Here is a 53169-nt window from a genome sequence, read left to right on the forward strand (position 1 = left end):
GTGGAGGAGGTGGGCATGAAATGCTTCTAGTCAGCCACCTTGAAGCCCCCCTCTTGTGTTGTTTTTAGTCTTCATTTCTGAAATTTCTTACATTTAATTCTATTCTGAATTCTATCATCTAACCTGATTCGGATTTTTATGGTTTTTTCATCTTCTCTTATTGTGGTAAAATATGAATAATACCTTAAAATTTACCATTGTAACCATTTCTACGTGTACAATTCAGTGGCATTAAGTAGACTTGCCATGTTGTTCAACCGTTACCACTCTCCATCTCCAGAACTTTCTCACCATCCCAAACAGAAACTCTGTACAGTAGTCATGAAGTAATAACTCCTCATCCCTCCTCCATGTTCTTTCATCTGTTTCCTTATTTTTCCTAATGTCTCCTAGCTAGTTTTGAAATAACAGGTTACTGTTTTGATCTGTTTGGTGGGCCTGTCTTTTCTGACTCACTCTTGTGTTCTGAGAGGATGCTATTCTGCTCTTCATTCTCTTTTTTCTTATAACACCTGTGCATGGGATTTGATCTCAATCATTTTGTGCTTTATTTAGCTGAAATTAGTTTTTGTTTGTTTTTTTTTTTTCAGAGTCTCGCTCTGCCGCCCAGGCTAGAGTGCCATGGCATCAGACTAGCTCACAGCAACCTCAAACTCCTGGACTCAGGCTATCCTCCTGCCTCAGTCTCTCAAATAACTGGAAGTACAGACATGTGCCACCATGTCCGGCTGATTTTTTTCAATTTTTAGTTATCCAGCTAATTTCTTTCTATTTTTAGTAGAGATGAGGTCTCACTCTTGCTCAGGGTGGTCTTGAACTCTTACCTCAAGCGATTCTCCCAACTCAGCCTCCCAGAGTTCTAGGGTTACAAGTATGAGCCATTCCACCCGGCCTAGGTGAAATTAGTTTTTCTGGACTTTGAAAAGGCGGTGTGTTTTGGGATAACATCTCTAAGTTCATAAAACATCTCTTCTACTTGTGTTTTCTTGTAATGCAGAATTCAAAAATATGGTGTCCTGCTGTCTCAGACTCCCTACCTGTTCCCCACCTTTTATTCTTTCTGTCCATTCTCCTCCCAGCAATTTCTCTTCTGTGTGTGGCCACTTCTTGGAAAGAGCCCTGGTTGCTCAGTGTCAACAGTCTAGAGGGGGTAGATTACTGCAGCCTTCAGATTCTATCACAGGCCTGGTGCACTTACTCAATTCAGGATTGAGCAAAACCTCTCAGTTTCAGCTGCTGTTCTCAAACTCGCCCCCAGAGCTTTCCAGTGAACACCTGCTGGCACTTTAAGGCCTCCTGTCTGCTACTCCCTCCTGTGCAGATGCTAATATCAGGCAGATCTGGTGCCCCTTGGTGATGGTTTGCCCCACTCTCTTGTTCTGAAATTCATAGGGAAAGTTTTCTCCTCTAGTTTTATGGAAAATGTTACTCATGCGTTATTAGTTTTATTTGATCTATTTCCACAAAACGATGGGGCTGCTTCCATATTTACGAATTTCTGCCAAACCTTTTGACATAATTATTTTAAATGTGAGGATCCTATAGTTCTCAGTTTCCTGAAGCAGAGCTCCATTTGCCCAAACTAGTTAAGCCTGAGTCAGAGGAGGCTTTCAGAGTCCCCTGTGTCTAACACAGCACCTCATGTCTGTCTTTGCTCAGTCCATATTTTAGATGAGAAGTCAAAACACAATAGCCTAAAGAGCACATTGGTGGAGAGACATTTGGCTACTATTACAGGTGGAATAAGCTGGGCAGGTGGAGAGTCTGGAGGCAGGACCTGGTCAGAAATGTGTATGTTCTCTGTCTTTTCCTTCCTCTTTCTGTCTGTCTCTCTTTTTTCATAGAGACAGGGTCTCACTCTGTTGTCCAGGCAGTGTGCAGTGGTGTGATCATAGCTCACTGCAGCTTTGAACTGCTGGGCTCAAGTGATCTTACAGTCTCAGTCTCCCAAGTAACTGCAACTACAGACATGCATCACAACACTGGCTAATTGTTTTCATTTTTTGTAGAGACAGCATCAGGCCATGTTGCCCAAGCTAGTCTGAAACTCCTGGCCTCAAGCAGTCCTCCTTTCTCAGCCTCCCAAAGTGTGGGATTACAGACAGAACCACTGTACTTGGCCTTTGTCTTCTCTCGGTATTTACTTTTTCTAAATGCGCACAAACTGTATCTTCAATCTCTGCTCCTCTCCCTGCAAAGACCTGGTTCATGCACAGTTTTCTTCATCTTAGTCAATGATAAGGTCATTTTTTCCAGTTGCTCAGGCCACAAATCTCTGAAGGCATTTCACTCCTTTTCTCCCCCTCCCAACTGCAAACCTAAAATTTCAGCAAGGTTCATCTGCCCTATCCTCATATTGCAGCTAGAACTTGTCTACTTCTAACCACATTCCTCCATTTTCACTCTGCTCCAAGCTTCCATTATTTCCTGCCTAGATCATTGCAATATCCTTCAAACCCAGAGGTTCCCAAACTTTCTAGATTCACCAAGCACTTGTTGTCTGACTTCTAGGCCAAGATACTTAAAATACTTAAACTACAAAATATTTAACAGTCTTTATTAAGAAGTTAAGTGCCAACTATTGAATAAGAATTTATGGTATAGTAGGCAGGATAATGGCCACACACAGAGATGAAGTCCTCATCCCTGGAACCTATAAATGTTATCTTATTTGGAAAAAGGGTCTTTGGATGTGATTAAACTAAAGATCTTGACATGGGGTGATTATCCTGGATTATCGGGGTGAGTCCTAAATACAATCACATATGTCCTTATAAAACATAGGCAGGTGGAGATTTAATGGAGTCAGAAGAGGAGAAGAGAATGACCACAGAGGCAAAGATTGGAGTAATGCAGGAACACTAGTGAAGGAACGCTAGTTGCCACCAGAAGCTGGAAAAGGTAGCAGCAAAATCTCCCCAAGAGCCTCCAAAGGGAGTGTGGCTCTGTCAACACCTTATTTTTCTCCCAGTGATACTAATTTCAGACTTCTGGCCTTTAGACCTATGAAAATAAATTTCTGTTTTTTTTAAGCAGCCGCTTTTGTAGTGATTTGTTATAGCAGCCACAGAAAACCAATACAGTATTCCCTAAGTAATCCTTTGAAAAACAATACATACAAATTTAAAAAAATTCTATTTCACTCTTAACTACAATTACTTGCTAATGGGAGAGGTGTACCTGTTGGACACTGTACAACATCTCAAACCTTGGAATCAAATTGGACACTGCCAGCCTCATTTCCTGTTCCACATTGATTTTCAGAGGATACTTGCTTTTTAAATGAGTGACTGCCAAAAACCCAGCTTCACGAAGACATGGCATCCTTGAAAGAAATCTTGCATGACCTGATGCAGAAATTGTGAACTACCTACTTGCTAGAAGCTCCCACAGTGTCTAACAGATGTCAAGTGTTCCCATGAATCCTTCACAAAGTTAAAATACCCTGCTATACATACCCAGGTTAATCTGCTTTCATTTCCTGGGGACACTCTTGTGTACCTTTTGAAACACAGTTCAAACTGGCTGTCCTGCCCCGTAAAATTTATCAACATGGCACCCACAATGATCCTTTTAAAACATAAGTCAGATCTTGTCACTCTTCTGCTCAAACCTTCCCATCTCTTCTCATTTCTCTCAGGGTCAAAGCCAAAGTCCTCACAATGGCTTATACAGCCCTAAGTACATCAGGAGTCAACAAACATTTTATGTAAAGAGCTACACAGTAAATATATTAGTCTTTGTGGGCAACATCCTCTCTGTCTCACCTATTCCACTCTGCAGTTGTAGCATGAAAGCAGCCACATGGCTATGTTTCAATAAAAGTTTATTGACACAAATAGGCTGCACTGCACTGATTTGCTGACTCTTGCCCTATGTGATCTATTGCTATGCTGCTCCCTTTTACTCATTCCACTCCCATCTTCCTGAGCCCCCTTCCTGTGCCTTGAATACACCAGCAAGCTCCTGACTCAGGTCTTTTACACTTGCTATTTTTCCCTGCCTGGAATGTTCTTCTCACCTCCTTCAAGTCATTTCTCAAATGGTACCTTCTCATTGAGCATTTTCCTCACCAAATCATGTGAAATTGCAATTGCCTCCTTGCAATTCTCAATTTCCTCAATCTGATTCTCTTTACAGGGCCCGTTTCTCCCATAGTACTTTGAACCTTCTAATATACTGGGTAAGTTACCTCTTTATCATAATAATTGTTTATAGTCCTCCACTCCCTTGCCCATCACTAAACTGTAAAATCCATTAGGGCAGGGAAATTTTTCTCTGCTTTGTTCAGTAAGCGGCCAATGCCTTAAATAGTGTCTGGCACATAGTAGTGTAACTGAGGGAATGGCCTTAGAAAGGGCTGAGGGGGATGTTTTCTGTCTCTTTAAAACCTTCTCACTCTTTTCAAAAGTAAAACCTGCATCCCTGCCTCAGGCCAGTGGTCCAGAGGGACAGAAGAATGTCCTTTTTCCTTTCTGCTAGGAGATGGCTCAGTGGAACTGCTGGGGGAGGTCACAGGGATTGTCTTCAGCACAGATGGGACAATCAGAATCTGAACTGTAGTTAACAATTGTCTAAGCTGAAAACCTCCCTTTAAAAGCTCTGTATTTCTGTTTATGATTAGGACAATGGCATTTGAGACAGGCATCTCCATCCTCCTCATTTGCCAGTAAATTTGTCCTCCTTCTACTGAGTCCTGAGCTTTTGCAAACTAAGTGAATGTTTTTCAGAGTGTAAATGTAGTGTGGCATGCAATTTTTTATCCCTTGTTTAAAGTTACAATGCCTGGTCATAAGCCAGTATTTTTAAAAAGAAATATGTAAACCAGATACAAAATGATAAAATCCCTCACTCAAAATGTTCAATTCAAATAGCCTTAAAGTTTCTCATGTCATTTAACTCTTTAAATTTCCAACCTTCAGAATGGCACTCTTACCTAAAACAAACGCTTTGAATTATTAGGAAATAAATGATATAACTCAACACTAACTAGCAGGTAACAAATGATGACATAAAACAGATTCCTCATGTGCACATGTAAGCATAAATTTTTGTAATAGACACACATTGAAAATCTTTCCAAGCATGCATCAGAACTCATTTTCCAAACCAGTCGTTTTTCTTGAGAACGAGCAATATTAGTCTTCAAACTGTAGGTGGAGCTCCAAACCACAGATTCATCTTAATGCTGCTGGTTTTAGGATAGCCTTTTTCTCAAGGGACAACTTCATCAGGTTATTCCAAATTGAACTGAAAGGGACATAATTTGCAAGCATTGATAATGCATAAACCTAATGATCCCAGTGCAGTTGCTACATTTCCCTTTCTTTGAGCCAGCTGATCCCACATCTTTTTCTTCCCAAGGATTTACTTTTCAAATTCTATTTGTCATTTTATATTCCCAGTGGGTTCACAGCAAAAAATGTTAACAATGTGAATAATTTGTCTTTAGTATACCTTGCATTTCTGCCTTCAGAGCACACCATTCTCTAGCAGTGTTCAAGATAGGCTGTTGTAGTGTCTCCATACATGGAACTCACCTCCCTCCCACCCCCCCACCCCCACCTTGGGAATCTTGCTTATCTTTTAAAGATTTTTTTCCTTTTGATGAGTCTAAGCCTTCTCCCATGAAAGCCTTAAAAAACAAGAACTGAGGTTTATTTTTCATTGTGGTAGAACCATGCCTGACATAGATCCATGAGCATGATAGATTCTCAATAAACATTTTATTCCGTTAATGAAGGCATCCAGCTTTAGGCTTTATGCTTCCAGCTCTACCTGCCTTGTAGAGAAGACTTGATCCCAAGAGCATAACAATATTTATTGAGTATCATTGGGGGCTGTAAGCCATTCCAGGTACTCAGGATGGAACTGTGAGCAAGTCAGAAAAAGATCTTGTCTTCCTGGAAATTCTATTCTAGTGGGAAATGAAAGACAATAAACAACTTAAACCATATCAGACAGTGGGAAGGACTACGAAGAGAATTAAAATAGGACCACGTGATAGAGGGTGACTGGGTAGCTACTTAGAATGGGTGGTCAGAAGTTCTCTTTGACGAGGTGACATGTAAACTGAGGCATGGATGACATGATGGAGCCAGCCAAGTGAAGAGCAGAGTAAAAGGACCCCAGGAAGAAGAAAGATCTGCACAAAGGTCTTGAGTAGAGCAGCAGAAGTTCACATGATGTGGCAGAGAGTAGCTAGCAAAGAGGTGAGTGGGAGATGAGGTCAGAGAGGCAACAGGGGCCCAATCACTCTGGAATCCAGGGTAAGGAATTTAGACTTTTATTCCAAATGTCATGGGAATTCATGGGAGGGGTTTAAGCCCAGGAGTGATGAAATACGACTTTTCTTTAAAAAAGATCATTAGCTGCTGTTGTAAGAACGCATTGAGGTAGGTAATAATGGATGTCCTTCCTGCACTAGTGAGATTACCCCTCTAGGTATGGTATTTATCACGGGAGTAACAAGTAGACAAGTGAAATCTCTGTATAATATTCCTTGTTGTTAAACAACATCCCTGCCCCCACCGCCAGAAAGCTCCTCTGCCCATCTTTTCTTTCCTCCTTCCTTCCCTTCCTACCTCCCTCTTCCCTTTCAGCTAGGCAGGAGTGAAGTGGCTACTTATCGGCACTATCATAGCCTTGAACTCATAGGATCAACCAATCCTCCTGAGACAGTCTCATTAGTAGCTGGGAGTACAGGTGTTCTCCACCTGCCTTACTTCAGTCTCTGTTTGCTATTCCCCAGTACTACATATCAGGTTAAGAATTTCACCTTATAGGAGTTTTTTGCTGCTTCCCATGAATGAGGAAGTAGGAATGAGCACGCAAGAGTGCAGGAGACGGGACACTGGAGCCTGCACAGGGCCAGGAGGCTGCTATGTACAGGAAAAGTGGTCATGGCCAGGTGTGGGCACCAGGACGAAAGGGAACCTCAATTCCTATTAGGTGAGGTGCTCAAACCTATTTGCTGACCTCCAACCTTTGGGGCAGAGGTAGGTAGGATATTCTCCTCAGTTATGCCAAGAGACTTTTGTAGCCTTACAAAACTTGCACATACAAAAGCGTTCAGTTTTCAACTTTTCTGGTTAAGCAACAAATGAAGAATGTCAAAATTTCTTTTCCTTCTTTTTTTGTGTTTCTATTTTTTAGTAGACACAGGTTCTCGCCCTTGCTCAGGCTGGTCTAAAACTCCTGACGTCAGTGATCCTCCAGTCTTGGCCTCCCAGAGTGCTAGAATTTCAAGCATGAGCCACCGTACCCAGCCAGAAATGTAACATTTTCAACTTGGCCAGGGTTTTCTTGTTGTTTCTGGTTCCTAGAAAGCTAAGAGTGCTTACCCTTGCCCTAGATGCCAAAAACTCTGGCCAATATTTACAAATTCTCTCCCTAAAAGACTAGATCCTTCTTCCTATATCTTCTTAGCTGTCAAGTACTGTTAGCAACTGGGCATGTCTACTTTCTAATATCAGAAAGAATCTCAGTGTGGAGATTGCTGTGTTTATTATTAAGCACACCCCTCTTACATGTGTCTAGGTTACAGCTTCTTAAAGTCTTCTCATCATAATCTTAATATGTAGTATGTTTGTAAATTCTGTTAACATACTTACTTGTAAGTTAAACATGACAAAAAAGAGCTACTTTAGAGATGGTGATCAGTGGTTGCAGATACTCTTGCTCCTTACCCCACCAGCCCTCTTTCCACCTGCACTTCCACCATAACAGTACCCACCTGCTGGATTTGTTTCCTGCTGTACCCCTAACAGCTAGAACAGGACCTAGCACACAGTAGATGCTCAATATTTACTGAGGTAGAGGTTGAATGGATTGTATTTTGCCCTGTGTTGTCTCCTGCCAGAACCCCACCTATACTTTATGCCTGCCCTATGACCTGAATCTCCAGGGCATCAATTTCTTTAGGCCCAACCCACCATCTTTACATTCTGAAGGGAAAGAATCAGTAGAGATTAGAGTTTTGAAGATAAAGTGCCCTGTACAACTGTCTTCTCATGTTTAAGTGCAGTGGATCCATGAGAGTCAATAGTAGACCCTAGTACTGGCATACACATTAGTGCTTGTTGGAGGAAGGAGAAAGGAAATGATCCAGTAAGTGCCTTCAACCATAAGTCTGAAAAACTGATGACCACACAGAATCCCTCCAAGAGAAACATACACAAAAGGGGTTGGGATAAATGAGAGATCTGGAGGCTGGCTTAGTGGAGGAAGTTAACATCTGTGTTTGGGCTGTAAGCTTGACCTTGAAGTATAGATCCTGTCATCACAGTAACAAACTCACAGGGAGGGCTCCCTAATAAATTTTGGGAAATTGTCCACAGAAAGTTAAACTTTTAAACCAAAGCATAAAGTTTCAGAGTGATGATATACAAACTGTCCTGAGAGAGAATGACTAGCAGGCTTGCAGAACCTTTTGGAAAGAGAGTGTCTGAATATTTATATATACATATATCTACAAACAGAACTGTTTGTATTTGATGTGTATAACTGTCTTGTCCTGGACTCAGGAGCAGGAAATGAGTGACATACACTCATTTTTGATACGTTTTATACGTGTTTTGACATTAAAAAATTAGTCTTATGTTTTATAAGCAATAAAATCTGTTCCCTAAAATCTCAGACTACCAATTTTGTGCAGAAAGTAACACAAGCTGAAAAATAAATTCAAAAGTTTTCCTGTCCCCCAGCTATAAATCCCGAAAGGTTTAGCGAAGTCTGCAGTTGTACTGGGATCCCTCCTTAAACGCGGGGTGTATGTGAGTGTGATAGAGGGGCTATCTGGCAGGAAACCCCTACGCAAATCAAAATAAGTTCAAAAACAAATGTTATCTTGGTCATTACTTCCGCTTTCGTGCCTATTGAGTTCTCTTTACCAAGATGGCCGCCGCAGATCGCTCTTCTCATTGGTCAGATTTTCCTCAAGTGACGATTCCAGCCCCACCCACTAACTCACCACGCCAACTCCGTGTTTTAGAAAGTATAATTGGCAGGCGAGCAGAAGTGGGCGGGGCGGACGACGGATGTGACGTTTCCGGAAGTTCCGAGTGTCATCTGCGGGGAATGGTGGGGAAGGGTTCCGGGAAGGGTCCCGAGAAGGTGCTGCGTAGGGGCTTTGAGCGTAGTCGGACTGTGAAGGGGAGCGGCCTCTGTGAGTGTGGGGCCTGCAGCCTGCTCCTCCCCCCGCGTCCCCAGCCCCGCCCGCCGCGCGCGAGGTCCCTGACGGCTCCGCTCCCTACGGGCTGGCGCTTCACCAGCAAGGCCTGGAGCTTCCCTGCCTGCTGCATTCGAAAGACCCGTAAACCTTAGACGCATTTCCCTGGGGTTCGCAACTTGGGCTTGAGCGCCTGCAAGAAGATTGCCTCAGCAGTTGTCTGTAGGTCCCTCTCCACTGTCACGCCCCCTCCGCTCATTCGTACCACTTCCTTCGCCTCCTCCTTGTGTTCCCCTCAGTCCTTTACTCCGCCCTTCCCCCTTATTTGCGGATGCAACATCTCTTTGGAGTTTCCCAACGCGGTAGAATCGGGCGCCGCTTACTGGCCTCGGCAAGGGGTTGGTTCCTCGCTTGACCCACAAGTACCTCCCAAGAGGTACTGAAATGCAGCGAACATCCTGCGTCTAGTTAGTTTTCCTGAGGTGTGGAAAGGTTTACTAATTAGGCGGCTTGGGGAGGTTTTAGATTTGTTTATGGCTTTCCGAATCCCGAAAGAGGCTTCGTGGGAGATGAAATGTTTCTGCATCCCTAGTAGTAGTCCACACAGCTTTTGTGCCGTTTTGTTTTAGAGGGGACGCTTTGTGGAGGGAGTGTGACCCGAAGATTGAAGAGACCGAAAGAGAGAATTGGCCCAGAAAAGACTATCTCTGAGGGAAGAGTTGTAGAAAACAAAAGCAGTGGATAGACAAATGAAACTGAAATGTGAGGATTCCTGGGCAGATTGGAATCCTGACTGAAGCAAAAGATCTCTGTTGGGAGGGGTAAATGTATGAGATGGAAAAGATAAGGTGGGGCCAATTGATAACAGGGCCTTGCATTCCAAGATGAATTCTACTTTAGCTTGTATGGTGTACTGGTTAGATTATGTTGTAATTCAATATGTATCAAATACCCAGATTCCTTTTGGAGATGATGGAGAATGGTGGTATGTGATTGGAATTTGGAACCTGATTTTTTTTTTTTTTTTTTTTTGAGACAGGGTCTCCCTCTGTCACCCTGGCTAGAGTGCAGTGGCATCATCGTAGCTCACTGCAACCTCCAAATCCTGGGCTCCAGCAATCCTGCTCCAGCCTCCCTAATAGCCCGAACAACAAGTACACGCCACCATGTGCAGCTAATTTTTCTATTTTTTGTAGAGATGGGGTCTGGCTATTGCTCAGGCTGGTCTGGAATTCCTGGCCTCAAGCAGTCCTCCTGCCTTGGACTTCCAAAGTGCTAGGATTACAGGTGTGAGCCACCACGCCCAGCCTGGAATCTGATTCTAACAGCAGCTGTTATCTGCAAAGACTGTAGAATTTCTGGAGTTGGGACCCACGGGAGGGAAAACTCCCAGGTTAGTTGGTTTATTTTTGCATTTCAGATTACCTTGGGCCCTTTTGTTATTCAAGGAGTGCTTAGTCTTTGAAGATGAGTAAGTTGTTGTTTTCAAGATCTAAATACCTTGCCACAATAATAATGAACAATGTTATAGACTAACTGGAATAGTGGTTTAGTAAGTTGAGTTATGATTATAACCATTCATTCCCAGACTAGTTTCCCTAACTAACCTTATGCTCAAATATGAAAAATTATACCACAGAAAATGTCAGTTATTCTCAGATTAAATAAAAATGATCAAACTTGAAGTCTGTTAACAATCTCTATGAAAGTTCACTGAGTGTGCTGTGCCAGGTACTGGAGTGGATTTAAGTGTGTAGCAGATATAATGGAAAGTAACATAGACTGGAACTATTTTTATGGTGCTGGGGCAAGGCCACCTGATGACAGGGAATGATTCACTTGAAGGGTAGAACTGAATCCCTGTGGCCCATTATCGTTATATTCCTTATACCGCCTAATTAGGGCACAGAGATTGTGGGGGTTTTGAGTCTGCCAATCTTCTCATCATTCTGATTTGGGCTTCCTTCTTGTAGGAAAAAGACCTTTTTTGATGTAAGGCACAGCACATGGTATTTTCTCTTATTTTCTTCTTAAGGTAGAGATGTGTGAGATAAACACACTGTGCTAGACTGTGCTGGGATGATGGGGGCAATGGTGTTGATACCATCTGTTTTCTCTTTTCTGTCTCAGAACGTTTTAGTCCTGATGCCTGACCATGGAGATGTGAGCCTCCCACCCGAAGACCGGGTGAGGGCTCTCTCCCAGCTGGGTAGTGCAGTGGAGGTGAATGAAGACATTCCACCCCGTCGGTACTTCCGCTCTGGAGTTGAGATTATCCGAATGGCATCCATTTACTCTGAGGAAGGCAACATTGAACATGCTTTCATCCTTTATAACAAGTATATCACGTAAGACACCCACAGTTTCCTTTTTCTCTTCCGGTGACTGATGTCTCACTTATTCTGCTCAGAATTGCTAAAACTAGAGAACTTTACAGTATCATCAGCATTAATCATTTTTGCTAACAACTCCTACATATTAGCAGTCCTTGCTATTCAAAGACATGAGTACCCAAGGTGTTATTTTCATGACTCAGTACTTTCATGAGTAAGAGATTTAGCTCTTTGGCCTATGCCTACATGACCCAGCTGTTAGACAAAAGAGTTGGTGGCTAAACTAGATATGTATTGATGAATGCTTTTACTGTCCGCTTTCTATTAAGGCAGCCAATCATAGGATTATTGCTGGAGTCCAGCAGAGCCAAAATTCCTCACTCCACTTATTTTATAGCAAATTGAGTGATACAGGAAAAAGTTTTTCTTCTTCTAACCTTTATTTTAATCATGCAAATCATCAAATAATTGCCCACAGTTTGTGTGACTCATCACAATAAGATTGTACCCTTGAGCTGCTTATCTTCCTAGGGTAGGCAGCAAAAATAGATTTCAGTACTGTTAACAGGGAGCAACTCCTAATGCCCATGACAATGAAATGATGTGTAATTTAGAAAGGCAATAATGTTAAAGGTCTTCTTTATCATTTCTATTCTTGTTCTTTCATAATACCAAGACCTTTAAAAAAAATTGGCTCTTCAGAATTCATACACTATTTCGCCTGCATAACATCATGTAGTCTTCACAGTTCTGTGAGTACTGTGTAGGGCGTGTCATCCTCCCATTCTACATATGAGGAAACAAGCTCAGGATTTAGTAATATGCTCAATGTTCCACAGTTTAGAGTAACAAAACCCAGTTTTCCAACTCCTTAATCAGGAGTCATTCTATAGCAGGTCCTGTTTCTTTTGTTTTCCATTTAGTAGTGTTCTATGAGTTGAAGGTAGGCTTTCAAGATAATAGTGATGAGCCTCAAGGACTATTTTGTGTTTTTTATTATTATCAGACAGGGTCTTGCTCTTGTCACCCAGGCTGGAGTTCAGTGGTGTGATCATAGCTCACTGAGCTCAAGGCATCCTCCCACCTCAGCTTCCCCTGTAGCTGGGCCTACAGGTGTGTGCCACTATGCCTGGCTAATTTTTAAATTTTTTTATAGAGATAGATTCTCGCTATGTTGCTCATGCTGATCTCAAACTCCTGGCCTCAAAGCATCCTCCTGCCTCAGCCTCCCAAAGTCCTGGGAGTACAGGAGTGAGCCACCGTACTTGGCCCTATTATTGTTTTTTTAATAGGTCACATATATATATGGTACACAATTCAGAAGCAAAAAAGAGTATATATCATTAAAAAGTAGGTCTCCCTACTGACTCCTCTTTTCCCCCAAATTCTCAGTTCCCCTCCCCAGAGACAATCACTCTATAATCAGTTTCTTAAATGTCATCCGAGAGATGATATATGCATATCAGTTATATCACATTAAGTTTTGATCACAAACTCCTCCAAAGCAGGTTTGTCAGCTTTGGCACTCTTGGCCTTTTGGACTCAATGCTTCTTTGTTGTGGGGCTGTCCTATGCATTCTAGGATGTTTAGCCAGCGACCCTGGTTTGTCCTCATTAGATGCAGTTGTAACAACAAAATGTCCCCAGGTATTATCTAATGTTCTCTGAATGGCAAAATCACGCCTGGATGAGAACCAATGCTCTAAGGAAAAGAATGAGGAAAAGTAGACTGCCTAGGATTTATATTGTAATTTTAGAATGGAAGAAACAGACTGCTGTTGTCTTTTTTTGTTTTTTTTTTCTTAATTTAGAAGTATTGCTTGTGTTAAAAGGGAAAAAACCTTAGACAAGTTAATTTAGCAGAGGTTAATTGAGCAGAAAATGGTTCATGATCTGGGTAACACTCAGGACCAAAGTGGTTCAGGATGCTCTGCCCCACAGCAGAGGCTGTGCAGGCTTATTTATAGCCAGAGGAAAGGAAATGAGATAGAAAAATAGCCTGATTGGTTACAATACCATGTTTGCCTTATTTAGTCATATTTTGGCAGTCTTGAGCCTCTGATTGGATGGAGGGTCAGCTGCTCTGATTGGGTGAGACTCAGCTACTTGTAACCTCTTTATGTTAAGTTACAGTTTGTTTCCACATTAAGGTAGCTTACAGTTCACACTATATATGGAGGCAGCTTTAGGCTAAACTTAATTTACCACGTGTTTTCTCAAAAATCTTATACTGCATTAATGCCATCATGCCCTGTCATGTGGCCTCAACATTGGTAAAGTTTTACAGAATTATTATTACAGTTCTGCTTCTCTTTGTTGTTACGAGTTTTTTATTCCTAGGCACAAAATTTATTTTCCTGAAAAGTTACTTTGGCTACTGTCCTCCTTATATACTCTACTGCTGATAGAAATAATATTCTTGTATATTTCCAGTCATTTTGTAGATCTCTCAGAATGAAACCCAGGGGCACAATTCCTTTGCAGAATCACTAATCAAGAAAGTTAAGTAGAATCATGGAAGCACTCTACCAGGTATTTTCTGAAGGGCCTTGCCCCACATGGAAAGTGCTTTCAGGGCAAGGGCCATATTCATTCAGCAAATATATATTGAGTATATCTGCTATCTACTTGGCACTGCACTAGGTACTAGATATACAGGGTGTATAAAAGGTGAATAAAATGGTCCCTGCCCTTGTATTCCTTTCTAGGTATGGGAGAAGACCATAAAAAGATAAGCAAATAAACATGTACAGTTGACCCTTGAACACCACAGAGGGTAGGGGCGCCAACTCCCTGTGTAGTTGGGTATCTGTGTATAGAATTTGACTCTTAGGTTGAAAAGACCTTAGCATGTTCTGGAGATTGAAAGATCATTGTGTTTGGAGTGTAGCCAGCAAAAGGGAGAATGGCTCTAGATAAGATTGGCGAGGCAGGCGGGGCTGGATCACACAGGACTTTATAGGCTATGGTAAGGAGTATGCATTTTACCCTGAGAGCAATAGAAAGCCATTGAAAAGTTTTGAGCGAGGTTTTGGCCTAAACTTACTTATTATTTTTAAAATATAAATTTTGGCAGTTGTGTGATGAATGGTGGAGGGAGTGTTAAAAGAAGGCAGGGAGACTAGGAACCTCTTGCATGCCGGTGGCTTGAGGTAGTGTGGCAGCATGGAAAGAGGCAGATAGATAGATTTGGTATTTTGAAGATAGAGTCCATGGGACTTCCTGATATAATAACTTGGAAAAGATGGTATTGAGGTTGACTTCAAGTTTCTTCCTTGAGCAATTTAGGGTATGGTAAACCATTTGAGATAGGAAAAGTGTCAAAAAGGGGTTGGGGCCAGTCATGGTGGCTCATGCCTATAATCCTAGCACTCTGGGAGGCCAAGGCAGGAAGATCACTTAAGGTCGAGTTAGAGAACAACCTGAGCAAGAGCGAGACCCTGTCTCTACAAGAAATAGAAAAATTATTCAGGCCTGGTGGCCAGCACCTGTAATTCCAGCTACTTGGGAGGCTGAGGCAGGAGATCACTTGAGCCCAGGAGTTGGGGGTTGCAGTAAGCTGTGATGACACCACTGCACTGTAGCCCAGACAGTAGAGCAAGACTGTCTCAAAAAGTTTGGGGTGGGGGGGGTTGCATAGAGGGGAGACTCAAGAGTTCAAGCAGGAGGTTGAATGTACCAGTTGGAACTCAGAGAACTCTAGGCTGGAAATACAAATGAGGAAGTCCTCAGCATAAGATAGTTCTGTAGCCATGGAAAAAGAACCTTTTCTAGTGAAGAGGTGCTTAATCTGGGTTTCAGAGACCTCATAAGGATTCACTGATTGAAGTCAAAGGGTCCATGAACTTGGATGGGAAAAACTTTTCTTTTTTTTACTAAGCACTGACTGAAATTTAGCATTTCCTTCAATTTTGAATGTAGGCCTCAAACCACAGTAGTTTTAATAATATTTGTAATTTTGTGACCAATAGAAATCAAGATATTTTTATATCACATTACAGTCATTGCCAACATCTCAAAATAGCATGTATACTTACAATTACTTCAGAATTACAGTACAGAATTATTAGATCCACAACTAGATCTTGTTATTTAATAAAGAACATTATAAAGAAGCACATCACAGTTTTTAAAAATATTTTGAAAACTGTATTTCTGTAAAATAGATTTATTTTGAATCCTTTGTACTTTATATTATACCTTAAAAAGTTATTACGAGAAGGGATCCATCGACTTCACCAGGTGCCAGAAGGTTCCATGCACAGAAAAGGGTCAACAATCCTTGATAATGAGACTATAGAATGAGAAGAGAAGGAGCCTAGGACAGAGCCCTGAGGTTGGTTAGTGGAGGGAGAGCCAACAGAAGATACTTCCAGGAAAGTTTAAAAGGCGGGAGGAAATTCAGGAAAGAGCAGTGTCATGTGAGCCAAAAGAGGTCGGTGTTTGAAGGAGAGTGGCCAACTGTGTCAGATGGATGAGGATAGAGGGCTGGCCTTTGGGTTTGGTAACAGGATGTCACTGCTGATCTTGGTAAGCAGTTTCTCTAGAAATGTAGAAGAGAGACTAGATTAGAAAGGATGGAAAGGACAGCAAGAAAGTGGAAGCAACGAGTATAGACCTGACGTTGGCAAATTTTTTTTCCGTACAGGGCCAGATAGTAAATACTTTTGGCTTTGTGAGTTGTTTGATCTCTGTCAAAACCTCTGCTTTGTAATGTGAGAGGGTCATAAACAACACACTAATGAATGGATGTGGCTGCTTCCCATGAAACTTTATTGATGAAATCAGATGGCTAGCCTGATTTGGCTCACCAGCTGTAGTTTCCCAAGCCCTGGTGTAGACAACTCTTTAGAGAACTTTGGATAGGATGGAAAGTAGGAAAAGGGGAACAAGGAGTGTGTGAATGTGTGTATGTATCTTAAGATAGGAGATTCTAGAACATGCTTTTGCTGATGGAAAGGATCCTGTGGAGAAGGAGAGGCTGATGGTCCAGAAGAGAGTTTAACTATAGCAATAAGCTCCTAAGAAGGCAAGAGGGACTAGGATTAAGAGTACACGGATGCTTAAGAAATTGATTTTTTTTATGTGATTTGGTGTTACTTTGAGAAACATGATTATCAGTGTTAACAGCAAGACTGATACGGGGAGTCTGTCCCTGTATAAGGTGTTCCACTTACGGGACCATTTAATATGATGAACTAGGCCTGGAGGAGAGAGGAGTGGGGAGTAGATTTAGCAGCTCATTTACTTGATTTATGGCTGGATTTATGGTTTAATTTGGGATTTTGTTGGGTTGGCTTGACCTGAAGCAATAAAGGTAGCACTACCTTCATTTTTCTTGAGATACCTTGAAGATCCTGATGCTGATTCTGTGAGCTGACAAGTGCAGCAGTTAAGATGTTCTAGCTCAGTGATTCTTTACCTATTTTTCTACCATATTTTACTTGGTATCAATAACAGTAGCTCACTTTTCAGGTAACTACAACCGAGGAGAGAGGAGAGGAAATAGACATCTACCTCACCACTCCTCTGCATCCTGCACTATTGAGAATCATTGTTCTGGACCTTTTGTGCATGCTTTAGTTCAGGATTTTAAAAGGCATGTTTGTTCTTTTTCCTGGAGCAGTTCAGGCATCTTAATGATCTCAGGCATATTTCCCCTCAGTGGTTTCCCTAATGTAGGAATGCTTTGCCTTTTGCAGACCCCAGTATAGAAGACAGACCTTTAGCATATTATATCAGTACATATTTTTATGATGAGCACAGACAGTAAGCCAGGCAGTGAATTCTTTCATAGCTTTTTATGGTCATCGACTAGGCTGCACAGAAGGGAGTCACAGAGTATTCAGGCAATTCCTATCTGCTATGTGAGCCTCTGGTAACACAAACCCTCTTTCTGAAAATGAACTGTCACCTATGTTGAAAATGTTTACTGGGTTTGGGCTTTATAGACTGAAGAAGGTTTTATCTGTGATTATGTTTACCTTGCTGACTAACTTTTAAGATTGGGAGAAATGAGATAATGGTCCTTAATACATCCATGTTATATTAGTAGAATTTCTGCTTGATTTTTTAAATTATTTGTTTTTTATAGAAATTTAACACTTGTTTATGATTTAAACAATTTTTTTCGGACACCTCAAGGGAGATACTAAAGTGAAAAGAAAAGTCCCATCTATTAGAGTGACCACTGGTATGTTTCTTGCGTGTAAGACATTATTTATGCACGTGGAAGCACATGGGTTCATACGTGTATCCTTTTTCCTTACAGCATCATGAATGGGATCATATGATGTATTCTGTCCTGTGACTTGCTTTCTTAACAGTAGTGCCTTTCCATATCAGGATGTACTGAGCCATCTCGTTCTGCCTCATGGCTGTTCCATTTGCCTGGAACAGTCTTATCCTAGATCTTTTCATGGCTCGCTGTGTTCCAGTCCTTACCCAAATGGCATTCTTTGTGATACCTTCCTTAACTCCTCCATCTAAAATATCTACCCTTCCCCTATCACATTCTATCCCCCTTTCCTAGCATTGATTATCTAACATACTTTTTGTTTTGTTTATTGTCTCTTCCCCCACTGTAATGTAAACTTTATGATGGGGAGGAAGTTTTGACTGTGCCATTCACTGCCGTATCCCCAGCCTTTAGAATGATGCCTGACTCCATAGATGCTCAGTAAATATTTGTTGAATGAATGAGTGACTGATTACATTGTTTTCTTATTTAAGTACCCCATAATTTATTAATTTATTAAATAATTCCCTTGGTGGACATTTAGGTTTTTTTTTTTTTTAGTTTTCCTTAATTTTATAAACAATGCTATATCGAATACTCTTATATGTATATTTTTGTACTATCGTATAGTCTCTAAAATAGGTTCCTAGAAATAGAATTGTGTGTTTAAAGGATATTCATATTTTGAATTTTGAATAATTATTTCCCAGCTTTTCCCTCCCCTAAGAAAAAAAAGTTTACATCACTTTACAATTCTGCTAACAGTGTATGAGGACACCCATTTCCCTACACCCTTGCCTATGCCAGGTATCATCAACCTTTAAGTCTTTGCCAATCTGATGGATGAAAATGACATCTCATCTTAATTTGAATTTCTTTCATTGTGAGTGAAGTTGAGCACCATTTCATGTATTTATTCACCATTTGTATTTACTTTTCTGCTTATCTCTTCTTTTTCCATTGTTGTATTAGGTTGTTTTGCTCATGTTTTTGCTAACACATCTTTTTTTTTTTGCTTTGGTATATTTCTTCTCTAGTTTGTAACCAGGTATAACCCCAGGGAACAGTATACATCTGGGCCACTGCTATTCTATGCCTAGAAAGTTTCTGCCCTGGTGTTAGCATCTTCATCTCTTATTCTTGCTCATATTTCTTTTGTGTGTGTGTGAGACAGGGTCTCTCACTCTGTTGCCTGGGCTAGAGTGCAGTGGTGTCATCATAGCTCACTGCAGCCTCAAATTCCTGGGCTCAGGTGATCCTCCTGCCTGAGCCCCCAGAGTAGTTGGGACTACAGGTGCACTCCACCACACCTGGCTAATTTTTTTATTTTTTATAGAGAGGTGGTCTTGCTATGTTGCTCAGACTGGTCTTGAATTCTTGGCCTCAAGGACTTCTGCAGCCTCAGCCTCCCAAAGTGCTGGGATTACAGTCATGAGCCACTGTGCCTGGCCTGATTACATTTTTTTTTTTTGGTTTGTTTATTAGTAAAGATAATCATATAAGTATATATCAGATGCTGGCTATGTTCTAGATACTATGCTTAGCTCTTTATTTTTATTATCTCTCTAAGTGTCACAGCAACCCTATCAGGGTGTACTAGTTAACTTCTGTCTATGTAATTTATGTACTATTAATATATGTAGAGAAACTGAAGGATGGTGAGATTAAGTGATTTGCCCAAGGTCACAAGGCTAGTAAATGGCAAAGCCAGGATTTGAGCCCAGGCACAGTGGCTCTACGGCCTGCCCGCCTCACCACCGAGCTCTTTTACCTCCAGTATGGGTAATGGGTTATGTTGCCCATTGTCTGTTTTCAAGAGATCTTTCTGCCCATATCCCCATTCAGAAAATTGACTACTGTTGCTGAAACAAGGGCAAGGTATTCATGTACGGGTCTAGGAGTTTTTTCTTTACTTATAAACTAGATTCTATTACATGGTTCAAAGTTAAATAATATAGAAAGGCATTCGGTGAGAAGTTCCACTCCCACTCTTATCTCATTCTATTTCCCCTGCCTTCTACATTTATTAGTTTCTGTGTATACTTCCTGTTTCTTAGTATACTTACAAGCAAAATAAAGAAATATAATAGGTCCTTTTGTTCAGTGCCATTTTGTTGTAACATTGAAGAGAAAAAAAATCGATTCCCAGCCAGGGCCACTGTGTGGGGTCTGCGTCTTCTCTGTATGTCTGTGTGGGTTTTCTCTGGGTTCTCTGGCTTCCTCCCGCATCCCAAAGATGTACATGTTGGGTGAATTGGCGTGATAAAATGCTCTCAGTCTGAGGGAGTGTGAATGTGTGTGTGAGTGCATCCTGGGATGGGTCCTGTCCAGAGCTGGTTCCCACCTTGTGCCCTGAGCTGCCAGGATGGGCTCTGGCCACCTGTGACCCTGAACTGGAATAAGTGGGTAAATAGTAATCTTTCTTGTTTTTATTAATCTTCTTAAATGTATGTATAGCTCACATTTACTTCAATGTTTAATATTAGAAGTGTTTTGGTCTACCTTTAGAAGTTTAGTGATGTGTTTGTGACCAGAAGTATGCCATAGGATCTTAACTCGTGTGTGTGTCAATTAGCCTGTGGTAAAACTGGTTTCCTTATATGTCATTTCACTTAAAGTTGCAGTTTCCAAGAACCTGTTGACATTGTTGAAGACTTAATTGTACATACATATGTATATATAATGTTCCCCCTTTCTTACACATAAAGTACCATACTGTATATACTTTTTTACGGTTTTCTTTACTCAACTCATCCAAAGGCTAAGACCTTTGGATCTTTGGATTCATGCATCAAATATTTATTGAGTGCCTCCTTATACAAGGCACTGTGCTGGCTTTAGAGTATAAAAGAAGCATTAAACATAGAAATCTTTGGCCCCAGGAAATTTACAGTCCAGTTCTGTAACGTGAGCCTAACTGAACATAAAGTGTGATATTTATATGACATGCTGCTTTCTTGGCTGATTCAGGCCTCAATGGAAAGCACACTCTGCCTGCTGAAGGTAGAAAATATGCATCTTTTTCTTTGGGGCCAAGGCAACATCTACTGAATTATGTCTCTAGAATATAAGAACTATATCTTATTCATCTTAATATCTTCTCCAGGACTTTATGGTTTGAACAAATGACTCTGTACTTGTTTTAAATATAAACTTGAAGGAAATTGTTTTATGTCTTTTTCATGAACCCAAAGGGAAGATTTTTAGAACCATTTTGATTGTAGAATTCATCCCTGCCTGAGGAACCTTGTCAAATAGGATTGAAATGAAATTTTCATGCACCTAATATAGAACTGAAGGAGGAGAGCTTATCTATAGAGGGTTTGTTTTGGAGAGAGTCATCTCCTTTTTCCCTTATTGAGGCTTCCTCCTCCATTTACTCCTACTCCATGGGCACAAAGTGGAGAAGAATTAGTTTATCCCAACTAGAGTATAGTATTTTAGAGCTGTGGGAGAGCTACTTTCAATTTATTTGTTTTGGATCTCAGTTTCTATGTATTACAACTTAATTTTATTAAAAGAGATCTTTGTTCAGAACCTCTCCAACAGTTCCACACATGCCAGGAGCCATGTAGAAGCAGTATGGTGTAGTGGTTAAAAGAGGCTCTGGAGCTGGCCTGCTAGTGTTGACATTCTGAGTCTGCCACTTTCTTCCTGTGACAAGTTACTGGATTTCTATTTTTTTTCACTGTCTCTAAGTAGAGATCATAAATGTTAGAGGTCTATGAATTGATTCAGTTTATTCTCGCCACTGAGCTTTATAGCCAAGGACAAGAACCAAAAGAGAAAATCTAGCATTTTATATTTATCTAAACACTTTTCATAAAAGATCATAATGTATACTATACATGTGTAATATGTACATGTTACATGCATATAATACATGTGCTAAGTATTTCCATGCTAAGTATGATGCAAAGGAATATTCTTTCTTGAAGGAAGATGAATTCCAAAGGGAAAAAAGTCAAAGTTAAAGGTCACATAAAGGCTAGAAGTTGTAATGATGGAACATGGTTTTCTCTTGGGCTCCTTCCCATGGCTGCCAAACTATTTTTTGAAGAACATTTTGTGACAGAGGCCCTTTCCTTAGAAAGCCTGTCACATTACAAGAAAAGGATCTCTTTGGAGGTACATTTTTGGGTACAGGAAAGGCTCTTATTTGTTTCTTGCCATCCTTTTTGTTGTAGAAGTCTGGTGCTTGCTGCCACACACCTGGTTTGGGAGAAGAGGAAGACTCTGGGCCTCTTTACAGGCCTAGAGATGGAAAGGGACCATGGCCTGGCTGGATGTGCCTGGCTGCTGCTCCCTCCCCTGCACCTCTGGAAACCCTTTATGCCAGAGCTACAGGATAAGGGCAGAGTTGCATTGCTTTAGGGTGCTGCAGAGATTTGGACATTTCCTTTGCATCATAATCATTTTGATCTGTTCCCTCAGGCTTTTTATTGAGAAACTACCAAAGCATCGAGATTATAAATCTGCTGTCATTCCTGAAAAGAAAGACACAGTAAAGGTGGGTCTTCACTTTCACTGTTTGCCCATCTAAAAGCTTCAAAGCAGCACAGTCTTACTTCAGGATAAAAGTAGTAGTCTCTGCATCTGAGCATCAAATCCTGCAATAGGAAATAAGGCCATTTCACCAGAACACTTATGAGGTTGTACAAATGGTACTGTAGGGGGTATTTTAAATGATTTTGGGAAACATTTGTTGCCATTGCCAACTTGACTTAAGTCTTCTCTTTGCTTCTCTTCTTACTTAGCTGACATTGTTTCTAATTCTGTTTTCTGATTTTTATCTCAGAAATTAAAGGAAATTGCATTTCCCAAGGCAGAAGAACTGAAGGCAGAGCTATTAAAACGATACACCAAAGAATATACAGAATATAATGAAGAAAAGGTCAGTAAATAACAGCAAAAAAAAAAGAAAAAAAATTATTTTGGTTTCTTTGGCTGTGCTCTGGGATTGTAACATGATATTTCAACAGTCCTGAGATTTTAGGCAAAGGCCAGAAACTCAAAAAAATAGAACACCAGTGCTTAGGCTCAGGATTCTAACACAGATTTAGCCTACTTGTTCAAGAGGGTCAGTTGGGGGACAGAAAATCTATTGCCTGTCTGCTATATCTAGAGTAAGAACCTGAAGAACAATGAAAATTCTCACCAAAACATATGTTTTTCCATCGGAGAATTTGAGAGTTTGATTCACATTTGATGATACCTGAAGCTATTTAAAATAATTGATTTTTCAAGCCATTTTCAAATGGTTCTTGTTAGGAAGAGTCAGTTAAAGCATGCGGAGAAAGCCCCAGGGCACTGCCAGTGGCCAGATGTGAATACATACTGCAGGCACTTACATGTTACAGTGCAGCCGTCTGCTGCGCTCTATTCTGGACTCTGATGTTGAAAATCAGCAGAGAGGTGAATGGCTATGAAGAGCATATTTCTAAAGCACTGAGTGAGTGAAAAGTTTAATTGGAGGAGGTTATTACTTAATATTTCTTATCAGTTTAAAATGTCACTCTGTATGGAACTGATCACCAGAAAAATTTCAGAGGCTTCATTTTGGGTTAAAATTCAGTAGAGGCTGAGGTGGGAGGATTGCTTGAGGTCAGAAGTTTGAGACTACCTTAGGCAACATAGTGAGGCCTTGTTTCTAAAAAGTAAAAAATAAATTAGTTGGACGTGGTGGCACACACCTATAGGCCCAACTACTTGAGAGGCTGACGTGGAGGATGCCCTGGGCCCAGGAATTCAAGGCTGCAATGAGCTGTGATTGTGCCACTGCACTTCTGCCTGGGCGACAGCATCTCTAAAAAAAAAAAAAAATTCTTTAGAGACCCTCAGCGTATCAGGTATAAGCTTGGATTTGGTTCTATTTTACAGCCTTACGTGGGATACAGAATATATACATGGCATAATTAGAGAATAAAACTGTCTGTGGTACAGCTTATGGAGTAAAGACAATAAGTTGCATCAAGATTTCAGTAAAGAAGAAATGCGCTGAGTAGAGTCATTGAGGGGAAGGGTACTGAGGATTGGGACTTAACTGTCCTTGAAGATGAGTGTACAGATAGGAACGGGGGTGACTGTATTCCATGAATATAAAGTACTGAGGGAAGTATGAATTTTGAGTTAGGAAATCAGGCCAGAGCAGAAGTATATTTTGGAAATCTCCTTGCTAAAAAGCATTGTTCTCCTGAGGTGTGAAGGCATCTGAGGGGTGATGTAGGGGCCTAAATCCTTTTCTTTGTTTGTAGAAGAAGGAAGCAGAGGAATTTGCCCGGAACATGGCCATCCAGCAGGAGCTAGAAAAGGAAAGACAGAGGATAGCACAGCAGAAGCAGCAGCAATTGGAACAGGAACAGTTTCATGCCTTTGAGGAGATGATCCGGAACCAGGAGCTAGAAAAAGAGCGACTGAAAATTGTACAGGAGTTTGGGAAGGTGGACCCTGGCCTAGGAGGCCCACTGGTGCCTGACTTGGAAAAGCCCTCCTTAGATGTGTTCCCCACCTCACCTGTCTCATCCACACAGCCTTTAGACTGTAACACAACTGTGAGGCCAGCTAAGCCACCTGTTGTGGATAGGTCCTTGAAACCTGGAGCACTGAGCAGCTCAGAAAGTGGTGAGTACATTTGCTGATTCTCTTCCATCTCAGTTGCCGCCACCCAGAGCATCATTCTGGGGGAGCCAGCCCAAGAGTACTTTTTTTTGAGACAGAGTCTCACTCTGTTGCCCAGACTAGAGTGCCATGGCGTCAGCCTAGCTCACAGCAACCTCAAGCTCCTGGGCTCAAGCAATCCTACTGCCTCAGCCTCCTGAGTAGCTGGGAATACAGACATGTGCCACCATGCCCGGCTAATTTTTTCTATATATATTTTTAGTTGTTAAGATAATTTCTTTCTATTTTTGGTAGAGACAGAGTCTCGCTCTTGCTCAGGCTGGTCTTGAACTTCTGAGCTCAAACGATCCACCCGCCTCGGCCTTCCAGAGTGCTAGGATTACAGGTGTGAGCCACCGCACCCGGCCACAGAAACCCATTTGATAAGTGTTGCCATATTATGCCCTGTCACACTGCCTGTATTGTAAAAGTGGCCTTTGCTTGAACCACATAATTTACCTGAGACCAGGTCAATTTTTGGAAAAGTTACTACTGTCCTTCGAAGTTTGTCAATAACTAGATTTTAACTTCTTGCACATTGGGGCTTGAGTCTTATTCGTGTTCGTGTTACTTGTGGGCTGAGCACAGTGTCTCCTTGGTATGCACTTGGGAAGTGGTCATTGAATTGAAAGGACAGGGCTGTGCCAAACCTAGTTCATAATCCTTAGGAATTGTCATCAGACTGCCATGTGACTGTGGTCTGACTTTGTTACCTCTCTAGCTCTTCAGATCTTGCTGCTGAATGTGCAAAAGCAGAACATCTTTTTTTTTTTTTTACTTTTTTTTTTTAATATGAAAATTTGGCTGTGAAAGATGCTTCCTAACTATAGCTTGCTGGCTCTCTCACAGGGTTTCTCCATGGTGTTCAGGAACTGGGTCCATTCTTGGCTTCCTGAGGCAGGTTTTATGAGCTGCTTCTTCGTTCATGCCTTTTTTGAGGGACTAGAGTATATTTTGTGTTATTTTGTTCTGGTTTGGTATTTTAACTTTCTTCCAAAAGACGAAGTTCAGAAATAAATAACTACCAAAATTCTTTTCCGTTATGAAGAATATATCCTGGTGTATTTCTTTGAAAGTCATACTGTCTCGGCCGGGCTCGGTGGCTCACGCCTGTAATCCTAGCACTCTGGGAGGCTGAGGCGGGAGGATCACTTGAGGTCAGGAGTTCGAGACCAGCCTGAGCAAGAGCGAGACCCCCGTCTCTACTAAAAATAGAAAGAAATTATCTTGACAACTAAAAATATATATAGAAAAAATTAGCTGGGCATGGTGGCGCATGCCTGTAGTCCCAGCTACTCGGGAGGCTGAGGCAGGAGGATTGCTTGAGCCCAGCAGCTTGAGGTTGCTGTGAGCTAGGCTAATGCCCCAGCACTCCAGCCTGGGCAACAGAGAGAGACTCTCAAAAAAAAAAAAAAAAAAAGTCATACTGTCTCATATTCTTATCTGAAAATAAAAGAGAGATTTAAAATTAAAAGTTCAGATGAATAGGGGTGTCTTAGTCCACTTTGTGCTACTATATCAAAATACTTGAGTAAGCACTCTAGCCCAGGCAAGAGAGCAAGACTCTGTCTCAAAAATAATAATAATAATAATAATAATAATACTTGAGTAATTTATAATGAACAGGAATGTATTTGGCTTATGGTTCAAGAGACTGGGAAGTCCAAGATGGAGGGGCCCTCCGGTCAGGGCCTTCTTGCTGTGTCATCCTATGCTAGAAGGGCAGATGGGCCAAAACCAGAGCCCTCCTGAGTTAATCACCTCTTAAAGGTTCTGCCTCTCAACACTTTCCACTAGGGATTAAGTTTCCAACACGTGAACCTTGGGGACGCATTCAAAACACAGCAGGAAGGTAATGTTTTTAACCCTTTATATTAGATTCTGACAGAAAATTCCCAACTCTCTCAGGAACTTTGTTAAAGTAGTACCTTACCCTTTTCTTAACTTGAATGACTAAAGCCTACTCTTATTTTCTTGAAGTATGCGCTCACAAGAGCTGTGACCAGAGATTGGAGAAGAGACCTTACAATCTTTTTGGGTGCCGTTAGGATGAGATCCCCACGCACTGCCTGAAGTTGGGGGGATCCCAGTGAGTTAGCATAGCTCTCCCAGAGCTGCCAGCTGTGAGGTCTGCTTGAGGGAGCTCAGCCCAGTGGTCTCAGACTTTCTCCCTTTCTCCATTGCAGTTCCTACCATCGATGGATTGCGCCACGTGGTGGTGCCCGGCAGGCTGTGCCCACAGTTTCTCCAGTTAGCCAGCGCCAACACTGCCCGGGGAGTGGAGACATGTGGAATTCTCTGTGGAAAACTGGTAAAGAAAACAAACTCTTTCCTGAGCAGAGACTGTTTTTTCTCCCTTGGCTTCCTATGACTCTCAGAGAAGATATCCACGGTCAGGTACTCTTTGTGCGGATCCCTCTGCTGAAGGAACCATGGACTACTGCATAATGTAGCGTCACTTTGAATTTGGTGACCCTGTATTTGATTTTAGAGTCCCTTGAATTGAACTGATTATGTTAATGGAGGTACTACGAAATACCTAATTTTAAACTTAGCAGGAAGATCCAGTCATTATCTGTATATCATTTTTTGAGTACCTACTTTATGGTAGGACCTGGGATTATAAAATATCTAAAACACATAGTAAGTGTCCACGAAAAGTGCCAGTCACTTTGCAGAGATGGGAAACACACGTCAAAAGATAAATAGCATGCTGAATAGTGCATATAATATGAGCACTGGAAATTTTGAGGAAGGAAAGCTCACTGATTGGAGGCACTTAAAAACCCATTACTAACTGCTGAGTGAATAAATGAATGAAGTGGAATAGACTTGACCTGAACCGTAAAAGATGAGAAGGACTTAAGGAAACAGTGAAAGGGACACTACTTTAGACACGAACAAAGGAAGAGAAATGGTACTCTATCTGGACTTTCTCAACAACCATGAGTAGACCTGTTTGGCTGCACCAGGAAATTCCCACAGGGATGTGGTGTTTGCCCAGGCTGCAGAGTCCTGGGGTTGGTCTTGGCATCTGTCCCTTACAGAGCACCCCAGGCAATGTGCATGAGCAGCCAAGGTTGTGAACCTCTGAGGCGAGGGACTCCTGCAGGGTGAGAAGGGCCTTCACTTGTACAGATGTTTAACTTTCCACTGTTATGACAGTGCAGGGCTGCATGAATGCCAGGGAATTGTGACAAGCTGTTTTCTCCTTTGGCAGATGAGGAATGAATTTACCGTTACTCATGTTCTCATCCCCAAGCAAAGTGCTGGATCTGATTACTGTAACACAGAGAATGAAGAAGAACTTTTCCTCATACAGGATCAGCAGGGTCTCATCACACTGGGCTGGATTCATGTAAGAAATTCTGGGCTCTCTGAGGGTTAGTCTCCTCTTCTTTCATTGTGTTGTAAACACACTGCTCATTTCTTTCTTTCTTTCTTCCTTCCTTTCTTTGTTTCTTTCTTCCTTTCCTTCCTTCCTTTCATTTCTTTCTTTCTTATTTATTTTTTAAAGGTGAAGTCTAGCTCTGTTGCCCAGGCTAGAGTGCAATGACACAGTCACAGCTCAGTGCAACCTTGGATTCCTGGGCTCAAGCCGTCCTCCCATCTCAGCCTCCCAAGTAGCTGGGACTACAGGTGCACACCACCACACCCAGCTAATTTTTTAAAATATTATTTTGTAGAGACAGGGTCTCACTATGTGGCTCAGGCTATTCTCAAACCCCTGGCCTCAAGCAGTCCTCCTGCCTCGGCCTCCCAGAATGCTAGAATTATAGGCATGAGCCACCACTCCCAACGTGACTATGCTTTTTAGTACGTGGAGAATTCTTAAAGGTTTTTGAGCAAAGCAATGATGTGATCGAAACCATACTTAAGAAAATTTAACATAAATGCAGTTTTAAGGTGGGTTGTGGCAGGGAGAGTGTGCTCATAAAGTCTCATGATGAGCTCAGGTGATGGCATTGTGTTTGGGAAGGAAGAGATGAATATAGGATTTCAGAGAATTTGGTTAATGAGTAATAGAGGATAATGAGTAACAGTCAATGATGACTCAGAGATTTGGGGCCTGACAGTGATCATCTTATAAGCAGAAGTAGGGGATCCAGGAGGAGGACTTCCTTTGGAAGTGGGGTTCAGTTCTGAGTATGTTGAACTTCAGGTTCTGGTGAGACATCAAATCGAGGTAGTTATCAGGCAGTTGGAAATGTGAAGCTAGAACTTGGGAGCAAAGCAAAGCAGGAGATAGGGATCTGGAAGTTTCCACGAAGAGCTGACCTTGGAAGCCTTGGAAGTAGGGTGGGTGTTGAGAGCAGGAAGAGACTCATTGACAACTTGGGGGACAGGCTACCTAGGGAAACACAGAAAGTAGTCAATAATGAAGCAAAAGTTGTATGAGAAAGGTGAGAGTAGTATTAAGGCATAGAAGCCACCGGAAGGGGAACATTTTAAGAAGAAATTCTAGGATGTCAATGATGTCACATGCTTTAGAGAGCTCCAGAGTGGTCAGGACTTAGATCAGCCTGTTGGATGTGATGAGGTCATTGAGGATCTCGAGTTAGTGGATTTTAGGCAGTGGTGGAGGTAGATTGTACGGGTTTTGGAAGTCATGGAGGCTGAGTGCAGAGGCTCATGCCTATAATCCTAACAGTCTGGGAGGCCAGGGCAGGAAGAATCACTTGAGCTCAGGAGTTCAAGGCCAGCCTGAGCAAGAGGAAGACCCCATCTTTACTAAAAATAGAAAAATTAGCTGGGCCTGGTGGTGCACGCCTGTAGTCCCAGCTACTTGGGAGGTTGAGGCAAGAGGATCACTTGAGCCCAGGCGTTTGTGGTTGCAGTGAGCTACTGTGACACCACTGCACTCTTACGGGGGGACGGAGTGAGACTCTGTGTCAATAAAAAAAAAAAAAAGAAGTCATGGGGATTGAAGTTGTGGCAATAGTGGCATGTATACTACCACTCTCAGGAGCTTAGCTCTAGAGGAAAGGAGAAAGACGTGGTGGCCTAAGGAGTAGCTGGGTTGAGAGAATGTTTGCAGTTGTTTAGTGTGAAAAGGCTTGAATACGTGATTTGTTTTGATTTTGTTTTTCAAAAGCTTTATATTTTGAAATATAACACATATATAAGAGAGCACAGAAACTAAACGTACACTTTAACAAACCTAAGCAAACATCTGTGTGCACACACCACCAAGGTCAGGAAATAGAACATTGCCAGAAGTACACTCCCAACCCCAGTCACATGTCCTCCCTCCTCTGACTTTTCTGGTCTTCTCTTCATTGCTTTCTTTCTAGTTTTAATATCTAAGTGTGTATCCCAAAAGGCTATAGTTTACTTTTGCCTGATTTTGACCTTTTTGTAAATGGAATTATACAATATGTGTATATGTGTCTTGCTTCTGTTGCTTAACATTTTCAAGGTTTATCCACATTCTTATGTGTAGTTATCTGTATGTGTTTTTACACCCGATGAACCATTGGAGGAGATGTAAATGGGTAGGAGAGACAAAGTAACGTGGTGGTATGAAAATACTGAATCAAAAGTACAAAACGGAAATTCGTCTTCATATGGGGAGGAAAACACTCGTTCCTCTGAGACAGGATTGAAGGTAGAGAAGTGAAGATACAGAGAGATTTTTGAAATGATGTTTGGAGGTCTTGAGGGAACTCATTTTAGACAATCTTGATTTCAGTAAGGTTGGAGTCTAGGTCTGCTGTCAAACAGGAGGGAGACAAGGGTGGATTTGCAAACTGGAGGAAATGGGAGAAAATTTGAAATAATTACTGTTTAGACTTCAGGTAGAACTTAGCCACAGATGAATAAAAGGATTTCTAAGTATCAGTGATGACCCAGCTAGGAGCAAATTTAAAGCCTCAGTTAATAGTAGTTTAGCTTTTTTCTTCCCCATGATATTTCTACACCATTCCTTCCTAATTTGGGATTACAAACAAATAAACAAAAAACAGACTATAAGGTTTGTTTAAATCTGGAAATTGGCAAGAGGAGAATATAAAAGATCAATTCTTCCTCCTGCACCTTGCCAACTGTAAATCATCATCCCTGGTCAAAAACTTATATGGTCATGGATTGGTCACCAACTATTGTTGAACCCCCCCAATCCAGTATCCCAGGCACTCCTTATCTTGTATCAGCCCCATCTTAGCCCTCATCATCTTCTCGTGTGGCCATTCTGCTCCCGCCCAGGTGCCCAGGCAGCCTTCAGCATTCACTCTCCGTGCTCTGCTCCTTTGGCATATTGTTTTCTCCTTCTGAAAGAGCCTTCCTCTGTCCCAGCAGGGTGGACACGGTGAACATAACCATCCATCAAGAAACTTGACTGTGAAAGGGAGGTCTTTTGATTCAGTTTAACTGTGTGACTCTATTATCCTTCTGGCTACCCAACTGTATTTTGTTGGTTTTTTTTTTTTTTTTTTTTTTTTTTTTAGACAGTTTCACTCCGTTGACCTGGGTAGAATGCCATGGCAACAGCCTAGCTCACAGCAACCTCAAACTCCTGGGCTCAAGTGATCCTCCTGCCTCAGCCTCCTGAGTAGCTGGGACTACAGGCATGCGCCACAATGCCCGGCTAATTTTTCTATTTTTTAGTAGAGACAGTCTCATTCTTGCTCAGGCTGGTCTCCAACTCCTGAGCTCAAGTGATCCTCCTGCCTCGGCCTCCCTGAGTGCTAGGATTACAGGCGTGAGCCACTGCACCTGGCCTCCCAACTTTAGATTGTAGGTCTAGCTTGGCTTGTGTAGGCCTCATTGGCCCCCAGTTAGAATCCTGCGTTCTCACCCTGGGATGAGAGGTGTTGGCACAGGCCATTGCTCTGTAGCAGTCTAAAGGATTATAATATGATCAAGTAGAAACTATTTTTCCCTGGTGGTCTCTGAAGTTCTTACATGCCCCATGAGGATTCATGTGTGCATTTGCTGCCACCACTCAGCTAACAAGTTGCTGCCCTGAAGACTTCATCCACAGTGAGCTTATCACGGCATTCTGTGGAGTGGTGCTTCTCAGACAAGGCTGCACAGAAGAATCATTTAGTGAGCTTTAAAGATGCTCCCTCTCATGAGATATTTCCAGGGGTGGACCACAGGAGTCTGAGCTTTTGACAAGCTTCTCAGGAGATTTGTGTTTTTGGACAGCAGGTTTGAAAACACTGGACAATTGTACTTGTTTTTTTATGTTTTTCTGTTAGTGGAGGTCAGTGGTCTTTTTAAGTCACATTGGATCTTTCTATTTCCATTCTTGTTACCTAAGAATACACCCCTCTAAGATGAACATAAGTCATCTTAGTTCATGTAGTTGTTTGTTTTTTATACCAAAAAATGTGCTTAATAAAACACAAATAATTGGAAACAAATGAAATTAACAGAATGCACATTTAGATAGTGCTTTAACTAATTACCCTCAAATTTCAACATCTTATTCTACTTCTAAACAAGACAGGCTTCTTTGCATGACTTAACCACCCACTGGAATCCAGGTAGTCCACTACCTCTCATATCTTCCTTGGATGATGCTTTAACTGCAGAACATCTTTTGCCTATGAAGCCCCAAACTCATGCTTGACCTTTTAACACCTCTGCCAGGAAGAATCATTCATCTAATTGTGGATAACATAGTCCTTGACTTCTTCCGTGTTGAAATATTGGTCAGCATGTGCCATCTGTTCCAGATTGGGTGACTCTCTATGATGTGGAAAGAGCTCGTGAGGAACCAAATAAGTGTGGATGGTCAATTAGAAATTATGAGTCACTCGAACAACCAAAGCCTGAATTATCCAGAGACATACTCATACTTCTTCAAGAGGATGAAAAGGAGAAATTCCTGGAGGAAGTCCCAAAGGCCACTCTCATGCCAGTCACAGTTGTTAAGGACACCCACCTACCTTGTCCATAGACTCCCATCTTGATAACCCCACTAATATCTTCGATTGTATGGATCCCAGGGTGAACCCAACATCGCAGTCCTTGAGTTCTTCCAATTTGGTTCAAGAACTGGAGAGCCAGAGCAGGAAACAGTCTCCTCTACTGTTTCCAAGTCTAATAGGCACCATCTCCACTCCCACTATACCTGTGATCTCTGTGCTGTAGATAGCTGACCACCCCACCCCCCTGACACCCACAACACTGGTCTCCCCTCTTGTCTCCAGCCAGAAAGAGGCAGGTACACTCACTGGTCTTCTCACCTGTGATGACTGGGACGTGGTTCTCCCTGAGTGCAACACCTGAGACACAGGTGTGCTCTCCTGGTCTTCACACCCTGGGCTCCCATAGCACCAGTCTCCTCACCTGTAATTCCCGCAGTGGGTATCTCCTCTCCCATCTCCATACCCCCAGTGCCTGAGACCATGAGGCTTGTCTCCTGTCTCCAGGCCTGAGACACAACTCCTCACCCATCTCACCTGCTGAACCCCAACACAGATCTCTCATGTCTCCATGCACCACCCCTCACATTGACAGCACCAATCTCATGCAACTCCACTATCCACACAGGCTAAGCCCCAGTACCTGTTTCCAAGTCTGATAAGCACTGTCTGAACCTCCACTATGCACCTGACACATGTTCCCCCTGCCAGTCCCCACACCCCACAGGGCCCACCACATTGATCTCCTGGCCCACACACACCAACCACAGGGAAACTTTTTCTTGACACCTGGAACCTGGATCTTGATTTCATTTTGAGAGGTCAAAACTTGTTTTTGACCCAAGCTCTGCAGCCTACAGCCCTTCATCCAACCAGGAATTCCGGAACCCAACAGGCATGCTAAACCTCATGAACTAGTGGGATCAGAGTTCCCATTTTGAATAGTACAGATTGAAAGATATTCTCCCTTCTGTTCACTCCCCTCCTGTTGTCTGCCTGTTCCCCCACCAATAAGTGTTCAGGCTGCCTAACATCTTCCACTGCCTTCAAACAGGGGAAGCCAGAAGGTGTTTCAACAGAGCCTTACCCTCTGGGACCACTCTCCCTGAGAAGGTCATCTGAGTGAATTAAATGCGCTGGGTTATTTTGTATGTCGTCCATAACCATGAGCTAGGATGGTATGCTCTGGTCTGGGCTTAACCCTGTGTTGCTTTCTGTTAGACAGAAAGCACCCTATCCAGTGGAATCCCAGAATTATGGTCCTCCACAATGTACATGAGGGCATCCCTAATATATCCAACTATCCAGGAACTGAAGTGGGGTGGTCTCCCTCACCCGACCTGTGACATCTCGCCACCACTGCTGTCCAGACAAGTCCCCTCCTATTTAGCTGTCATTCTGCTGGGGCCGGTTTGATCTAAGTTATTTTAGTTTTTAGTCACTTTTGTCCCCTTCCCTCTCTCATTGTATCCCTCACTACAGAGAACTCTTCCAATTTCCAAAAATTATTTATTCTCCTTATTTCTGTGAGCTCTTTTATAGGTTTTATTCCTTGTTTTCCAAGACTTTATAACGGGAGTAGGTATTTTTTCCTTTTTTTTATTGACAAAAATTGTATGGTATATAGCATGATGTTTTGAAATATGTATGCATTGTGGAATGGCTAAATCAAGCTAATAAATGCATTACCTCACATACTTCTTTCGTGATGAGAACACTTAAAATCTACTTTCTTAAGAAATTTTCAAGTATGTAATACATTGTTATGAATTATAGTCACCCATGTTGTACAGTAAACCTCTTGAACTTAAAAAATAGAAATAAATAAATAATGAGTCTCTTCACATAATCATGTCAAGCTATGCTTGTTTACAGTGCTGGAAAGGAACGTTCGTATCATGAACTTCAGGTGTACCCCCTCATGGTTGCAAATGGATTTGTACTTGAAAAGGAGATTATGGCCAGCTGTTGAGAACTATTTGGCTTTACCTTCTTTCATGAGCCAGGCTTGGTTGTATAGCAGTCTCCCCTTATCCTCAGGGGATACCTTCCCAGACCCCCCAGTAGGTGCCTGAAACCAGGGATAACACCAAACTATATATAAACTATGTTTTTTCCTGTACATACATCCTACCCTAAAGTATAATTTATAAATTATGCACAGTAAGAGATTAACAATCACTAATAATAAACTAGGACAATTATAACAATGTACTGTAATAAAAGTTATGTGAATGTCATCTCTCTCTTTCTCTCTCAAAATGTCTTAATTGTATATAATATTTTCAGACTGAAGTTGACATGGCTAACTGAAACCTTGGACAAGGAAATTGCAGGTAAGGGGGGACAACTGTGTATCCTCACTGACAGTTCTGACTTTTTTTTCTCTTCTCAGACTCATCCCACACAGACCGCCTTTCTCTCCAGTGTTGACCTACACACTCACTGCTCCTACCAGCTGATGTTGCCAGAGTCAATAGCCATTGTTTGCTCCCCCAAGTTCCAGGAGTGAGTATATGGGACATGGTTCTGGGTGTTACAAGGAGGTAGGAGGAAGAACACCTCAGAGGAAAAGGTCTCTCTTCTTGAGACCTTATTCTTTATAAAATATATAGATTGTAATATCAATTAGTTGCTTCCTTTTAAGCCCCATGTCCTGATAAATCTATCATACTTGTTTAAAAAGATATCCAAGCAACCACTTAGTTGCTTTTCTAAGAAATGTCCACAAGAAATTTAAAGTGTTTGGCTTGAAGCAATAGGAATTTTAAGAGTTTGATGTTGGATTAGAAAATTTCAAAATCAAACAGATTATCTCAGAATGTTACTTCTTTTTCATTCCAAATCCTCTATTCTGAATTCTCCCAGCAAAACTAGTGTGGTGGCAGTGATGAATCATTCTCTAGCTATGATTCATTCACCAGAGAAGGGACCTGTGAGCCAGCATCCTACAGCAGTTGTCTAAAAATGACCTCCGCCCTGCTGTGTGACTGTGCATGCCTGTGTGTGTGTGCATGCACGTGTTGGGGACTTTGCTTGATGCTGAGCATACCTTTTCTTATTTCAGAACCGGATTCTTTAAACTAACTGACCATGGACTAGAGGAGATATCTTCCTGTCGCCAGAAAGGATTTCACCCACACAGCAAGGATCCACCTCTGTTCTGTGTATGTATCTATGTAGAAGAAATTAGGGCTGAGCTTAAGCAGGGATGACAGGGTTGATGAAGTGCATTGTCCTTCCTGACCCACATAGAAGGCCAGCCTTGTCATTTATCTTTCCAGATCTCCATCATAGGGACATACATAAGAAGCAGTGTGGGATAGGAATAGATTTGAATTTTAGCTCTGCCACTGTATGTCTTTTTTTTTTTTGAGACAGAGTCTTGCTCTGTCACTCTAGGTAGAGTGCAGTGGCATCATCATAGCTCACTGCAACCACAAACTCCTGGGCTCAAGTGATCTTCCTGCCTCAGGCTCAAAAGTAGCTGGAACTACAGGTGCATGCCACGATGCCCTAAATTTTCTATTATTAGTAGAGACGAGGTCTTGCTCTTGCTCAGGCTGGTCTTGAACTCCTGAGCTTAAGCAATCCTCCCGTCTCGGCCTCCCAGAGTGCTAGGATTACAGGTGTGAGCCACCACGCCCGGCCTCAATAAGAGATTTGAATGCAAAGAAAAAAGCCACTATGATAGGTAAATTTGTACATTTGATCTGCAATTTTTCTTAGACTTTATGACCATCCTAGGAAGTTGTTTTTGCTCTAAGTTGTGTTCTGTGAATAAAAAGTTTGGTTGAAGTTCAGTATGTTTCAGTTTGCCCCCTCAAATCTATTGTGATAGTGTTGCATTACTCCATGCTGGCCATAGAGCGTTATTTTTGTGGAGTTTAGAGAAAAGTGACCAATGTAGAAAAGGAACTGATAACCTTGTCACATGAAAGGAACTGCGGATGTTTAGAAGAGAAGCCACAGGAAGAATCTGGGAGGCGACTTCAAGTATTAGAAGAGTTATGAGTATTTCGTATCACTCCTAGCTCTAAAACTAAGATCTCATAGAATGATAGTTTCAGCTGACTATGAGGAAGAACCTTCCGATAAATCTGTTCAAAAATAGATTGTTCTGCCTTAGAATATAATACATGTCTAGGTATTAGCATGTTAAAACAGGGACTACACAATCAGAAAAAAAAGTCTGGAACACCAGTGCCCAGGTTTTCAGTTACAAAGACCCTTTTGCATGCCAAAAGTGAGCGTCTCCCATCCCCATGTGCTTATATTATTGATATATGGTATAATTCCCCATGTGTTTATCATCTAATTGACATCATGGCCCCCAAAATTATAATGAACTCAATAATTCTTTTCAATAAATGTATATTTTAAGAATGACTCTATTTGTTCCCAGGTTTTAGCACCAAATCACCAACCAACAGACCAAGAATGACCCTAGAAGATACATACATTTAAAAAATAAATGAAGACTTATGGGCAGACATTGATTCAGTCTATGGGTGGGGATTGATGGAAGTGATGATTCCTAGACCACTTGCTGTAACTACCACTTAAGTAGCAATCTGGCTTCCAGATGGGGAACCTCTGGCCTAGAATGAGCATTTTAAATAGAGGTTTTAAAAAATAACTTTTCAGAATTATCTAGGACTTGACCATTCTTTCTTTTTTCCTCTTGCAGAGCTGCAGCCACGTGACTGTTGTGGACAGAGCAGTGAACATCACCGACCTTCGATGAGAGCTTGAGTCAGGCACCTTCCAAGAATTACAAAACCATATCAGTGTACTGTAGCCCCTTAATTTAAGCTTTCCAGAAAGCTTTGTAAGCTTTTTTAGACAGAATCGAAAGGGGGCATCACTTGGGGAAGAGTTGATTTTCTGTTTCTGATTTGAAAAGAAATAACTAAATATATTTTTTAGACAAGGCAGAAAAAGAGCATGATGACACTAAAGCAACTATAACTCAAAAATTAAGTCAAAAGAATGGTATAATGAACTCCCATAAATCCTTCATTCTAGATTTGCTGGCTGTTAACCTTTTTTTCCTTGCAGCTGTCCTTCTAATTCCTATGCCAACCTGTTTATTGTTTACCTCTGGACTAAATAAGGGCATCTATGCAGAAATTCAGAAGCCATTTAGAAAGTCTTTCGGGTTTTCCTGTGGTTTATGGCAATATTAATGAAGCTTTTTCTAAGGATGAGGGACAGCTCACTGCATCTGACCAGATGGTGAGGCTTACAAACCTTGAAGAGTGATTTTGTCAGGAATTACTATCATTTAACAAATATTTCAGGACATTTTTCCTCTATAATAAAATAACAATTAATGTATGTTTTTGTGCTTTAGAGTGATCCTTTTGATCAAGCATTGTATAAACAGGTTAAATAAAAGGTCTGGTTGTTTGGGGAAAGGTGAAGGGAAAATGGAATTTGAGATGTACGGACATTGAAGGTGCGTCCCAGTTCACTTTTAATTATTCAGTGTTTTTTCTCTGCCTGTTGCTGGGGTATGAAGTCATCTCTGTTCTTTGGTGCTGTCTCAAGTGGGTCATCCCATTCACTTCCTCCTTATGCCCTACAAGCTTTCCGCTGAGGATAGTAGAGCCTTTGTTTGGAGTACCAGGTTACACTCCAAATAAATGATTACATTCCCTAGCCTCCCTACCCTACTAATTTTATTGTGTTGGCTATTCTTTTCTGACTAGGGCAACACCTAGGAAGGTGTTTGAAGCTGTACTTGATACTGCATTTTTCTTTCTATGAGCTGCACCTAGTGTTCTAGGTGGCCTAGAATTAATGGTGTTATTTTTGACATCTCAGGTGAAGACAGGAGAGTAAATACCTTGGGTAGGAGAAGAATGATTTCTTTCTATATAAAAAAATCTATGAATATATAAATTTTTGCTTCATTTTAAAATTTTGTATACCAAATATGTTCAGCCTTTCTTGCTTAGGTTAGTGGCCCTTGAACCTTTCCCTTGAAAGGGCCACATCTCTGTATTCTTTTTCTTCTCTTGGGTTTTTAACTCCCAAGGTAGCAGAAATTCTTTCTTCTGCAGTTTTTGGTATAAGTCAGAATGGGGGGCCAAGTGGGTTTGGGCAGGGGGAAAAGTGCCTCCTCCCCTGCTGCAGCCCAGGTCAGCAGGGCTACTCCACCTTGCCCTGCACAGTCCTGAAATTGCCCGGTCCTGTACTTTTCAGGAAATCCATCCCCTTCTTTCCATTTTTTAGGCTACCACTTAGTTTAGGGCTTTATTACCTTTTACTTGGACTATTGCAATAGGCTTTTTACCAGATCTTTCTTTTTAGTGTTTCTTCATTCCAGTCTGTTCTGCACACTCTGATCAAAAGAAGCTTCCCTCATTACAGCTATCTTCATGTTTCCTCTCTTGCTCAAAAACCTGCAATAGCTTTCCATTGCCTAAAATCTAAATTTAGGCTTTAGTTAGAACTTTCCACCTATGGCCACTTAAAGTTCTTACTCCTGGCTACACATTCAAATACCTACAAATACCTAAGGAGCTTTTTAAAAATTACTGATGCTTATGCCCTACCCCCATCAATTAAATCTGAATCTATGGAGTGGGGCCCCAGAAATTGGTTTTGTTTTGGTTTTGTTTTTATCTTTCAAGCTGCTAGAATTCTCAAGTGCAGCCAAGGTTGAAAACTACTGCACTGGTCATTTGTACCTAAGAATTGTGAGCTCTCTCATCAACCTCTCTGTACATCATAGACATTTACCAAATGTTTATTGAACCAAAGTGAACTATGTATAATACATTGCCCAGCCTGAGCAAGAGCGAGACCCCATCTCTACTAAAAAAAAAAAAAGAAATTATCTGGAAAACTAAAAATACATTGAAAAAATTAGCCGGGCATGGTGGTACATGCCTGTAGCTACTCGGGAGGCTGAGGCAGTAGGATTGCTTGAGCCCAGGAGTTTGAGGTTGCTGTGAGCTGGGCTAATGCCACGGCACTCTAGCCCGGGCAAAAGAGCGAGACTCTTGTCTCCAAAAAAAAAAGAAAAAAATACATTGCAACCATATTGATCACTGGCTGATCACCAAACTGCCATATTTTCTTACCTCTGGCCCTGTGCACAAAATCAGTCTGCCGACGACACCCTCTTTACACCTGCTACGGTCTAGCCAACACAGACACAATCTGCACAGGATTGTGTCAGTATCTCTGTCTTTACCCTACTTCCAGCAGGGAGACATGATTTCAAGGTAGCTCACAAGGAAGCAGGGAGACTGGGTAGGCCAGTGGGAGAGAGGAGGAGCCAGAGTTGTAGGGAAAGAAGGAAAGGAATATTGTGAATAAAAGGGACTCAGACCACAAAACCTGAGGAAAGAAGAGCATATTGAAAGGATAGTGGGCCAGGCACAGTGGCTCATGCCTGTAATCCTAGCACTCTGGGAGGCTGAGGCAGGAGGACCGCTCGAGGTCAGGAGTTCAAGACCAGCCTGAGCAAGAGTGAGACCCCATCTCTACTAAAAATAGAAAGAAAGGATCTGGACAGCTAAAATTATATATATATAGAAAAAAATTATCCAGGCATGGTGGTGCATGGTGCAACTACTTGGGAGGCTGAGGCAGAAGGATTGCTGAAGCCCAGGAGTTTGAGGTTGCTGTGAGCTTGACGCCACGGCACTCTAGCCCGGCCAATAAAGTGAGACTCTGTCTCAAAAAAAAAAAAAAAAAAAAAAAAAAACCTGAGCAAGAGCGAGACCCCGTCTCTACTGAAAAATAGAAAGAAATTAACTGAACAATTAAAAATATATAGAAAACATTAGCCGGGCATGGTTGGCGCATGCCTATAGTCCCAGCTGCTCGGGAGGCTGAGGCAGAAGGATTGCTTAAGCCCAGGAGTTTGAGGTTGCTGCGAACTAGGCTGACACCATGGAACTCTAGCCCGGGCAATAGAGTGAGACTCTGTCTCAGAAAAAAAAAAAAGGATAACGACTACTCAGCTAAAAAGACTGACTCCTGGACTCCTGAGTCTCAAAGGCCAGGAGCCTTTTCCACTCTCCCAAGCTACACAAGTACCATGCTTAGTGGTCTGGGCTGAGCGGGGAGACGGGCAATGTCTGGTTGCATTCCAGTTGGCCTCAGAGGCACAGACCCTCCAAAGTGCCACAGACCAGGTACAGAGAGAATCCAGAGGAGCTGCTTTGCTGGAGGTTGGGGCAGGGCTGGGTTTTTTCAGGTGATCACTTTCACATACTCGTTAAATGGGACTAAAGGGAAAGAAGAAGCCCTTAAGCCTTTATAATGCTCTCTGGAATACCAGACACCTTGAAAGGCAGCATGGGAGAAAGAAGTATTCCCTAGTGGGGCCAGCGTCATGATGGATATTTCTTGCTTGAGAGGCAAAAGTTTCAGCTTTCATTTTGGTACCACAGAATCTAAAATTGTAAGTGCCTATCCCCTTTGTCTGTTGATTGCTGCTTCTGAGTTTCAGTTACCCCAGTGGAAGGAGAAATTTTTCATATTGGAGTTGAGAGGAATGGAGACTGCTGAGAACAAAGCTTTAATAAGTGAAAGTCCAGTGAGTCCTGCAACTTTGATCTGTTTCAAATGGATTCATCATGCACTGAGCCTGTAAGATCCTGAATCCAGCCCTGCGGCACTGCACAGCCATGGGTCTGTGTCCTCTGGTGATCAAATCTGCTTCCCTTGGAGCTTGGTTCAACTTCCACCTTCTTTAGTGTCTTCTCTCACTGGTAAGTTCATTCTGAGGGCTTCCTTCCTTGAATTCCAATGGCAGTTATAGCCTGTTTCCTACAATTTGGTGTGTGGTTTTTGTTGTTTTGCAGTGTTTTCTTACTGTCTTTTGTATGTGTGTCGTATCTCTAAACTATCCTGTAAATTTTATTAGGATAGGGACCATGTTTGGTTTACGCACTGTGTTAAGTGCCTTGCAGTCAGTGTAGCGCTTCCTGTTGCTTAGCTGTTCCTTGAAATAATGTCCTTGGTATTCAATCATGTATTAGGAAGCCGGCCGGTCCTGGGTCCCAGCCTGGAGAAGCTCCACCCCCCACCTTGTGGGAACCTATCTGAACTCCTTGACTCAGCATCATATCTTGGGCCTGTGCTGCAGTTGAGCTCTCCTTCTAGCGGCCAGGAGGGATAGTTGTCCTGACCAACAGCTCATTTAATGGGTGGTCAGAAGATGTGCCTGCAAACAAGGCTGAAAGATGAAAGAGGGAGCTCAGAGAGGTAGGAAGAGACCAGGAAATAGTGACACTACCTCTTGTCACAGAAACCAAGGAAGGCAACGATTTAAAGAAGGGGAGGTCAGTGGTGCCAAATGGCTCAGAAGAGGCTTTCTGGGCTAAACCCAGGATGAGCCCATGGGATCTGGCGGTTAGCAGAGGGCTTCCCTGACAACCCCATCTAGAGCACCTCCACCCCATCACTGTCACATCAGCTTCTGTATTGTCTGTATGGCACTGTCACAAGCTAAAACTCTTCTCTTTGTTTATTGTTAGCTTATGTATCTAAAGTATACTCCTTGAGAACAGCAATTTTGTTTTTGTATTCTCAGCCCCCTGACATGCAATAAGATATGACTAAATGCAAAGACTTGTCCAGAATTATCCAGCTAATAACTGGTAAGTCTGCTTTTTTTGGAACAGAGCAATGCATGTACACACATTTTGAATAATGATTTTAAAAATCATGCAACTTAAAGATCAAAAGTCATAGAAGGCTGCCTCTTAGATGATTAAAGAAAGAAAGCACATTAGAAAACAAAAACCACATATAGAGCCATTCATCTTTTATTTAGAGATGAGTGATGTGACATCAAAAATTTCTGGAATGTCTACAAATTGTACAGAGAAGGAAGTTTAGAACTCTAAATGCTTTAGTTATTTAATAAAGAACGAAAAGATAGGAATTAAGCATTGGACTCAAATTAGAAAAAGAATAACAACATATACTAGGAAAGCCAGGAGGAAAGAAAGAAATATTAAAGAAGAAGTTAATAAATTTTAAAATAGGAGAATAGGTAGATAAATTCGTGATGTCTTTTTTTGAAAAAGCACTAAAGTAGCCAAAGAATAAACAGAAAAATGTATATAAAATTAGAAATGAAAAAAGAGAGAAATACATGATATGAGAAAGTCCTATGTGTAACTAAGCAAAAATTATCTTAAGTGGAAGAAGTCAAAGAGATGGAGAAGTGAAACAAATGTATATTTGCTTCATATGTATTATCTTCATATGCTTATATGAGTGAATTATTTCAAATTTTCAAAGAAAAGATAATTCTTACGCCATTTTTTTATTGTGGTAAAAAACATAAAATTTACCAATGTAACCAGTTTTAATGTACAGTTCAGTAGTGTTAAGTATATTCATATTGTTGTGAAACAGATCCCTAGAACATTTTTATCTTGCAAATCTGAAACTCTTAAGTCCCAGCTACTCAGGAGGCTGAGGCAGGAGGATCTCCTGAGCTAAGGGGTTCAAGACCAGCTTGGGCAACGTAGTGCGATCCTATCTCAGAAAAAAAGAGCCAGACTGAAACTCTACACCCATTGAGCAGCAAATCCCCTTTCCCCCTCCCCCTACCTCCTGGCAACTGCCATTCTGCTTTCTGCCTCTATGAATTTCACTTCTTTAGATAACCTCATGTAAGTAGACTCATACAGTATTTGTCTTTTTTGTGACTGGCTTGTTTCACTTATCATAATGTCTTCATGGTTCATCTGTGTTGTAACATGTGAGAGGATTTTCTTTCTTTTTAAGGCTGAATAATATTCCAGTGTATGTAGATACCACATTTTGTTTATTCATCCTTCCATCAGTGGACACCTGGGTTGCTTCCACCTCTTGGCTATTATGACTAATGCTGCTATGAACATGGGTATGCAAACATCTCATGCTGTTTTAATTTTTGTAGAGCATAGAAAATTTTTAAAAACCAATATAACTCATTTTTTAAAGCAGAACTATAGCTTACAAATAACTCATTTTTGTGAATACAACCTCATAAATTGTGTACCCACACACTTCACACCAGTCTCAATAATATAGATGCAAAAATTCTAAATAAAGCACTAAGAAATATATCCATATAGTAAAGGAATAATGTATCATAACTGCCAGCATTTATTGTGCATTCTCATTTAGAACTTGCCCACGATTCTCCAGCTCTGTAGTAAGTGATGGGCCAGGACAACAGCCAAGGTCTACTTGTCTCAGAGAGACTGTGATACATTTGGTGATTTTTGTCCCCAGAATGTAACAATGGCCTCATTAACAGAAATCCACTCATATAATATATCACAGAAGTAGGTCAAAGGAAACAGAAATGAGTCTCTCATAAAAAAGTATCTTGAGATGAAAATCAACATTTATTCTTTATTCTAAAAACTCCCCTAATAAATTAGGAAAGAAAGAGGCTTCATTAACATGATAAAATAAATCTACTGATATAACACCCAGCATCATTCTTAATAAGCAAATAATGTTGTCAAGGACAAGATAGATCTATTCTAACTATTAATATATTACTGAATAGTGTCCTGAAAAGATAATCTAGCCAATGTAACGAAGCAGGGTAAAGAGTATACTATTGGAAAAGAGACACAAGTTTTGGCTAAATACTACAAACTAAGTATCTACCTAGAAATCTGAAGAAAACGTTTAAGCCTAATAAGAAAGAGTTGTAAGGTTGTTCACTAAAATATACATTTAAAACCTTTGAAAATAGCTTTCCAGTACAGGTAATAGCCAGTCATGATTGGGAAAAAAAAATCTCAACCATCCTAGCAGGTAAAAATATAAAATGCCTTGGAACAGAATTAACAGGAAATGTGTAAGCCTTATAACAGGAAAACTACTAAGCTTTCCAGAAGGACATTAAAGTAAATAAATGGAAAGAAAAACACATTATATGTATTCCACGAGGGGAAGATTTAGTGCTTTAAAGATGTTAATTCTTCTTTAATCCAAAATTTAAAATGCAAGTCCACTGAAAGAGTCTCATTTTTAACTTGAAAATTGTATTCTAAAATTAATCTGGAATAGGTGAAATAGCCATTAAAAACTTGAATGAAGGCCAGGTGTGAGAGCTCAGGCCTGTAATCCCAGCACTTTGAGAGGCAGAGGTAGGAGGATCACTTGAAGCCAGGAGTTCAAGACCAGCCTAAGCAACAAAGTGAGACCCTCCATCTCTACAAAAATAAAAATAAAGAAATAAGGCGGGCATGGTGGCACACACCTGTAGTCCCAGCTACTTGGGAGGCTGAGGCAGGAGGATTGCTTGAGCCCAGGAGTTTGCGGTTACAGTGAATTATGATGATGCCACTGCACGCTAGCCTGGGCAACAGAATGAGACCCTGTCTCATTTCCTGTCTCAGGGGGAAAAAAAAACCTTCAAAGAAAAATAATAATATTAAGGGAAATTTTATTACCAGGTAGGTTTTATTATAAACCTATAAGTTAAAATAATGTGGTACTAGCTGAGGACTAGATTAAGAATTAGCAAACTTTGCTGTTGAAGAAGTAAGACTTAAAGAGTCAAGTTGCCCATGGCCATGAAGGCCATAGAACTCCAAATGAACGGTGTCATACTTCCAAACCCACATTCTTAACCGTGCTGCAATACTGCCTTCCTAAAATATACATACATGTATTCAGAAAAATATGAGAAAAAAGTACATTAAAATATCAGTATTTCTGTTGTGGTGTTTGACAAATAAAAATCAGGAAAAAAGAATTAAAAGACAAAATTTTTTTTTGAAAGAAATTAAAACATATATATATCAATATTAGTTATCTTTAGGCAATGGAATTCTGGAATGACTGTTCCTTTTTTTTTTTTTCCCTTTATCCTTTTCTGAATTTTTCAAATGTACTACAGAAAACATGTACTGCTTTTATAATTGGACAAAAAAGACAATACCTTCTATTTTCAGAAACCACAATTCCATTGCCCCTTCAATGTGGGAATCTAGCCAAGACCTTATTCTTGGACAGCATCAGTGAAAGGGCCTTGGGAAAGCTCTTGGGTGTAGCAGCAGAGGCATGTCATATATGGAAACCTTCCATGAGGGTGACCTCACCGCTGGAACCCGTTCAACATAAACCTTGCTGCAAGAACTAGCAGAGATCTTTGGACAAAACCCAGTGGGTAGAGAGCTAAGAAAGAACTGACCTAAAGAAGAGAAGGGCTGGCTTTACGGCCTGAAGAAGTCCTGGGTATCCATCCGAGCTTAGCAGATCTCTTCTGTGATCTATTCCTAGGGAAGAATTACTTTTCTCAACCTCCAAAAAAGAACTCCCACAATAGCCCAGAGTTATTTCTGTCTTTTTTCTGAAAACATAGATTGTTACTTGTGTTGGACAAATCATTATGGGTTATTAGTGGGTGACAGAAGTGGAGATGTTACCTTGAGTCAAGGAAGTAAGGTTATTCTGAGATATTCCGCTGTCATTCCCTGTAGTTAGCTTCCCTATCCCTGGCAGTCTCCTCTCTTCACCCCACTTTGCCTTAAAAAAAGCTAATGACATCATAGCAAAGCACAATTCCATCAAATATGGCCCATGCCGTCTATAGCACTGGCCCCTTTGCCACCTTGAACGGCTCAGAACACCCTGTTCACCACATTCAAACACCTGTGTCTACAATTTCTCTCACTCAGCCTAGTATTCTACACCTTTCCCATGACTTAGGAGTTTTAAATTATTTTTAATGGAACTGTGGTAGACTCATGGTAAGTTCACACAACTATTTTATTTCCCAGTCCCGGTGTTGCTCTGTAAGCACAAAGCGTCTGATTATGACCCTTGAGACTTCATCTGGCCCAGGGAGAGATCACATAATGAAAACAGAATCCTGTGTTAGTTCAAATTCTTTTAATTGCATTGACAGAAAATTCAAACTGGTATTCAGGCACAGTTGGATTTAGTGTCCATTGTCATCAGGCTCATTTTGTATTCATCTCTAGGCTCATATGCTTAATGTTTGTTCATTTAGTTAGGTTTTCTAATAAGGTAGCATTGACAGCTATAGGTTTATAGCCTATTAGCTTGGTAAACCCAGCAAGGAAAAGAAACTTCTGAGTCCGCAAGTTCAACACAAGTCCTGGAATTGAGTTATTGGATCATGGTTTTGGTCATGACTTCATCCTTGGACCAATAACTGTGGCCAGGAGGATGGAATGCTCTGATTGGCCAAACCTGGGTCGTGTACCTATTCCCTGTCTGAGCCACATACACTGAGAGTGGAGAAGCATTCATTTCCAAAGGAAAATCATGTTGGCATTAGCAGCGGAAGGAGAAGTAGATGCTGGGCAGGCAAAGGCAAGAGATGTCCGTGACAGGTGCCTAGGAGAAAAAGCTGGAGCCTACTATCTCCGTGTAGGCTTTATGACCCAAGGTGAGTGAACTAATGAAATGTAAACGGGAACACCAAGTGGTATTGGCTTTAGATGATAACAGCTAGACTATGGGATAGTGACCCTCTCAATCCCAAAAGGTGGGTCGCAAATCCAGGCCATGGGTCTTTCATTTAATTTGCATATATTGAGCACCCATTGTGTGCAGAGCACTGTTCAAAGTACACAAGAAGTGTTAATGGATGTTAAGCTCTGTCCTCAAGGAGCAGATAATGGAGGAAGATAAAGGAGCCATATGCTCGTGACAGCACAAGAACAACTTCTTCACGATGGATGAGCATACATGGAATAATGAGCACCAACTTTACCCATAAGTGTTGAAGGAATCCAAGTGAGGGAGAAATGAATGTTTCATTTTAATTTATTTATACTCCACTTTTAACTCAACAAATATTTACTATACGCCTACTAAGTGCCAAATCCCACAGAACTTGATATAGGTAGAATCTAGATAATTTACAGAAAAGATTTCAGACAGATTCCCAGGATATGTAAAATATTAAAAAGAGAAAATGAATTGAACAGGAGTGAAGAAGAATATATAAATCAAGTATGCATGAAGTGAATTCAGCAACAAAGAGAAAAATGTAAATTATGATTATTTACATTGCCACCATGGATGGGCCATATGATGTGTGATATCATAAATAATTTGTATAATAAACCCAAACATCAAGTAGAGGGATTCTGGATTTCCATAAAAATAATGGAATCTCACTAAAGCACAATGTATAGTAAAAGTAATTCTACTAGAACTCTGATGTGTAGGGGCAGGGGAGGTATAGTCCAGCTGAGACACCTGCTTGTCTTCTAACTTGACTTAACCTAAGACTGTATTTTGTCACATCTGGGAGCTCAGATGGACTACATGGATTTTAAACAACTCTGAGTTTCTGTATGGTGACATTTTAATAAATATTTAGTGACAGTGTGTTTCAAATTTTAATCCTTGGCAAGTGCCTGGGGTGCAGCTGCCATGCTTTATTTGTGGCTGAGGAAGATCCAAGGTTCTCAACTTTCAACTCGTTTTTGTTTTGTTTTAACACAGCTCACCAAGGTGAAGTAACAGAGCCCATAGCCCACTTACTCCAGCAATCCCCACTTTACAATGGAAGAGGAACTTGCAGTAGCCACAAGGGGTTTCTATATAAGCAAATTTGGGGAATCAAATTTTGGACAATGTGGTTGTCTTTTTATTTATGAACTCGGGAATAGCATGGGAATGAATACCTACCAAGGTAATAACATTAACATCAGAAGTTTTGATCTGTAGCCCTTCTTTCTGTCCACAAGTAGCTAGTAGGTTCTGTTGTATATACAGACCATTCCTTATCCAAGAAAACAAAGCCATGTCGTCAGACTGAAAGAGAATATCTCTTTTGGTTTTTTTAATAGCACGGGGCTATGCAACGAGCTCCTCCAAAGACAGTACTGAAGTTGTTTTTTTAATGAGTGGAAAAGTACTGGGTGTCAGAGCCCAGCCTGGATCAGCCCTCAGCAAAGTTGTTCCCACCACTCTGACCCACGAAGCAGAAGAGCAGTGCCTGATCAATTCACCCAGGGCCCAGACTCAGGAAAGGTCAATAAAAGTTGCAAATGATTTGATATGATTCTTACCACCATAAGGCAAAAATTATATAATGGCCTGTGGAGGAATTGTTTAAAGCTCATCTCTTCTTATTTCGAATGCTGGTCTGAGAAACCCGGTCTGTACAATTTGTTAAGGAACTGGCATAGAATTTGGGTAGAATGGCCAATAAACAAATAGACTTTTCACTTGAATTAGAGAAGACAGAGATTGTCCTTATTCAAGACGAGATAAACAGGACTCTGGGTCCAGCCCAACAGAGCAAAGTCCATAGAGTAAAAAAATAAGTAATAAACACAATAAATAAATAAAACTGAGGATTGGAGCCCACAACTCAGGAGCATGAATAACTCTAGAGGCAAAAAGTCCTGTGTGGGTGCTTTATTTATGTCAAGTTTTAAAATTGCCTGGGCAGCGGAGCACCATAACTGGGCTCTAGTCAGAGACAGGCTTCATATTTATAAAACATGGGGCAGTTGACCATCTTTTGTGAGAGCTGGAGAAGGTGAACATCTTAGGTGTTAACTTAGCATTTCGCCGCACAAACCACTTTCCAGGGTAGCTCAAAAAACTCTTCCAGACTCTCCCCTTGTTGCCAGATGTATTAGCCAGATTCAATCCTCAACACAAGATGTTACTGAAATGAAATATTTTTAAGTCAGGGGAAAATGTATGATAAACTTTAAGTTTTATGAGATCCTGAGTGGCCTCTTCCCATTTTGGTTTTTCACAGCTTCTTCATTCGACTTGTTAAGGGTTATTTTAGTTACTGAAGAATTCTCCTTAAACCAAATGTGGGTAAAGTAGGACCTGTATTTGCAGTAACATTTTGAAAATAAACCTGATTCTAAATTATTATATTTGCATCATCTTGTTACACAAGAACCTCACCTTCAGAATGCTACAAGTGACAATTCCATTAATTCTCAGTTAACACCAAATTGCAAGTATAATTTTGTCTTCAGCACTAGGGGAGGCATAATGCTGAGGTTATGAGGACATGCTCAGGAGCTAGACTGACCTGGGATAGATTCCTGGCTTCCTCACTTATGGGCTGTGTGACTTCAGTAAGTAATTTAACTTCCCCTGGCCTTGAAGTCCTCAACGCTTTAAAGTGTAAGTAATACTACAATTAAATGAGATAATGCAAATACAGGGCTTAGTACAAGTTGTAGCATGCAGACACTACCCAGTAGGTGGCAACTATGGATAACAATAATATTAATAGTAATAATAATGAGGCCTACATCCAGTAGTTTTCTCCAAATCATCCTTTGGGGACTCTAGTCTTCCAGGGGAACATCCTCGCCTTGCCGAAAGAGGTGGGCAGAGGGTCCTAACAGCCCAGGTTCAGCTGAGTACTCATATGTTGAAGCCTTTTTCAGGTAAACCACAGCCCTTAGTCACAAAATGAGGAGAGGGGTCCTGCTTTCATTTAAAAGCTCCCCTTCTGCGTAGGCAGGCCTGAGTGTCAAGTAAAGAGCTTGATTTCTAAAAGAACTATCCAGTGGGGAGGCTACTAACTATACTTTTTTTTTTTTTTTGAGACAGGGTCTCGAGCTGTCACCCTGGCTAGAGTGCAGAGGCATCATCATAGCTGACTGCAACCTCAAAGTTGGGCTCAAGCAATCCTCCTGCCTCAGCCTTCCAAATAGCTGGGACTACAGGAGCACACCACCATGCCTGGCTGATTTTTCTATTTTTTGTAGAAACAGGGTCTCCTTCTTGCTCAGGCTGGTCTCGAACTCCTGAGCTCAAGCGATCCTCCTGCCTTCGCCTCCCAGAGCACTAGGATTACAGGTGTGAGCCACCGTATCAGCCACTAACCATACTTGTAAAGCCCTCCAGTCCCCTTCCCCCATCACCACCACACCCGCCTTCTCCAGTCTCCCAAGATGAGTACAGGGGTGTGGGGGAACACACTCCAAGTGCTTGCCAGGAAGTGTGGGAGTGGGGGGAAGGGAACTGCCCAATAATAAGGGAAGAGGTGCAGTTATTGGAGCCTGGATTGTGGGAAACCTCCCAGGCCAGCCCAAGGCTCATAAAATGTGGAAAGTGGAGAGGGCTGTACAGGCATACTACCCGTACAGTTGTTCCAAGGCCACTGCAATAAAGCAAATATTGCAATAACAGCAAGTCACTAATTTTTTGGTTTACACTATGCATATGAAAGTTATGTTTACACTATACTGTAGTCTATCAAGTGTGCAATAGCATTATGTCTAAACAATCAATGTACATACCTTAGTTTGAAAATACTGGCCGGGCGCGGTGGCTCACGCCTGTAATCCTAGCTCTGGGAGGCCGAGGCGGGTGGATCGCTCGAGGTCAGGAGTTCGAGACCAGCCTGAGCAAGAGTGAGACCCCGTCTCTACTAAAACTAGAAAGAAATTATCTGGCCAACTAAAAATATATATACAAAAAAAAAAAATTAGCCGGGCATGGTGGCTCATGCCTGTAGTCCCAGCTACTCGGGAGGCTGAGGCAGTAGGATCGCTTAAGCCCAGGAGTCTGAGGTTGCTGTGAGCTAGGCTGATGCCACGGCACTCACTCTAGCCTGGGCAACAGAGTGAGACTCTGTCTCAAAAAAAAAAAAAAAAAAAAAAAAAAAAAATACTGTATTGCTAAAATATGCTAATGATCATTGGAGCCCACGGTGAGTCTTAAATAATCTTTTTGCTGGTGGAGGGTCTTTTTTGGGGGGTGGGGAGACAAAGTCTCACTCTGTTGCCTAGACTAGAGTGCCCTGGCATCAACCTAGCTCACAGCAACTTCAACCTAGCTCACCAACCTCAAACTCCTGCACTCAAGCAATCCTCCTGCCTCAGTTTCCCCAGTAGCTGGAACTACAGACATGCGCCACCACGTCTGGTTAATTTTTTCTATTTTAGTAGAGATGAGGTCTCACTCTTGCTCAGGCTGGTCTCGAACTCCTGAGCTCAAGCAAGCCTCCTGCCGCGGCCTCCCAGAGTGCTCGGATTACAGGTGTGAGCCACCATGCCTGGCCTGTCTTTATCTTTAGAACTGCTGCTTGCCCTAAAATCTATTCTGTCTGATCAGTGCTTCTTGCTTTCAATTTTACTGTATGCTAACATTTAAAGTGTATCTCTTATAAGCAGCATATTGTCAATTTAACATCATCAAATATCCAGCCCAATAATCTTTATCTTTAAATAGAAATATTTAATCAATTTAAACTTAATATAATGCTAATATATTGGGGTATAAATTTACCACCTTATAATTTGTTTTCTATTTCTTCCACCTGTCTTATCTTTCTTTACTTTCTTTTGGATTAATCGAGTATTTTTATTCTATTTGTTTTATCTTCTATTTGCTTATTAGTTACACATTCTTATAGAAATTACTCTAGCTATTATAACATTCATCTTTGACTTATTAACATTTCATGTAAAATAGTAACTTTTCTCCTTCCAAGACAATGCAAAGATCTTAGAGTACTTAAACTCCTTTTATCTCCCCTCACCTTTAGTGTTACTTTTATCATGCATTATAATTCTACATGTAGTTTAAACCCCACAAGACATTATTACTTTTGTGGAGTTAATGTTCATGTGGACTTACACATGTGCTAACCCTTTCTATTGTTCCTTCTTCCTTCATGTATTTCTGTGCTTCTTGTTGGAATAATTTTCCTTCTGCCTGAAAAACTCTTTGTAAGGTAAGTCTGCTGGTGTGGAATTATCATGGTGTTTGCTTCTCTGGAAATGTCTTTATTTCACCTTCATTTTTCAGGATAATTTTCACAGGGTATATCTCTCAGTTCTACTTCCTGGTACTTGTAATAATTTTTTATTGAACACCAGATATTACAGACAAAAAATTGTAGAGCTGTTGATAATATTATCTTCCTCTAGAGAGGATTTACTCTAGATTTTGGCAGGCAGGCAGAGCTCACCTTATTCCAATCTAGAATTAAAGTTATTCAAATCTGGATGCAGTCTTTATAATGCCTGGTTTATTTCTGGTTGCCCTTACTCCTAGAGGACAGTTTTTCAAGGGTCCTGTATTAGTCAGGGTTGACCAAAGAAATAGAACCAAGAGGATGTGTGTGTATATATGTATGTGAGAATATACATATATGTGTATGTATGTGTATATATATATATATATGTATATACACAACAGTGAGAGAGAGATTTTAAGGAATTGGTTCACATGCTTGTTGAGGCTTGGCAAATGGAAAATCTGCAGGGTAGGCCAGGAGACCCAGGAAAGAGGTGCAGTTTGAGTTCAAAGGCAACTGCTGGCAGAATTCCTTCTGCCAAGAAAGTCAGTCTTTTTCTATTGAGGCTGTCAACTGATTGAATGAGGTCCACCCACATCATGGAGAGTAATGCTTTACTCAGAGCCTACTAATTAAAATGTTAATCTCATCTTTAAAAAACAACTTCACAGAAACATCTAGATTGTTTGACCAAATATCTGGGTACCGTGGCCTAGCCAATTGTCACATAAAATTAACTATCACAGGTCCCAGCGGAAAGCCTGGAGTGTTTTAACAGTGTCCCTCCTCCACAGTGGGCCCTGAACTCCAATATTTTTCTCCCTAGCCCCGTGAGTCTGCCAAAAGTTCTGATTAGCTTCTCAGTATCTTAGTCACTGCTTCTTGCTCAACTTCTTGATTTATGGCCCTTAAATTTATGGCTTAAATATTAAAAGATGTCTCAAGGAAAATGGCATAAAATGTCAGGGTTACCCAAATGAATTCTCTTCCTCATGTAGAAACCTCACCTCTCATGTCCTAAATGCTGTGGTAGTTGTCTGGTGCCTTCAAACAGGTGATGTTTAAATATTTTATCTTATAGAAAGGATCACTGAGATGCTAAGAAACATTTTATTAAACCCAACTCTTTTAAATTAATA

At 41.2% G+C, this 53169-nt stretch overlaps 1 protein-coding gene across 2 annotated transcripts; it reads left to right on the forward strand.

Moving 5' to 3' along the window:
- Positions 1-9061: 9061 nt before the first annotated feature.
- Positions 9062-37611, forward strand: LOC123637060 (STAM binding protein). Of its 2 annotated transcripts, none has more exons than XM_045549882.1 (10): positions 9062-9391; positions 11300-11517; positions 22175-22250; positions 22539-22634; positions 23995-24361; positions 26584-26708; positions 27618-27755; positions 34667-34779; positions 35339-35438; positions 36962-37611. In XM_045549882.1, the coding sequence occupies exons 2-10, from the start codon at positions 11315-11317 to the stop codon at positions 37016-37018; spliced, it is 1275 nt and encodes a 424-aa protein (XP_045405838.1). In that variant the 5' UTR covers positions 9062-9391; positions 11300-11314; the 3' UTR covers positions 37019-37611. The 2 variants fall into 2 exon arrangements, with proteins under 2 accessions (XP_045405838.1, XP_045405837.1); XM_045549881.1 differs by lacking the exon at positions 9062-9391 and adding an exon at positions 10404-10562.
- Positions 37612-53169: the final 15558 nt, after the last annotated feature.

This window comes from Lemur catta, chromosome 4, assembly GCF_020740605.2.
Source record: "Lemur catta isolate mLemCat1 chromosome 4, mLemCat1.pri, whole genome shotgun sequence".
NCBI lineage: Eukaryota > Metazoa > Chordata > Mammalia > Primates > Lemuridae > Lemur > Lemur catta.

What these genes read in the sequence shown, in the direction of transcription:
- LOC123637060 (XM_045549882.1), top strand. Translation starts at nt 11,315, where the DNA reads ATGCCTGACCATGGAGATGTGAGCCTCCCACCCGAAGACCGGGTGAGG. An exon ending in AAAAGAAAGACACAGTAAAG is followed by an intron (nt 22,251 to 22,538) that starts GTGGGTCTTCAC and finishes TTTTTATCTCAG; the next exon opens with AAATTAAAGGAAATTGCATT. An exon ending in ACTGAGCAGCTCAGAAAGTG is followed by an intron (nt 24,362 to 26,583) that starts GTGAGTACATTT and finishes TCTCCATTGCAG; the next exon opens with TTCCTACCATCGATGGATTG.